General features: G+C 32.8%; 3 protein-coding genes and 1 non-coding gene across 12 annotated transcripts; 3 read left to right on the top strand and 1 right to left on the bottom strand.

The window, feature by feature from the left end:
* The first annotated feature begins 40,557 nt into the window (after positions 1-40,557).
* Positions 40,558-40,666, top strand: LOC128040755 (small nucleolar RNA R71). The gene has a single exon (XR_008195561.1). It is a non-coding gene; the product is annotated as a small nucleolar RNA R71 (small nucleolar RNA).
* A 5,190-nt stretch (positions 40,667-45,856) lies between these two features.
* Positions 45,857-50,127, top strand: LOC105766663 (phosphoinositide phosphatase SAC3). Of its 4 annotated transcripts, none has more exons than XM_052629520.1 (5): positions 45,857-46,202; positions 47,098-47,320; positions 47,435-47,514; positions 48,329-48,395; positions 49,992-50,127. In XM_052629520.1, exons 1-5 carry the CDS (start codon positions 46,141-46,143, stop codon positions 50,001-50,003), a joined length of 444 nt encoding a protein of 147 aa, XP_052485480.1. In that variant the 5' UTR covers positions 45,857-46,140; the 3' UTR covers positions 50,004-50,127. The 4 variants fall into 4 exon arrangements, 1 of the variants encoding a protein (XP_052485480.1); XR_001125341.2 differs by lacking the exon at positions 49,992-50,127 and adding an exon at positions 46,729-46,824 and having other exon boundaries at positions 45,865-46,202; positions 48,329-48,439; XR_008195243.1 differs by lacking the exons at positions 45,857-46,202; positions 49,992-50,127 and adding exons at positions 46,228-46,427; positions 46,729-46,824 and having other exon boundaries at positions 48,329-48,440.
* A 1,617-nt stretch (positions 50,128-51,744) lies between these two features.
* LOC105767234 (uncharacterized) lies at positions 51,745-52,209 on the top strand. Its single transcript, XM_012586741.1, has one exon. The coding sequence runs from the start codon at positions 51,745-51,747 to the stop codon at positions 52,207-52,209; it is 465 nt and encodes a 154-aa protein (XP_012442195.1).
* Positions 52,210-54,755: 2,546 nt separating this feature from the next.
* On the bottom strand, positions 54,756-58,236 carry LOC105766664 (heme-binding-like protein At3g10130, chloroplastic). 6 transcript variants are annotated; one of them, XM_052629453.1, is made up of 9 exons: positions 57,807-58,236; positions 57,638-57,724; positions 56,478-56,548; positions 56,295-56,396; positions 56,100-56,204; positions 55,781-55,916; positions 55,279-55,388; positions 55,079-55,194; positions 54,756-55,004 (listed from the first exon to the last, which is right to left on the bottom strand). In XM_052629453.1, the coding sequence occupies exons 1-8, from the start codon at positions 58,027-58,029 to the stop codon at positions 55,108-55,110; spliced, it is 921 nt and encodes a 306-aa protein (XP_052485413.1). In that variant the 5' UTR covers positions 58,030-58,236; the 3' UTR covers positions 54,756-55,004; positions 55,079-55,107. The 6 variants fall into 6 exon arrangements, with proteins under 6 accessions (XP_052485413.1, XP_052485414.1, XP_052485412.1 ...); XM_052629454.1 differs by having other exon boundaries at positions 55,079-55,182; positions 57,807-58,234; XM_052629452.1 differs by having other exon boundaries at positions 54,756-55,194.
* Positions 58,237-72,089: the final 13,853 nt, after the last annotated feature.

Genomic DNA, 72,089 nt, shown 5'->3' with positions numbered 1-72,089 from the left:
CCCATGTCGTCAGGCCGTGTGTACCCAAAAGTACATTAAAACTCAAGTTAACTTCATATATTTATACTAATTTCACTCTAGACCACATTTAGCTTCCTCTTTTCCAATTCAGCCCTATAATTTTGAATTTTTAACAATTTAGCCCATAATGTTCAAAATCAACAATTAATTCCACAATTTAATCCTTCTCCTTTTCTAACTTAAAAATCTATCTATTTAATCCTAATACTTAAGCAACATCTAAAATCTTGAACCATACTAAAAATTACAATATGGGTCGGGTAGCTCTAAGTACCGGGATTCTAAAAACATAAAAATTACAAGTATAGGGACTAAATTGCACTAACCAATTTAGATTTGAACTTCAAAACCCCTTAGGTCGTGCGCTTCTTCTTCTTTCCTTTCTTTTTTTTTCTTTTCTTTGTTTAATTTGCATGCATCCACTATCATTATTATTTTTTCTTTTATTATTATTATTATAATTATTATTATTAACTTTATATTATAACATATAATATATATATACATGCATGTTACTTAGCCCATGACCAGCAACAAACAATAATTAAGTGGCACAATTGCTACTTTAGTCCCTTTAGTTTATTTCAATTTATAATTCAACTTTTAACCCTTACGCGATTTAGTCTTTCAATCTTAATAATTCCTAATTTCACAAAATTCACTAATCAAAAAAATTAATTTGCTACTAAACTAACCTCGTAAATATTTAATAGAAATATTTACGGGTCTGGTTTACGAAAATAGAATCCCAAAAATACATTTTTCAACACCCCTAAATATCGGGTCGTTACAGAAGATCTCAAATAGTAGCTTGAACTCCATATTCAACCTCCAACAAGTAACTATAGCCATCACTGCTTATAAAACATAGGAACTCTATTAAAACTTATTCAAATCCTATATATCAGTATCTCAAGCACAGATGTCCTCCATACAAAGCCTTATTTATGCATTTTACTATTCAATCACATAAAATAGGCTTACTCTTTTAGAGGTTAACATGGAAGACTATAATACTTACCCAGGATATGAAACAACCTTCTGAATGAACTCGGATCCTTAGTTTCAGCTTAACAATAGATAATTGTACTCATATCTATGGAAATCACAACAATATATTTATTTTCTTAAATGGAAGATAAAGGAGAGAAAACTCTCATTTTCTCAAATACATATCATAATATATATTTATGACCCATGTTTTCATAGTGGAACTTGACATTCGTCACATCCTTACTAAATTGTCTTTTTCAAGGGACTACAACTTTCAAGAAACCTAATTGACTACCTTGATTTCCATACAGTCAGTTACTAATCAGCTTACCTTGTAACTTAACTTACACAATGCTATAGTTAAAAAAGGTGCACTACCCCTCAAGCGTGAACCTATTCCACAATACCTTTCTACTTGTCTAACGTCCTACTCCAACAAACATGAAAATCTAATATCAAACAACCATTTTCTTACACACAAATAATGAAATACACCCATTCTATGCACCAAAATATGTACTTTGACCACCCCGCCAAACAAACTAGTTTAAGACTACACGTCAAACCTTGTACGCATTAGAACTGGGATGTTACAATCTTTTCAAAGTAAAACTTTGATTACTTAAGGGATATTTTAGTATGATTAGACCTTTAATCTTAGCCTATTTAAAAGGGCATTATATCCCTATATTGAGAAGCCAATTAAAAGGGCAATTAGAGATGTAATACTATATGGTTTTTATTTTGGGGTCGACAAGCTATAGCTATAGATGAGTTTTGGTGAGAGTTTCTATAGTAACTATGTAGAGAATTTTGTACCCTTTTTTTGAGAATTCTATGAGAGTTAGGGTTTTATTTTCGGGGTTTTCGGTTTGTACACTTAGTACATTTTGGTTTATTTTCTCCATATTATTTTCTCGATTGTTTACTCATTTAGTAAAAATTCAAAGCCACTTTTGCTTGTGGTTTTTATCCTCTTCAGAGGAGTCTCTACCTTTTCTATTTTGTTGTTTATACGAGTCGATCCCCAACAAATTGATATCAGAGCTTGGCTTGGATTCCATAATCGACAAGTTCAGATATGGAAACAATAAAATTTCAATGTCAAGAAGTTTGATAGAATCACATATTTTAGATTGTAACAGTTTCAGATAAAGTAAAGTATTTAAAGTAAGGTTGGTCGCAAAGTGTGACAGTCAAGTGGAGAGAGTTGATTTCCTCGATGTTTTCTCTCTGTTTGTGAAGCACACGTCCGTTTGTGTATCATTGGCCTTGGTTGCATTATACAACCTTGATTTGAAGACTACGAGTCTTTTGATTTCCAAGTTCGAGAAAGGTTTGAGCTTGGTTGACATTCTGCAAAGATCGAGTTTGGCCCGTGAAGAGGTCTAGAGAAGAAGGTCTGGTAAATACGAGCCAAGGTGGAGAGTTATGGGGTGTGCCTCGTATTTTTGGTCAAACATATGATGATATCACGACGAGAAGCTTCCCGATGTTGCTACGACGGACAACGTCATGCCGATGCGAATGGGGATGTTGCGACATGGCAATATGTTCCCCACATAAACCGAGTTTCTTCTTCTAATTAAACTCTGCTATCTTTTCCCAATTAAAATCAAATTACTCTAAGGATATTTTAGTATTATTAGACCTCTAATCTTAACCTATTTAAAAGGGCCTTGTATCCTTGTGTTGAGAAGCCAATTAAAAGGGCAATTAGAGATGTAATACTACAGGGCTTTTCTTTTGGGAGCGACAAGATGTAGTCGAAGATGAGTTTTGGTGAGAGTTTTCGTAGTAACTATGGAGGGAATTTTGTACCTTTTTTAAAAAAACTCTATGAGAGTTAGGGTTTTATTTTCGGGGTTTTGGGTTTGTATGTTTAGTACATTTAGGTTTATTTTCTCCATATTGTACTCTTATTTGTTTACTCATTTAGTAAAAACATGAAGCCTCCTTTGTTTGTGGTTTTTATCCTCTTCGGAGGAGTTTTCCACGTAAAGTTTATGTATTCAATCCCCGAAAATAATTTATAACTAAAGAAAAATAATTGAATTGACAATGCAACATTCCTTGCACAAGTTTAAATACGAACTCAGATAATTGTTGATACAATAGTCATATAATATTAGGGTGAATCGTATTTTTCTAAAGCAACTTCAATTTTTCTAATTTCATTTTCCAATGCATAATATTTGTTCAAATTTGAATAGATAGATTAATTCATATAAAAGTTAATTAATATTAATTGAAATATAAATTAAAAAATTAATTACGCTCTTGAGCTACTTGAATTAAGAAGTTTGCTTAAATTCTAGTAATGGTTTAAAAGAATAGAGTTTGAGCAAAAGGGCTTATATTTATGTTCATTCATTTAAAATTATTTGTTTTTTATGTTCATTTGTTTAAATTAAACAAACATATCCATGAACATTATATGGACATATTTGTGAACAATTAAAAAAATTGTTAATGAATAATAAACAAACAAATCATAAAAAGAAATATTTTTCATCTTTTAGATATAAAGTAATAAAACATAAATAGTAATAATTATATTATAAATTAAATATGAATAAATTTATTATAAATTATATAATAATGGAAAAATAAATGAATTTTTAAATAAATTTTAATGATTTATTAAATGAGCCTTAAATAAATATAAACAAGTATGTTTATTTATAATATACATAAAAACACGTGTAACATCCCAAATCTTGCGGGTCTAAAGTTTTGGCATATAGCAGTAAATAGTTTGTCTAGTGTAGTGTTATCTGCCCAAATGATTATTTTGGCGTATACGTATGAGTGAATAGTAACCGCCACATGAGTTAGTAAAAAATTGATTTCATGATATCCTGTTATATTAAGGAGAAGCCCGCATTAAGATATAAAGGGTAAGTATGAAATGAGTATGATAAAGAGTACTTATTTATATTTCTCTCAAAACCTGTAGGCCATTAAGAAAACAAGTTCTGAAATGTATGACACTTGTTAAATTCCACTAAGTAAGTTGAGTTATATTTATATGTGAGAAATGAGTTCTAAAAGGGTCTTCTTTCTTCTTCCTCTTCCTTAACTAGTATTTATTGATACCTTCCTTAAGTCTGAATGTATCTTCATCGATGATTTAGAAGCTATGGTTCTTTTATGATCAGTGGTTATTTTGCATTAGGGTAAGTATTTCAACTCTGCAGGTTAAGTTTTGAATGAGTAAATCTGTATGTGGTAATTGAATAGTAAGACTGTAAGTATAAGGTTTCTACATGAGAGTGTCAACGATTGATATGATAAGTCATTTATATGTACAAGAGTAGTAATAATGAAGTTATGTTTCTAAGCAGTGGTTGCTACTGGGTCGAAATGAATATCTAGATATGGATTTTCAAACTGCAGTAAGTAAGAATTAGGTGAGTCTCTACCTTGACTCCCTTATGTAAATCTTTCCAGTAAAGGTAATTATATATAATGGATGATGATAACCATAGAAATCAGTAAATGTATAACCATAGTAAGGATAAAGTATGTAATTCTACGATATGTGTAAAGTTTTAGTTAAGAAGAATACTGATTGATAAGAGTACATGTATAGTTATGGTACGAAAAGAATGTCAGTCAGAAACATGATCATCTGAGTAAGTGAGAAATGAGAAATATCCCATTGTGAAGCCTTTGGTAGGACAGATCTATTGCTAACCAGACTAGAATATCATAGATTAAAAATGGGTGTAAAACCATAAGGTAAAGACCCATGGCAACTTGGTATGAATTGGAACCATTCATGGCATAGCCTCTAGTAAGTTGAGACTGGATAGGTAGATCGCGATATATGAATGTATGTAAGACCATGACCTTAAGATCCATGGAAAGATCGATATAACTGAACGAATGCATGTAAGACCATGAGGTTAAGACCCATCACAAGATCTGATATTATTGAATAAATGTATGTAAGACTATATGGTTAAGACCCATGGCATTATATGAAATGTTTGTATAAATGTTCATTGCGTAGACTTTGATATTGTATAAATCGAAATGGTAGATCGTGACATGAAACTCTGTATCAAACCATGAGGTAGAGACCCATGGCATCTTCTGTGAAGTCCATAGGGATAGTAAACATGAGGCTCTGTATGATTGCCTATATGGCGTGGTCTATTAGGCCTATGTGGCGTGAACTATCAAGAATGTTTAGTAAGAGTTAAATTTGAATGTCTGTCTATACTGTAAGATATGGGTAAATTCTTTTAGTTCTGTAATAAGTAAGGCTAAGATAAGAGTAAATAAGTCTTAAGGGTTTCCATGAAAAAAGATATGGGTATTTATGTGTTAAGAAAAGTATCTATCATAATGATCTGTAAATATGGAAAGTGAGTGGTATTGTATTTTCTTCTAAAATCATTTTGAATCTGATTTAATTTTATATTTAGTTATGGGATTCTGATATAAAATGATATGGTATTCGTCCAAATGGCCTGTATAGTGATTTATCAGTATGGATATGTGTGGTACTGAATCAAGGTATGTCTGAGCATGAATTGATGGTATTAAATTCTACGTTAATATTCACCAAACATATATGTATCCGCCTGTGATAAATGTTAGTGAACAACTGTTTGAAATAAGAGTATAGGTTAAGGCATGGATGTTTGAAAGTGGTTTCTAAATGTATGTTCTGTTAAGAAATTATTATGCGACAAGAGAGTTATCAAACATTCGAAAGGATCCCTCAATTAGTTAGATAATAAAGATTAAGTATGACAAGAGCATGATAGTTGGTGAATAAGAGATTGGTAGACTGTGGTCATATCCGTAGAAGTAAATGATGTAGAATAACGGTTTACTCACAGTAGTTCATACAAGATTGCAAAGTATCCATCAAGGTCTTGTTATAATGATCTCACTAAGTACTCTGGTACTTACAAGAATTGCTATTGCTTTTCAGGTATTTGTTAAGAGACTTCGCCTGGAAGAACAATGCCAATAGTACGACAAGGTGGTGGCAGAGTGAACTATTATGCATACAGTGTATATGTGGTGTAGTCTAGGAATACGCCTTTTGAATTTGTATTAAATAAACTTCCATTTTGTAGATAATTGTACCAACTTGATATAACAACTTATTTTAAGATACTTCATTTGTTTTAAAATAGTAAGATTTTCAATTAAAATGTCAAATAATATAATTAGAGAAATGGGAAAATTGTAAATTGTATTGTTAAAATGTTAAGTATACCTTGTGGTAACACCTAAAATCTAGACTTTATGAATCGGATCAGGTTTAGGGTGTTACAACACGAGTTTGGAAAAATAGTTTGTTGACACATTTAAAGGCAAGGTTGATTCTATTGTTGTTTCTATGGATGAAACAATGGCCACAAATTCAAGCATTGTTTCATTACCCTACTTGCTTATTTTTAGAGTTGGCGAATTTTAGAACAAAAGTATTGTGCTATCCATTGTGGAATTATTTGGATGAATTAGAGCAAAAAACATGAATACCAATTGTGTTGAAATTGAAGACTTTAAGATTAGTTCTTACAATTCAAATTTGGTTACATATGGAAAAAGTAAAATCACTTTCTATAGTTGAAGACTTTAAATTACACTAAGATTCTTATGAAATTATTATCCTACATTACTTTTTAGTTTTACTTTATAGAAAAGTGATTAGATTATAACTCTTATGTAAAAAAATTAAGTAGTATATAAACTTAACCTTCACCTAGGTTAAAGTGAACTGAGAATTCGAGTGTAACCAAAAGACTTAGAGAGAGTACAAATTTGTTCAAGTTAGGTATGTGGATGTGTGCATTATTTTTGTAACAATCAAGAGAGTTTCTTAAGTTGCAAGAGGGGGAAGCTTAGTGGGAGAGTGATCTAGTCTTTGTACAACGATGAGATCGCTAAATTTGTATATGTAATCAATTAGAAGATTGAATACCCTATTAGTTGTTTGGACTGAGTCAAATATAGTTGGCATGTTTTAGGGTCAGATTATTGATTAAAGCCATCGTTTTCTGGCAATTCAGGATGGTAGACATTGTACATTGAGTCGTTGTTCTCGGGCAACCTGGGGTGACAGTTTAATCAAACTGAGAAAAACCATTGTTGCCGGATAATCTAGGATGGTAGTATGTACTTGGATAGCATTATCGTAGCCAGACAACTTGGGGTGACGTATCCATGTATAAGTTTTGAGTCTGTGTCTGGTTAAGAGGGTTATAAAAGCTTGAATTGGTTGAATGATATAAGAAATGGAATGACAGTGGGTTATGACATGTAATAGCATGTGAAAGAATCAAAAACGAGCTATGAAGGCCAAGTAGGTATGAAAGAGTCGATTGGCTCGATAATGATTGAAATACTAAAATGAAACGGAACATATGAGCTTAATTATTGTTGATGATAAATGAATAAGTATAAATACTTATAAATGATAATGATAATGAATTAATTTGCTTAATACATGAATGTTACATGGTAAGTTAGTATATATGCTTAGTGAGTTAAGATGTTAACATGAATATAAGCATGTTATATTATATTAAAAGTTATTTGAATGAGATGTATATGAATTGATTCTAAGTTACGTTGAACTATATGTATGCATTAGTTTATATTGGTTTTAATTTGTGTTGAATCATAAATTTACCATTGAGTGTTTTGCTCAGCGTACGGTTTGTTTTTAGTACGAATGTTAGGTTCATTTCGTGATCCCAAGCATCAACTTCAGCATCCAATCAATGATCTTAGACTCAATAATGTTCATTTTAGATTTTGTTTTTAACTTGGCATATACGTAATAGGTTGAGTCATGTTGAATTTGGTGTTTTAAAGATAATATATATTTGATATGTTTGATATATGTATATATATATGCAACTTAGAATTGTCATTGTTTGATTAAGGTATGAAATATGAGATGATGCCTTGAATGCAATGTATAATTGAACTAATCAAATGGTTTTACATATGCCCAAATGTGGAAATGTAAATGTTAGGGAAGAATATGTATATACATATATGTATAGGAGTTAGATGAAATGTATTAGGCAAAATTTGATGACCTTAGTTGATTATAGGTATGAATGTGTAAGTTTTGAATGAATTGCATTGGTTTTTAGTTTATGAATGATATGGTATTAGCCTAGTGAGGATTAAAGTTTTGGATGTGTTTAAATTGGTGTTGGATTGTTCCTCATAATAGATGACCATTAAGTGTTGGAGTGTATTTGGTAATACTTGCAAGTTTTGTGAACTGAAATTGCAAAAACAGTATGTGACGTCACAATGTCACGACGTCAAACGTACCACGTCACGATGAGAAATGATCTATAATGTCAAGGTGAGACGAGGAATCCCGTCATCTTGATGAGACCAAACAATATGTCATGTCACAGTGATGAACTCCCTCACGTCGCGACGTCTATAATTTCAAACTTTCACAAACCAATCCTGATTCGATCTCTAGATTACTTTAGAGCTTTCGTAAACTTGTATAAAACCCGAAAATGATTACCTAACATATTATTTCCTTATAATGTTCATATTTTTATGTAAAATGGTTTGAATTGTATTTATTTTGGTCATAACTGCTCCGACAATGAATGTGACACACTGCAGCTCGAACTCGATGATCGAGTTGAGTATAGGATGTTATATATGTTATGCGAAGGAAGCAATTTTAAATTTGTTTTTCTACTTATCCATTATTTGTTTGGTGTATATGAAAAATGTTTCATGAATTTATTTTGAAAAGAAATTCAATTTTCAATAATTAACTTTTAATTATTATTATTATTATTATTATTATTATTAAATGTGGCCATTAATTTAATGCAAATATTTTTTTTGTATTTGATTTCTTATATTGTTTCAAATTTGTAAAATATTTTAATAGTTGGCTTAAGGAAGTAAAAAGTCCTCAAACTTAAAAAAAAAAATCAAGCCCATACTGTTTTTTTTTTGCACTTAATTGTCAAAATACATCAAAAAGGCCCTTTGACCGCAAACTTTAATAGTTGACCATTAAAGTTAACTGCCCTTAATTTTTTTCAATTAAAGTCATCCATGTCACAACCATTGCGTCACATGTGACGAAAAAATTATAAAAAATAAAAATCAATAAAATTTATAAAAATCATTAAACTTTAATAAATATTTAAAATAAATATTTAAATTTTACTAAAAAATATAAAAATGTAAAATTTTATAAGTATCATACAAAAATTATAAAATGCATCAAAAAGGCCATTTAACTATTAACTTTAACTGTTGATCGTTAAAGTTAACGATCCCTAGTTTTTTTTCAATTAAAGTCATCACGTGTCACAACACAGTGTGATATGTGGCGAAAAATGATAAAAAAATCAATAAAAGGTATAGAAAAATTATAAAATGCTTCTTTTGGCATGATAATTATAATTTTTATAATTCTTTTATGAATTTTATATTTCTTTACATTTTTTATCATTTTCTTACGACTTTATAAATTTTATATATTTTTTCTATATTTATAATTTTTTAGGATTTTTATAATCTTTTTTCTAATTTTTATAATTTTTATTGATTTTTTTATCATTTTTTGTCACATGTCACGTCGTGGTTGTGACACATGGTGGCTTTAACTAAAAAAAATAAGGGGTGGTTAGCTTTAACGGTTAACCGTTAAAGTTAACGGTCAAAGGGTCTTTTTGATGCATTTTAGCAATTGAGTGCAAAAAGAAAAAACATGGGCTTAATTATTTTTTTGAAAAAAATTTAGGGCATTTTTTATGTTTTTTGGCAGCTCAAATACCCAATTGATTGAAAAAAAAGTAGGGGCTTAATTGTTTTTTGAAAAGGTTTGAGGGCCTTTTTGATGTATTTTGAAAGTTCAAGTATCTAATTAAATGCAAAAAAAAAAAAATTCAGGGGCTTAATTGCTTTTTTTTTTTTAAGTTTGAGGGCTTTTTACACCTTTAAGCCTTAATAGTTTTATATATTAATTCAATTTTTATTTTCATAATTTTAATAAGTTACTTTATTCTTTCAATTTTTTTTCAAAATTAATTGGCCTTTAATATAAATTAAACCAAGCCTCATTTAATTATCACAAACATATATTTTAAAATATAAAACTATATTATTTAATAAATTAAATATGTATAAAATCACATATGTTGAAGCTAGTTAACATACATAAGTGAATTATGTCTAGTTGTATTCAGTTTGTTAAATAAAATAATCTCAAATTTTAATTCATATTTATTTATTTATTCAATAATTATCCTTATAAATTAATAATACATTGTTTAATTTTCGAACTCTGTCTGTAACTCATTATAGGTTCGGGAAGCAAAGGAAAGATGTGTACGAACGAGATATCCAACAAGAAGAAGAAGGAAAAAGATTGAATAGAGGAACTCTTGAACATTTGGCGATCTAAGATGTGCCGATATCAATGGTGACTCATTATTTTGATGAATCATTTATTCAGATAGAAGAAAATTATGTAAACACTTACTCGAAATCTCACTTATCAGATTCTATTGTGGAAGATACAATTTTTTTTGAAGAATTCGCCAGCGTAATAGCATAAGAAAAGTTTATTTAACACACATGTATTAATATAAGAAAAAACTAATGTCCTAACAAAAATAATAAATAACCCAGCATTTGGTAGATAAATTAAAATATTTAATTTATTTGGTTATAGTATTAGACAAGTAAAATATAGGTATTATTATTTAAAGTATAACTTTTACCATTAATGAAAGTACAAAACACAATAAATTTAACATTCAACTTTTTAAGAGTGGATTTGATAAATTAAGTCAATCAAAATTAAATTTAGATCATCAATTCGACCTAGTCGGAATTGAGTTACTATTTATTAAACCAGACTTACTCGTTATAATCCAAAGTACATTAACCACTGTTATCACCTAATCATCATTTGCAAACCGTTTTAAATGTCAAATGAAAATGCAATGCAACGCAACACAACTATTGATATGGATGTGAATAAATAATTTGCAAAATGAATTCCTCCACTTGATGGCATTGTTTGTAATTTGGTTTACAAGGTTGGGAAACAAAGAGTGTAAAGCATCTGTGAAAATTAAACATACATGAACTGACTTGATGTATTCATTAAATAAACGATTAAATGATTTTATTTTATTCTTTATTACATAAAAATAATGATTCATTAATTTGACTTTGGGTAAATTGGTTATTAAGTTTATATTTTGATGCCTTAATTTTAAAAAGTTAAAAAATGGTTACTAAATTATTTGAAAGTTTTCATTTAGGTCACTAAAGTAGTCAAAGTTTTTATTTAATTTATTAGGCTATTATTTTTTTCTTTAAAAGTTTAGCTAGCGAGCTCCAAGCAATTATTCGACGACCAATACGGTGGATCAGTGCTCATCTAAGAGTAAAAAAAATACATTAAATCCAAGTCAACCTGACAGCTAATATTATATATCAAAGAAGAAAGTTATTTAGATTTTGGTCAACAGATTCGTGACATTCAAAGTTATTTCATCAAAAAAAAAATTGAACTATAGAAGAGGAGTGAAGAGTTTTGAATTGATGCAAGTGTTCTGTATAAAGAAGGTCATACAACGACTATTTTAACAACCCAATGACTTAAATGAAAACTTTCAGATAGTTCAATAACCATTTTGTAGCTTTCTGAAATTGAGTGACCAAAATGTAAACTTACTAATAGTTTAATGACATTGGATGTAGTTTACCCTTGACTTAATATCGATAATTATTCTCTAGTTCATGTGGAGTTGAAACTAAAATAGATAAGGTTAAAGTATAAGAATAGTTACTCAACAATTCAGTTCCTTTTATTTTAATCATTCAATTTTATTTTTTAGTCACTCAACTTTTAAAATTAAAAATTTATTTATTCTTCCATTAGTTGCCTAACAAAGTCTATTGTGGGCTTTGATTTATTAGCCTAATAACAAATTTATTTCTCCAATATTTACACATTTAGTTAATTTGATTCTAAATCTAAAAAATCAATAAATTTAACCCTCAATGTTATAAAATTTGTCATTTTAGTTCTAATTCTAAAAGTTATAAAATATAATTTTAAAAATATTTTTATATTTATGTTTTAAATTTTATAATTTATATTTACATTTTCTCATCAACCATTCTCATTTTCTCATCAACCAAACATGTGAAAAATCCAGAAATTAACCTATTTTTATTCAATATATTTTGATTTAGTCTTTTTTTTTCTTTTGCTACATTATTCATCTTAAATGCTAATTAAAACCTAGAAAGAAGCTCAAAAAAAAATTTATAAACCCAAAAAATGGTTGGGTTGACAACACCAACTCTAACAACTTTACTCTTTACTATAAAGATAGTACCAGTTCCAGATTCTAGTATTATCGTGCCTTTATTGTTTATTGCTCAAGTATTGGAGAGAGATTACAGATTAAGGCCGTGACAATTGACATTTCCAACTTTGTCAATTAATGAAAGGAAGAAACAATGTAGATGATACTGTTGAAAGCCATTTTGAGTACAAAAATTAGAAAATTATTTTTACATTTTCTTTTTTTAAAAAGTTTTCTTTTTTAAAAATTTAAATTCACTTTATGATTTTAATATTTTTAAAATATTTTAAAATTTCTATAATTAGGACTTAAATGATAAATCTTGTAAACATTGAGGGCTAAATTTGTTGATTTTTTAGATTTAGTACCAAATTGATAGAATGTATAAACATTGGGGATCTTAATTTGTTATTAGGGCAAAATAAAACAAACTGAATAGTTAAGTGACTATTCTCACATGTTACCCAAAAGATAATAATAATAATAATAATAATAATAATAATAATAATAAAGAAGAAGAAGATGTTGAAAGCAAGATTTGGGAACAACCTTAGAAAGAGACTTGGCGTAATTTTGTGATGGGGCAGGGATAGGGGCATAGAGTAGCCGAGGATTTCCACTCGTGTCAAATTTTAATAGAGATAATGTGTAAATTTATACATTAATTTGGATTTTGTACAATTTTAATAATAAAATTTTGATTTGATTCAATCATGAAAATTTATTAATAAAATTATTGATATAATTTCATTTTATATTTATATATTGCATATACAAATAATTATATGATGTATTTGTTTCTTTAAATGTTTATAATTGAATCAAAATTATTTTTTTTTATATAATTTTGAACCATAATCAAAATTTTATATATATAATTGTATCAAATCAAAATTTATGTATCAAATTACTAATTAAATGAAAATTTATATATAATTTTGAGATTTCTCTTAAATTGTGAAATATACTCGTATACTTGTCATACTTTTTTGAGGTATCTTTTTGTCAAGAGGGGAAATTGTGAGATGAATAATGGCTATTAAGGGCTCCTTGGGATGCCCATTTAGCGTTAGTGCAGTGTGGTTTCTATTCAAACTTGAGCAATTGCGGCACAAAATTGTGTTTGGATGATAAAAGTGCAGCGCTGTGAGTTCTAAACACACCATAACACAAAATTCTCACTCATCTCTTTATAGTCAGTTAAAATTTTAAAGTCTTGAATCTTTTTTGTCCTTTTGTTCATTTGTTAATAAATAAAATAAACCAACTAGATAATGGCTATAAATAAAACTATCGTAATAAATTATAGGGTAAATTACATCAACATTCACTTAACTTTAATGCAGTTGACAAAACAGTCACTCGATTTTAATCCAGTCACTTAACTCCCGAAAAATAACAAATTAGTCACTAACGTTATCAAAAAATGACAAATCAGTCACTCATTAACAGTTTCTGTCACAAGCTTAACGAGACAGCTGACGTGGCTAGTTAACTAGCTAATATGACCAGTTAACTTGCATGTTGGACGAGGCAAAGTTGAGTGACTGTTTTTTTTTCGTCCTTCTTTTTTCGTTTTTTAATAAAGGGCCTAATATTTTTACTTTTTGCGTAAATGACCCAATATGTTTATACTTCTTCTTCTCCATCCCAACAATCTTTGTTTTCAAATATAGTTATCTGCTTCACTTTACCATCAATCTCTTTTATGTCCTCTACCTTCCAATCTCTCACCATCCAGATTCGAAAGGTAGGAAAAGAATTCATAACATGAGACAGATGGGGTAGGACCTGAATGCTTTGGATCAGTTAAAGTTGGGACTAGTGAGGACATTGCTATATGGGGCTATTGTTGGTGCTTGTGTCGAATTTGCTACTTACCCATTTGAGGTTGTGAGAAGACAATTTCAATTGCAAGTCCAGGCAAGCAAAACGGGCCCACTGGCAACTAGCCTGAAGATTGTTGAGCAAGAAGGAATTCTTGCTCTTTATGCTAGGCTAATTCCTAGCTTGCTACAAGTAAGTGAATAAGCTTTTAATAAAATCTCTTGAATTGTTTCTGAAAAGCTTTATGCTAATTTTTGCTCTATAAATGCAAACACGGAGTTAAACATCTTTGGATACTTCCAAATTATTTGAAACTTTTGATAAGAAGAATTCAAATATTTGTCACCATCTTTGGGCAAAAAGACGGAAAAAAAAAAAACTCTCATGTCAATTCAATGAAATGTGCTTGTATTGCATCCAAATGAACATTCTTAGCTTAAAAAGAACTCTCTAGTAGTCAATATTGACATTTGTAATGGGTTCTTTTGGTTAAATGAGGAAACGCTACAAATCAATAAAATAGAGGGTCATAAAGAGGATGACGGAGAAGAAAATTGAAGTAGATTTTGGAAAATAAGATTGAAGCTTGCCCCACCATTATCGCTGTGATCCACAACCTTATGCTGCTGCTGAACCACTCTAGAATTTTTCTCTTTTTCTTCTCCTCCTCCTCTTCTTCTTCTTATTTTTCTTCCTTTTCTCTGCTTCTTCTTTTTCTTTTATTGCCCAACCCAACTAGGGTTTTAAATTGGGATCGTTTACACAGTAGGATGATAAATCATCTTTCCATTACGTCTGTAACGCAAACTGGTTAAAAGGATTGATTTGTTATCTTTTGAAAGTTGAGTGACTAGATTGAAATCAGAGCGTCTGTGAATGCATTAAAGTTGAGTGAATATTGGTGCAATTTACCCTAATTTATAATATAAAAGTAAAAAAAAATTACAAAAAGATACATATAAACATAAGGTACAATATATAACTATAAAAATGAAGTAATAATAAATTGAGTAATTATAATTAAATATATTCTTAATTTTGAAATATTAAATAAAATAATAAATATTTCAGATTTCTTAAAACGAAACATGTTTTCCAATTAAAAAGAAAAAGAAAAAGAAAAAACAAAGCCGAATTTTTGGGCTTCAAATTCATATCTCAATCCTTTGATTTGAGGTCTCTTTCCCCTTAGACTTAAAGAAGCCGTTAAATTTCGGTATCTGAAAATGGGCCTTAGTTGAAAGGCCTCATGCCTTTTGGGTTATATCATTAAGTCTGAATAAAATTACACCTTTTTCCATTTATGTTATTCAAGAAGTGACTATCATGTATGAGCATGCGTCTAACATCATTATAGTTTTTTTCATGTTTTTAAACATTTACTAATTTTTCATATTTATAATAAATGTAAAAATTTTCAAGAAATATATTTTAATTTCCATGAAATATAAAAGTGTCCATGCACCAAGCTAGACCAATGTCATACATAATTACCAAGTCCAGCCCAACCCAAAAATATAGGTGTTAAATTTTGTGAAAGTTTTCTCATATTTGTAAATAGTTAATTCAGGTTCAATTAACTTGATTCATTTTTAAATATATCTTATTCTATTTAATACTTAGTAATTTTATATATATACATTTCTTTACTACCATTAAAGAATTTTTATTAATTTTTAAATATAAACAATCCAACTTATTTTCTAAATATTTATATTATATCACATTATAATTAATTTTTTATGATATAAATTATATAACAAATAAAAGAAAAATATTATAAAATGAAAATGGGTTAGGTGAGTCAAGCTTTAAATAGTGATGCTCAAGTCTAACTCATATTTGAAATAAACTTTTTTTTCTACCTAAACTCATTTTTAAACTTTATATTTTTATTTATATCCTCTCAAGAATATCCAACATATTTTTAATATTGGACAAATAACTTAAGCCTTATGAAAAAAAAAGATAGCATAAGGATTCCATGCAAGTTGTTGTAGATTGTAGTGATGGATGATGAAAAAGCTGTCGGAGAAAGACAATCCTTTTCTCTACTTGTCTATCATTTATGTTTACGACTTTTGAAAAACAAATTTGAGAGAAAAATTGTAAAGTATAATATAAGCTAATTGTTTTTATGAAATGGTGGGGATGTTTCAAAATCAAATCAGAATTTTAGTGCATTTCTCTAAGGTAGTAGAAACTAGAAACAAAAAAAAAAAGATTAAAAAGAAAAATGGAAGATGATCATGAACTCTTGATCAAGAAAACTGAAACTCTAAAGGAGCACCAAGAAGGTCAAGAAACTTGATATCTCCTAGGAAGGAAGCCCAGAGAGCATGCCTCTTACTATCCTTGTAGGCTCTAAGTTTGGGAAGTATGAAAAGTCTTAGAATCTGACTTGGTGGAAATGGAAGAAGTAGATGTAGAAGATAGCCAGGTACAAGCTTAAGAGGCCAATGAGAATGGTAACATTTCCATTTGTTTGTCCAAAGAGGAGAAACTACGCATTCGACAAATGTGGGAGAAAACCTTTAGTGTTAAGGTATTCGGGAAAACATACATGTACCAATATTTGTTGTTCAAGCTAAACTAGTTGGGGAAACCTTCAAGAGTTCTACAACATTTTTATTTAGGATTTGAATATTTCCTTGTGAAATTTCTATATAGAGGACTATAGAACTGTCGCTAAAAAAGGCGTTTGGGTCATCAAGAATTTCAAGGCTTCTGAGGCTTCTTTTAACTTAATTGTTGTATAGGTAAGATTTCTTGAGCTCCCTATTGAATATTATGATATTGAAATCCCATCAAGAATAGGAAAAAAACATGGGCACCTTTTTTCATATTGTGTTAGAGTTTGTTAAAACAATTATGCAGTTATGAATCTGTTAGAAATTTTTAGTAGTCAGTTAGTAGAAGTTATCTACTAAGAGTTGTATGAATACATATATTAAGCTTCTAATGAAAATAAGAATAGATTCACACAAATTCAATATTAAATTTGTTTTCTTTTGATTAGTTCTTTGATAGTATTCTGTCATGGTATCACTCGCTAGGTTCTTGGGGTGATTATCCTTAGTCTCTAATGTCAGCTGCTCTCATTATGTCCACTAATGAAGTCAACTTCGCACCATCTGCCACTAGTCTTCATTCGCAATCACAAGGTGTTGCTGATAGTGTTTTCTGCCATGTGGTCCAATCTTTTCCTCGCCATGACATTGTAAAGATGAAAGAAGAAACGCTTCTTGAATGGCAACATCAAATGAAATTGATTATTGAAGCTAGGGGTGAGCATTCGATCGAATCGAATCGAATCGAATCGAAAATTTTCGAGTTAATCGAGTTTTCGAATCTCATTTTATCATCCTAACTTTATTTGAAGTTTTCTCGAATCGAGTCGAGTGAGATGGAATTCGAATCGAATCGAATCGAATATATTTGTTCGAGTTAAATTTTAAAAAATAATTTTGGGTCCTTGTAACCATTGTCACCCATCGTAATAAAATTTGTCCACCTTAATCAAATTTTTATTAACTTTCATCACCTCATAATTTATTTATTAATTTTTTATATCTTGGTTAGCTTATTTGTTTGCTTAGTTGTTTCAATTATCTTGGATTCTTGTCACTATGTATTTTGGAATTAAAATATATTAAATATAAAAATATGATTTTTAATAAAATTTATTTTAAAAATAAAATTTGAAATTGATACCAATATAAAATTTTAACACGAATATTTTATGGCATAATTAAGAATTCAATTTTAATATAAATATTTAATATGACTAAACAATTCAATAATATAAATAATATAAAATGTGAAATTTAATTTAATAATATAAATAGTATATATAAATAAAATTATTACTATTTATGTTTAGTGATTTTTTGGATAATTTTGATTTTTATTTGAGAGTAAAGGGTAAGAAGTAAAAGTTTAGGGGAAAATAAAAGTTTTGGGGAATAAAAGTTTGAGGGAAAGTAAATAGGGGAGTAAAATTTTGGAGGGAAAATATTAAAAAAAAATTGGAGGGGGAGGGTTTGGGGTAGATGGGAGGTGGGATGGGAAGAGAATAAAAGTTTTAGGGGAAAAGTGGGAGGGAGTAAAAATTTTGGGGGAAAATAAAAAGTTTTGAGGGTTTTTGAGAGTAAAATTTTGAAAAAAAATGAATGGAAGAGTAAAATTTTGGTGGGAAATGGATTTTGGGTAGATTGGGGGGTTGGGAGGGGAGGGGAGGGGAGTAAAAGTTTTGGGGGAAAAGTGGGAAGGAGTAAAAGTTTTGAGGGAAAAGTAAAAAAGTTTGGGAGTTTAGGGTAAAACTGTAAAATATTATAATTTGATATTCGAATTATTCGAATTATTCGAGTTATTCGAATTCGAAAACTCAACTCGATTCGAACTCGAAATTCGAAAAAAAATTCGAGTTGATTCGAATAACTCGATTAACTCGAATAACTCGATTCGTTTAACTCGAAATTCGAATTTTTTTTCGATTTTTTCGAGTCGAATCGAATTTTGCTCACCCCTAATTGAAGCATATGACTTAACTGGTTTCGTTCTTGGTAAAGTCGATGTTCCACTCGATTTGTTCCTGATTCAAAAGGGAAGTCAGTTCCTAATCCTGATTTTACCTACTGTAAATAGTAAGATAAGTTACTTGCTTCTTGGATTTTATCCACAATTAGTAGAGATATGCTCTCGTCCTTTATAGGTACATCGACAACACACGAGGTCTGGAGTAAGGCTTATCAATTGTTTGTTGCTGCCTCTAGTGTTAAAATTTCTAGAATCAAACATGAATTGCATGCTTTAAAAAGGGCAATCTTATTGTCACCGAATATCTGGCTAAGATTAAGCATCCTTGTGATCTCCTTGCTACTTTCGGCCACACACTGACCGATAGTGAGCAGGTTGATGTGGTTCTTATTGGACTGTCTATTGAGTTTGATGCGGTTGTCACAATGGTCGTGTTTGCGCTGGAGTCGATGCACCTTAATCAGTTGATGGAAGTCCTTCTAGATTGTGAACATCGTCAAAAGAAACTTGCTATTGACAACCTGATTCAGTTTCAACATGGTGAGCTCTGCCGATGCGGCTCGTGCTTTTCCAATGGTAATGTCGTCTCTGAGGGGTGGTTGCGCAGTCTATGGTGACCGTGGTCAGAGTCAGAGAGGGCGTGTTCAATGTCAGATTTGTGGTCATCTTGGTCACTTAGCCCAATGGTGTTACTATCATTTTGATCGGCTGTACGATGGTCTTCCAGCCCCGGCGTTGTCAAGGGACTCTCAAGTTCGAGTGGCAGTCTTTGACGCAGCAGCTAGGCAAGAAATGGTTGTTGGCTTTCGACCTAATGTTGCAATGAAAGGGTTTTTTAACCCCAATTCTGGTCCTCTTTTGGGTTATAACACTGGGCCATCAGTCAACCATGTGGCCCTTAATGGGCAGTTTCGTTTTCAGGCTAGGCTTGCATGTGTTTTACAGGCTACACAAGCGGATAGGCCTACTGCTAGAGGATAGGCTTCGTGGATCTTACAACTTGACTTTTGAAGACCAATTGGGCCTGCTCCTGTGGCTGCTGTTACTGCTCTATTTGAGGAGTTCGACCAACGTACTCCTATGGGCCCTCAACCATGTGTTGGGCTTTCTCGGATCCCATTTTTTTAAGGGTTTGAATTTTCTAGTGGAAATACATTGAATGCTACTACATCCGAGTTTGCTTGTGGGTTGAATTTTGAGAATTCAACCATAAATCATGTGGAGCTATATGTCCCTTTGCCCATAGGAAATAATGTTTCAACATTATGGTACCCTGACTCTGGAGCTACCAATCACACCTGTCAAGTGGCTTCAACATTAAAAATATCTACGCAACATTCAGGTAATATTCTAATTTTAGTGGGTGATGGGACGCATGCTACTATTGCAAATGTGGGTAATGCTACATTTCTTACAAAAAATAAGGTGTTGCATTTATCTAATGTTCTACATATGCCAAGTATTCGTAAAAATTTATTGTCTGTTTTACAATTTGCTCGAAAGAAAAATGTATTCTTTAAGTTTCACCCCTTTCACTATGTGGTTAAAGATATTCAAACTCAAGCAATATTGTTACGAGGCCACACTCATGATGGACTTTATCGATTTTCCCCTATTACCGCTGCAACCCGTGGACATGCTGATGTGTTTGCACATAGTACTAAATTGGGATCAAGCCACTCTAATTTTGATATGTTCAAATTGTGGCATCGTCATCTGGTTCATCCTTCGGCATGTGTTGTTCAGTCTGTATTAAAAACTTGTAATATTGTTGCAAATAAGGATAAGCTTGCTTATATCTATCCTGCTTGTCAAAAAGGAAAATATCACAAGTTACCTTTTACGAATTCTACTACTGTATATATATCTCCTTTTGAATTGGTTGTATCGGACTTTTGGGGACCTGCCGCTGTTGCATGTGGTAGTAACTGGTATTATGTCTCTTTTGTTGATGTTTTTAGTCATTTTACGTGTTTGTATCTTATTCCTCGCAAATCTCAAGCTGTTGAGTGTTTCATTCAGTTTCAGAGAATGGTTAAGACTCAATTTGGGAAATACATTAAACAATTTCAAAGCGATTGGGGTGGTGAGTTTCGATCATTCACATCTATGTTAACTCAGCATGGATCATTCATCGGATCACGTGTCGCCATACATGTGAACAAAATGGTGTGGTAAAAAGAAAACATTACCATATTGTTGAGGTAGGACTCACGTTGTTTGCTCAAGCAAACTTATCAATGAAGTTTGGGTTATGTTGTTTCGTGTGCGATTTATTTAATAAATCATTTACCCACTGCAGTCTTATGTGATCAGTCTTCCTACTTGGCTCTTTATGGTAAGTCCCCTACTTATGGTCCTCTTTGAATATTCGGGTGTTGTTGTTTCTTATATCTTCGCCCATTCAATAATCACAACTTGGAATTTCGGTCTCAGCCTTGTTCTTTTTTGGGTTACAGTTCCTAGCATAAGGGATATCAATGCCTTATGTCTGATGGAAAGGTGTTGTATCTCGACATGTTAATTTTTATGAAAATTTATTTTTGTTTGCTGAAAACTCTTCATCTTCTTCCTCAACACCTGACTATGTTCCAATGTTTGCTCCTCTTGTATAGTCTCAGTCAAATCACTCTATCTCTCCTAATAGAGATGTCGACATACGAAGTCCTGCAGTTTAGTCTCATGGTACCTTAGACTTGCCATTTTTGGAAATTGATGTCAGTGCCTTGGGTCCAGTAGCAACACCTCTCCCCCAACACTTGAGTTGTTTGTTTGCTGAGAACTCTTCATCTTCTACCTCAACACCTGACTGTGTTCCAACGTTTGCTCCTCTTGTACAGTCTCAGTCACATCACTCTATCTCTCCTAAAAGAGATGTCGACATACAAAGCTCTACAGTTTAATCTCATGATACCATAGACTCGCCATTTTTGGAAAGTGATACAAGTGCCTTAGATCACAGTAACAAGACTTCTTCTCACATACCGGTGTTGTCTATCACAATGGTAGCTTCTCCACTGCCACTAGGCAATACACATTATATAATCACCCGGTCCAAAGTAGGTATCTTCAAACCTAAAGCTCTAGCGAATGAGTTACTTCATTGTGAGCCACATATGATTGATGAAGCGTTTGTACATAAAGGGTGGCGAGTGACGACTCAAGATGAGTATGATGCTCTTATTTGAAATCGTACTTGGGAGTTAGTTCCTTTGTCGCTAGGACGGAAGGCTATTGGTTGCAAATGGTTGTTTAAAAAAAAAGAAATCCCGATGGTATTGTGGCTCGCTGAAAAGGTCAATTAGTGGCTAAAAGGTGTTCTCAGGTGTCAGGGTGTGATTTTTGGGAAACATTTAGTCCAGTTGTGAAACCCGCTACCATTCGAACCATTCTGTCTATTTTCGTATCCAAACAGTGGACAATCTGCCAAGTTGATGTGAATAATGGAATTCTCAATGGTGAGCCCACTAAAGAAGTTTACATGCACCAACCCTCTGGGTATGTTCAACTTGATGTGAATGGGCAACCTCTTGTTTGTCAATTGACAAAAGCATTGTATGGATTGTGGCAAGCTCCGAGCACGTGGTTTGATAAGTTGAATTTTTTTTTGCGATCGTTGGTTTTTTTTTCAAAATCCGGTGCATCTTTATTCATTCGTGTTAATAATGATTTTTGTATGCATTTGTTAGTTTATATGGATGATATCATAATTACAGGAGATTCGTCTAGCGGAATTGATACGTTTGTGCAACAACTGCACATCGAGTTTTCGCTAAAAGGCATAGGATCTTTTCATTATTTCTTGGGGGTTAAAGTCACTCGTTCGACCACTGGAAGTCTTCATTTATGTCAACGTAAGTATATTCTGGGCTTACTTGATCGGTGTCACATGACTTGTGCTAAAGGTGCTCATACACCCATGGTTAGCTCTTCTTTGTTATCTAAGAATGAGGGCATTGTAGTTGAAGATCCTAGTGAGTATAGAAGTACTGCTGGAGCATTGTAATATGTTGTTCTCACTCGACCTGATATTGCGTATGCGGTCAATCGTATATGTCAGTTTATGCATGCTCCAACGAATGTTCATTTTGTGGCACTTAAACGTATTTTGCCATACTTGTATGGTACTATCGACTATGGTTTGCTCATTCAACCCTCTGAGAGTCTCTCCTTGTTTGGTTACGCTGATGTTAACTGGAGATTGGATTTTGATGATCGACGATCCACCACAGGATATTGTGTTCACTTTGAGGGAAATCCTGTCGCCTGGTGCTCAAAAGCAGCAGGTTTTGTCTCACTCCACAGCCAAGGCTGAATATCGAGGATTGGCTGCTACGACTGCTGGTATTACTTGGTTGGTTTCGTTGTTGCGAGAGTTAAAGTTTGAGTTTGTTGACATCCCTACCATATGGTGTGACAACTCAAGTGCCTTAGCGGTAGCGGCTAATCTGGTTCTACATTCGAAGTTCAAACAATTTTTTTTTGTTCATAAAAAAGTCGTTGATGGTTCTCTTATTGTAGGAGAGGTTCCTACCTGTGATCAAGTTGCAGATACTCTTACGAAACCTTTGTCGGCATCACAATTTTGTCGTCTTCGACATCTTCTTCAGGTTTCAAAAGTTGCGAAGTTAGGTGAATGTTAGAGTTTGTTAAAACAATAAGCATTTATGAATCTGTTAGACATTGTTAATAGTCAGTTACTAGAAGTTATCTACTGAGAGTTCTATAAATACATATATTGAGCTTCTAATGAAAATAAGAATAGATTCACACAAATTCAGTATTAAGTTTGTTTTCTTTTGATTAGTTCTTTGATAGTATTCTGTCATGTTGACAACACTACCAAGTCAAGGGGTAAATACACCAGATTCTGTATCTAGGTGAATATGGAAGAGCCTCTTAAACACTTCTTGATAATTAAGGGCCGGAAGAAAACCATACAGTATAAGGGCTTCGAAAGCTTTTGTTTTGTGTGTGGGAAGATAGAGCACCACATGTATTCATTCCCAAGGACTTGTTCAATCCCTTCACTAATAACTAGGTCTCCCTCAAGTCCAAAAGTGACTACCCCAAGCGAAGGTCATGGTTTAGTGTTCAAAGGAAAATAGAGTGAGATTATAGAAGATACCCATGCATGTGCCATGCAAAGTTTGATATGTCCCATTAATGGAAATCATGAGGAAGCAAAAACCATTAATGGAATCGTTAATAACACCAGTCAAACCAAAAGTCACAGGGTGTCAACGTCATTAGATGAAGATAATGGTTTTGGTCTATGGTTGTTGGTCCCTAGAAAAGAGGTGGCCAAATGGGAAAAGGTTCAAAATACTTGCTAAATTGGTGGAGCAGGGAACTCAAAACATACAAAGAAAGTCATTGACATTTCCTTACACAATGTAAACCCTAAGCCATCTATCAATTACCAAGTCAATCTCGATAGGTCTATTAGAGAATAAATGAATGCATCTTAAGCACAATGGATCACTCGTACAAATTATATGAATGAAACAAACTCAAGAATCTACAAAATTTAAACAAAGAAAAGAAACGAGGAAGAAACTGAGAAAATATTGAATAAAAGTTCTCTGAGAGATCATACTTTGATTAGATCATAGCATTGTATTTATACACAAAAGTCACTAGACACTTGTATCTATCTTTAACTAATAAATTGTACTTATGCAACAATTTTAATAACTGTTAACCTTTTACAACCATATTTGTCTAGAGTTAGACTTATTATAACACTCCAATATTCCTTATTAACTAAAATCATTTTGATAGTCCAACATTCCCCGCTGTCCTTTAGACTATAAATTAAGTGCATAAATGGAAATGACACTCAGCTAATCTCTAAAAGAAATATAGGATACTTCAACCTTTAGTTTAGTAAATATAACAACAAATTGGTTTTTCCCTGGTACATAGCTAACTTCTAGTTGACTTTTCATCACCTTCTCCTGGACAAAATGAACATCCAACTCAATATGCTCCACCGAGCATGCATGACTGGGTTCCTAGCTATGGAAACAACACTTGACTTATCGCACTAAATGACCGATCTAGTACTGAGTGATACTTCAACTTTATTTAACAAGGCTTGAAACCAAACTACCTCAGCTGTAGCATTGACAAGACTACAATACTCTGCTTCAGACCTGGATCTCGACACTACTCATTGATTGTATAAAGACCATTCGACCAAATTAGGGCCAAGAAAAAAAATATCCAGATTTTGAATCCTCAAGAGAACTAGCTCAATTAGCATCAGAAAAGCTGACAATAGACAATGTGGATGTTGGAGAAAACTTTAGCCTATAAGAGAGAGAACCCTTATGATATCAAAGAATACACTTCATAACTAACCAATGTGTTTGTTGTGGCTGCTACAGGTATTGGCTCACCTTATGCCCATTATATGCTACATCCGGTCACGTCAAACAAATGTACTATAATGTTCCAACAGTACTACGATAAGTAGCTATATCCACAATCAGTTCTCCGGCCAATGATGATAGCTTGGGATAGATCACCATAAGCGTAGAGTGGGTTTTGAAATAGCCAACCCAATCTTCTTCAAGAGATTGATAACATACTTCTTTTCTGAATGAGATGAATACATGATCCAACATGAGCAACCTCTAAATCCAAGAAATAATTCAAATCCCCCAAGTCTTTCAGGGAAAACTCATTTAGTTGTTGAACCAGAAAATCAATAGCTTTCTTAAATGACCTAGTAAAAATGATGTCAGGCACATACACTAAAAGAAACATAACAGAATGATCAACCTTCTTATAGAACAAAGAAGGATCAGCAATAGAAAGCTATCAAACAATTCCTAAAATTTTCAAACTATGCCCCAAAAGCTTGATGCAATCCATATATTGCTTTCTTCAATTTGCACACAAGTAGAGAACCATGCTCATCAAGTTGTTGGAAATAAAGAGGTCGCCCTATAAAAATATTTTTAGTGAGGTGTGATCTACCGTAATTCGATGTAAAAGATTACACTAGTTTTTGTACTTGAGGAGCTTGAATACAAGCAATTTAAGCATGTTCTATTTATGTTTCCTTAATTTAGTTTAAATTCAATAAAAAATGTATTTTGAGTCTTTTATTGACCTTAAAGACCGAATGAGGCCTAAAAGTGAGCTAATGTATTTAGTGAGTGTATAGGAGACCATTCAAAGGCATAGGAACTCAAAGTTGGTCACTAGGTTGCATCATAGGGAGATTGAGGTCGCAACATAGAGAGCAAAATGCCAGAACCATTATACTTCCTTGGATGTCGCGACAAAGCCTTGAAGCTACTCCTGAACCATGCATATTGCCTTCGATGTTGCGACACAGGGATTAAGGTGTCTTGACATCATTCCTATACAAAAAGCACTTACAAGTCAAGGGAATTTTGGTCCATACAATGGAAATTAAAACACGAGAATGTTAGCTGACCTAGGGTTGAGGACGACGACAACCCTAACTCTATAAATAGGCTCTTAAAACACTTATTGAGGGACAACTTTTTCAGGCTTTAAGTTTTTCTCTATAATTTCAGTTTGTAGTTTGTAGTTTTTAGGCTTAGGTTTACTTTTAGTTCTTTTCTTTTTGTTCTTTGGAGAACGTGGTTTGTAAACGCGATCAAACTCTAGTGGATTTTCTGCTCTTCATCTTGCAAATACAAAACATGATTATCTAAACTCTACTCTTTATTTGTTATTTATGTGCATATTTATATTCAAATTTATTATGTTCATTAGATCCATGAGGAACTGATCCTCTTATGGGGGATTAACGAGTGGAGGTGTGATTAATTAATTCTTATGTAGGGTTTTCTTAGCGGATCAACTGTTTGGAAGAGGAAGAAATTAAATCTTAGGCTTACCGACCTTAGGAAGTCATTTAGGTGTGACTTAACCCAAAATTAGTATGACCTACCCATGAACACCTTAGCCCCAAACCGATCTGGATTGTGAGGTTGAGAGATAAATATTTCTTGCCAACTCATTAGTTTAGTGGAAGATCGAGAGATCCTACTAGAGTAATGAGTAGTTGATTGAGTAGAAACCCGAAATAGGAATTAGTTATGACCACCAAAGCAAGCTAATTACCCATGCCTAGAATTGATTAAAGTCTATAAACTAAGTTTTCAGAAGTACTTTACACTTAAGTTTTTGTTATTTCTATTTCATTATTTATAAAAACCCCAAAATTACTTGCGTTTATGTTTTATCGTACTATAACTTATTTAAATTACCAATGAGATCTATTTGTGTTTCGGTTAGAATTAATTTAGTACTAGCCTCCCTTGGATACGATCTTCGGAGTCCTCACCTACTTTGTTGTAACTACATTATGACTTAATCCGTATACTTACTGACACCACTTATTTTATATATTTTGTGTAGGATTCACAATCTAAACGTTGGTATGCTTGGAAGCAATGTCCATTCAAAAATGCATTTTTCACATCCACTTGTCTCAATTCTCAGTAGTTTGTGACGGCTAATGTGAATATAGTATGAACCGTATTCGCTTTTACCACAGGACTAAGCAACTTCTAAAGATCATATCTTGTTGCGTGATAATATCTTTGAGTCACCAACCGCACTTTGTACTAGAAACAGTTGCATCTGGATTGTGCTTTGTCTTGAAAAGCCATATGCAACCTATAATTTTCCTATGGTGGCTTAGAAACAAGTGTCCATGTGTTATTATGCCCAAGAGCTCCCAACTCAGCTTTAGCAGCCTCAGCCCAATGACAACTACACAGAGCATCTTAGATATTTAAAGGCCCATTAGACTCACCTTCTGCAACATAACTCTTGGGTTTAAAAACCTCAGCCTTGCTCTTTGTAACCAGAGAATGACCATTGCCTTCGCCATGTCATGTGAAGACACTGTTTCAGCTACTTCGGTCTCTCAACTGGTATAGCAGTTGGAATATTGATGATAAGACACCTGAAGAAGCAATTTCAGCTAGAGAAACTGAAGTAGTTGGTATTGCAACCAACGACGCATCAATAGCTAGTAACTCAATTGGTATAGTAATTTTATAGAATTATTGTACTCATAAATAAAAAATAAAATATATTTTTATAAAATTAATATTAATGGATATATTCTAATAAATTATTTATTAAAAGGTAATAAAATTAGCATATGAATTATTATATGTTTCCTATATTTATTTATATAAAGGAAAATAGGAAATTAAAATATGTTTATAAAATTAATACAAATAAATAATTTTTAATTGATTATTAATTCTAAAAGAAAATTAATTATAATATAAATATTATTTATTTTTACTTGCGTTATTTATATAAAAAGAAAAGAATAAAAATGTAATGAACAAAAAGGAAAATCATAAAGTATAAAAAAATGTCGCAAATTGATGGTGACACATGTCACAACATAGCTAACGAAGGACTTGATGGGAATACGTATAATATTTTAGAGATTTAATTAGAACATCAATTTAAGTTCTAACCCTTAGTTTGGGGATGTTTTGAGCAATTAACTCTTTTATATGACATGAAGGTTATGTGTCAGTTATCTGTATTGTAGACATGGCAATAAACCTAATTTATAGTATTCTCGGTAGGGTTAAGAAAAAAGATCAATTGTTCATGTTGTCAAAATAAACTCTGAAAACTCAAGAATACAAAAGGGTAAATTATTTCTAAGGTCACTAAACTATTAGTAGTTTATGTTTTAGTCACTTAACTTCAAAAAGTTACAAAATGGTCATTAAACTATTCAAAACTTTTCATTTAAGTCACTAAACTAGTTGAAAGTTTTTATCCAAGTCATTGAGTTGTTAAGTTTTATTTAAAGTCTGGCTAGTGTACTCCAAATGATGATTTGATGGTTGATACGACGGATCAATACCCATCGATGAGTAGAAGAATATACTTTAAATCCAAGTCAATCTAGCGGTCAGTGTCGGATATTAGAGAAGAAAGCTGTTTGGTTTTTGATCCTCAAATTTGTAACGTTCAAAGATATTTCATGAAAAAAATTGACCTGTAGAAGGGAAGGGAAGTGAGAGCTTTTGATTGGTGTAGGTAGTGTGAACAGAGAAGGTTATATAGCAACAATTTTTATAACCCAATGATTTAAATGAAAACTTTGGAATAGTTCAATGATCATATTGTAACTTTTTGATGTTGAGTAAGCAAAACATAAAGTTGCTAATAGTTTAGTGACCTTAGGTGTAGTTTACCCAACACAAAACTAGTATAAAATATTGCTAAATGAACCGAACTGAACGAAATTATCATAGACTATTCAAAAAAAAAATCCAAACCCCCCAATCGAACTGAACTAAGCTCAATCCTAAGCCTAGTTAATTAAGCTTAAAAAGCTCTAAGAGTATTACCTTAGTAGATGCCATTACTATTACAACAATTTGGAACTCCTAGATTCAAGTGTGTTTAAGCAAGTAAATATCCTTATATTTAAGGGTACAAAAGTTTATGGATAATGAACCCTAGCATTAGGCCCATTGGGCAAGGGTGCTCACCTTATTCCCAAGACTTTGGATCGATCCGCAAGTTTAACAAGTGTGATAATGTAGTAATGTACATGTGTGGGTGTGTAAGTTGTACTTAAATTATAATAAAAAGGGTTGTAAAATGACCTCTTCAGTCCTTTTTAATTTTAATATTGAGTAATTTTGTCTCTTTCAAAAAAAATCAAAGCAATTTAATCCCTATGAATTTCAAAAATAAGCATCTATGGGACAATTAATCACAACATCAATGTTGTTAGTCAATTTTAAACAATTTTGATTGGTAAAATAATAAATTTAGCCCTCAAAATTTACACATTCTATTTATTTATATATATAATTTGAAGCTAAAGTTGTTATATTTTATATATATTTTTAGATTTTAAAAATTGTATACATTTCTTAGACAATTGTTTTTTTAGAATAAGAACCAAATTGATAGAGATAATTTTTTATACCTAATTTGTTATTATGTCAATCTATATTATGTACAATTAACGAAAATCATTACTTTTCGTGATCAATTATCCTTTGGTTGCTTATTTTCGAAATTGACAGAGATTAAATTGTTCTGGTTTTTTTAGAGAGACCAAATTGCTTAATATCAAAATTGAGAGAGACCGGAAAAGTGTTTTACCAAAAAAAAGTTTATGAATAATTCTAGAATTGAGTTAATAGCATCAAACACCCATAAACTATGAGCCATATTCTAAATTTATCTCACCAATATATAATTTGGTGAAGAAAGAGAATTCCACATATGGCTATGCGGGTGAACCATTGAGAGCAAAAAGTGTCATAAATTGGTGCGCCGCCATGTCAACCGATGACCTTGGTGGCGTATTTGGACTATGTCTCGGAACCACATAATAAAAGCATATTTCAGGTAAAACTCAAATCTTTGAGTTAAGGTTTATTTGTGTGGTAATAATTAAATGAAGAATAAGAAAGGAATCTCTTCTTTCTTTCTTTTTTTTTCTATGTTTGAACAATTGAAAAACTATAATTTCATGCGTTAATAGTTGAATTCCTTAATATCCAAAAGGGAATCCTCTTTCTTTCAATAAGGAGATATATAATTAAAAAAAAATAAGCCAAAGTTTTTTTCTTTAATAAAGTTCTTAGTTCATCTTTAATAAAATAACAATGTTGTTGAGAAACCATTATAAATTAATTTCATGAACCTAAAATAAAATTTGATATGGGTTTTACTTGTTTTTGAGATATTTTGTTGGGTTATTATCTACTTTAGAGTATTTCACCCTTTCAATAGTAGAGGTTTCATCTCTCTATTTCAATGATAGTCTAAAGAGATTCACGGAGCTTCAATGGGAGCGCTTAGATCCGTCAATGACAATGTTTTATCCACTAAGATTCGAACCCCTCAAAACTAAAATGGTAAAAAAATATACTTTAAGGGCATGAGTTTAAACCCCACCAAGGTCAAAATAGTAAAACATTTCTTTGGTGGACATAGGTACTCTTGTTGAAACTCAGTGAACTTCTTTGGGTTCTTTTCGAAATAGGGAGACAAAACCTCCATCGTTAAGAGAGTGAACCACTCTAAAGCACATACTCGCCCTTAATGTAATCCAAAAAAGTTTTGGACTTAATTGGTACTAAATTTGGAAACCATAAGTCAACTTGATACTTTTATTAGGTACCTGACTAACACCATAATAAAAAGAAGAAGCTAACATGACACTGATATGGCATTGATGGCCAATAGTATGGTGACAGGTGGTGACCTCATATTTTGACACATGTCAAAATAAAGAATTGTCCTCAATGTCATGTCAACGTATTTTAACAGTGTTAGTCAGGTACCTAAAAACTAAGTACCAAGTTGACTTACCATTTCCAAGTTTAAACACCAATTAAATCTAAAAGAATAGGTACAAGTTATCAAATTCAAATACCTCATTATATATTAATCATTTTCTTTGTTTACTTGTGTTTTTTTATCTTTTAGTATTAGGGATGACCATATTCATCATCATGCTGACATAATTTCATCTTCAATGTCTCATGAAAAGCATTAGACAACCTAAAATTCTAAGCCATTATATGCATGCATTTTAAAATGGGATATTATTGTTACCATCACCTTAAAAATACAATAGACACTCTTGAAACAGAAACACATGGGTTCTTTCTTTGTTGTATAATATAGATCAGCTTAAGAATTCATCAAGCTGACATAATTAATAACACCATTAAAAAAATAAAAAAAAATCTTGAGGCATGCGTAGCACCTTGGCTCTAAATGATCTTACATATCCTTAAAGCAACAGGCAAAAGAATAATATATTTAGCATATATTATTATGGCTCTCGATCTTTAGCTTTGAAATATCTTTGCTAAACTGTTTTGCAACCAATTTGTAAAGAGAAAAGATAAATTATCCATATAACATATATAGATATAGTTTTGTAGCATGGAATTTGTAAAAAGAGTTATCATTTTCTACTCTCCCACTAGTTAAGGAATTACTCCATAATCCATTGTTAAAGCATGTGTGTTGACAACATCACTCACCACTAAGCAACCTTTGTTTTTTTTCCCTCCAAATTCCTTTCATTCTCCATTAAGTCGTTAACTTTTTCCCAAGTGGGTCTCAATCATTTTCATTCATTCTCTCTAACAAAAGGGTACCATCTTTTTCCCTAAGATTTAAATTTATGTCATTAAGCTCCTATCCATTGGGCTCTTACTAACAATTATAGCCTTTTGGAACTAGCGTGTGTGCCATTAGACAACACTTGCATTAGGCCGCCAACTTGGGACTCTCCTTAACTTTATTTAATCAATTAGTTGGAAGAATTCAGTCGAAAAATTATTTGTATTGTGTAAGTTTTTATTAACAATAAATTTGGACCTGTTTCTATTTTTCAATAAAAATGGTTACAATTTAAATAGAGATCACAACATAATCTAATCTAACAGTTGCTATAGTATGATTTATATTTTATCCATCATTGATATTCACTATAATTATAAATATATGTGAATAGATACTTACCTATAAGCTTGAAGAAGCGCTAATAACCCAGTAGTAGCTTGCAATATGCTTGTCCAATCTTATTCTGAAAGTCTTTAAAGTTTTAAATCTTTCTTGCAAACTAAGCTAAGTTTAAGTTATGGGATTAGAATTTTGGTCTGGCAAACCATGCGACCTTAGGTAATTTTTTTGCTTCAAATTCGCCTAAGTCAACTTAACTTTCAAAAGGCAAGATCTCAAAGAAATTCTCTAAGACACTAAAAATAAAAGCACACAAGATGTTTGAGTAAATGCTCTCAAAAGTATTCAATTACCCTGAATGGAAAAAAACTGAGCAATTACAAATTAGTGGAGTCCTCTATTTATAGTTAAGTTTCCCCAAAATCTTACGATACAGTTTAAATTACATCAACGATTAAAATTGATGCCTATCTACAAGATGAGAGTCTTAAGGGATTTAAACACTAAACAATCTTATCCTTTAGGATTTACCATATTCACCATGGTAACTCTAGTATTACAGAAGTGTTTCACTAAGCCACTAAGGCTTCACGTAGATGGGCTTGTGTTCCGCGAATCAAGCCAATTCATGTGGGGTTAAATGAGCCTCATTTTATCAATTGATCTCTATGAGCGATTCTGTGTGCAATGGTTACATGATTTAATCCACTGCCCGTGACTTCTCCCCCACCCATTCTCATGACGCCCTTGTCACATCCTCGAAATGAAACTGGTCTAACTCATCTCGAAAATACCTCAATGCCTCATTCGATTCCCAATTAGTCTCTTTATCGGTAGTTCCCTCCCTCAGAACACTTGCATGGTCTTATGTCTTTGTTTCCATCTCGCTCAAAATGTTTCTCTATTTTGTACATCTCATTCATAAGAGCCTACTGCTCTTACTTCCCCGCATTTTGACTTGCATTGATTAGGATCCTCTTGATCCTCATGAAAAGACTTTGGCACACTTACATTAAACACTAGGTGAACCTTGAATATTTTCGCTAACTCTGGTTTATAAGCCTCTCGACTTACCTACTTCAAATATCTAAAAAGGCCCCTGTGTCCTTACCAAGCCAACAGCAAGTCATAATGTAACACACTCGAAAAGTGTTTGAGATGTACCTCGCTCATAGCATTTACTCATTTTGACTGCCTCATTTGCATCACCACTTGTCCCACAAAGTTAGATGCACAACTCACTTCTCTCACAGGTGGTAGCCCTACTAATAACTTAAAACGCTTGATATCAGACTGTTGTACCTCTAGCATTTCCATGGGGGTCTCATTAGCACTTCGATTTACTGAGTTAATATTCTCACCACAGTGAATACCTCGACTAGCTAGATTGCGGAAAATATCTTGGTTCCACCCTTCATGACTCATGTAATAGCCTGTTTTCAGTAAAATCAGAACAATACTTTTGGGACAACAAATTTGACGTTAAAATATTTTATTATTATTATTTTATTTCTTATAGCATGATAGTAGTATCGTATAAAAATTTTGTTAAGAAATTTTATCGTTTACATGCTTAATTTGATAAAAAAGGACTAAATCACATAAAGTGCAAAAGTTGAGTTCTAGTAGCTAAAGGTATTAAATAGCTATAGAACCTTAAAATTTGAGTCCTTATGTGGTAATTAGACCATAAATTTTGATAGTGGAATATGATGGCTTGATATAAGTGAAATTATAAATGTTTTTAAAGGTTATATATGTAATATGGTAAATAAATGACAAATTAAATAATAAAAAATCAAGCTATCATCTTTTACCTCTCTTCAATCGAAATTTCAAAGAAAAAGAAACCATGCAAGCTTTCTAGGTTCAGCCATGGTGTCTTTGGGTGCATGGTATGTATTTTAGTTCCGTTTTTAATAATTTCTATGTTTTCGGGTTCGTTGTAGCTTAATGTAGCTAGCCGAGGGACTAACTTGTGAAATTGTTAAACTATTAGGGTTTTTCCATTTATGAATATGTATAAGTTTTGATTATTTATGAAAGAAAATGATTAGTTGTTGTTAGATAAACAACTTTCGTTAAAGTGATTTTTGGTGAAATTGTCAAATAGGGATTAAATTGAAAAATAGAAAATTTTAAATGGTGAAATTTTGAAATAATGAAATATAGGACTTTATAAGGACCTATTTGATATTCAGATATGATGGGTTGTGGTTAAATTGCATGAATTTTCATTTTATGAGCTAGAGACTAAATTGAAAAGAAATCAAAAGTATAAGGGTAAAATTGTAATTTTTCTAAAATGTAAATTTGAGTTAAATTGAATAAAATACATATTTTATGAGCTAAATTTATCCATTTAGATCGAATACAAACCTCGTACGACTTTAGATCGAGGCAAAGATAAAGTTTCAAATTAATCGCCTCCGTATCTACATTTAATCGTCGAGGTAAGTTCGTGTAATTATATTGTACTTATATGCTTTCAGTTGAAATATATATATGTGTTGTGAATTTCCATATATATATCGATCACATATCCAACGACGTATGATGATTACCGAGCCCCATTTGAACCTTAGGAATTCATAGGATACAAATGACATGTCATTAGGGTTTACATGATTCGGGTGCTAGTCTTGAACGTCCTACAGTTGACTGAGGTCCGACATGTGTTCTGAATACTCCACAGCTCGTGTGATCAGCATCGTGTAGCTACGTTTCAACCTACAACTCGTGTGAACGTTTTGATTCACAACTCGTGTAAGCATACATGTACAGGATTTGACGGATTACAGTTATATGAGTTAGCACACTATGTGTGAGCTATCTTGGGTATCCAACTGTATTCTAAATGGTTCAAAGGGCATGATTTGGAAAGAGGACGGTATGAGTTCGATATGCACTAAGACATAGACACATGTGAATTTCATTGAAATGGTAATACTTGGTATATTGTGAGTTGAAATGGATGATATATGCATATGATATATGATTAAATGTTGTGCTCATCCATGATTATGATGCCTTTCTTATATGTGTAAGTGGCTAACACATTTGTTGTACATGCTTAGGCTTTTGCCAAGTTGTGGTTGATTATGCCATGTTAACTTACCTACTATGTGATTAAATGGTAAGTTGTGTTTTATATTATACAAACTTGCTAATCAATTATGCTTACTTTGTATTATTTTTCGTGTTTTATAGTGAATTTAAAGCTTGTTCGGGTTGGAAGCTTGTCGGAGTTATATCACACTATCCATCGACTATATCAGTACTTTTGGATGTTTCTAAATTTTGTTATAATGGCATGTATAGGTATTTTGGTTGATAAAGTAGCCATTGGTCTTGACTTGTGTTTATGGCATTTTGAGTGATGATATGGATTTAGTTTTGGCATGTATATATTTGGCCTTTAAGTGGTTGATGTTTTGGCTTATTATGGTTGAATGATTGAAGATGAAATGGTAACTTAAAATTCATGTATAAATGGTCTTGTGAAATGTTTAAATATGGTGTTTTGCTACTTTTGTTATAAATGTCATGAATGGCTATAAGTGCTAGTTGTTGAATGGTACATTTGGTACCTTTTGGTATGGAATTGGTAGGTAAATCAAATGGTACGTTTTGGTATAAACTTAGTTAAAGGTTAGTTGGACATTTGGCCAAATTGTGTTTATAAGTGTATATGTTTGATTGTTGAGATTGAGGTAGCTTTTGGGCATATTGGTTGTATGCAAATGTATCATATTTGATTAGCTTGCTTATTTATGGTTTTGATGCATTTTGATGGCTTGTTGAATCATGCAAAAGTGATTGTAGGTACAGGCATGAATGGGTGAGAAAAATGGCTTGGAAATTGCCTATTTTTCATCCACACGGGTAGAGACACGGGCGTGTGTCTCAGCCATGTGTGACACACGGCCTGGTGACACGACCGTGTGTCCCCTGTAGCTTTCAAAGGGTTGCAAGTCAGGTTGTTACACGGCCTAACACACTAAGGTTACTTCCAAAGGTACACGACCTGGCACACATGCATTTGGCTTGGTCGTGTGACCCAAGTCAGTGAGTTACACGGCACGGACACGGGCTAGGACATGGCCATGTATCCCTACTTCGAATACCCACACGGCCTAGCCACATGGCCGTGTGACCCCTGTAGTTTTGAAAATTTTCATTGTTTTCTGAAAGATTCTAAAAGTTTTTGATTTATTCCTGACTTGTTTCTAAAGTGTTTTTAGGGCCTCGAGGGCTCATATAATGAAGTATATGTATGTTATTGATTGCTTTTGTTATGATTAAAGATATGAATTAAAAATTTTAAAGTTTTTGTTAGTTTGTATTATAAACTCTGGTAATGCTCCATAACCCTATTTCGACGATGGATACGGGTTAGGGGTGTTACATCTCAACTCACCAGAACAACACATTGTTGTTGTTGAGTATCCAAGAGACATATAAAATCAGCAAAAGCAACCAAAAGAGAATTAATCTTGTCAAGGAAATTCAATCCAAGAAGAAAGTGTTAAAGTATGCCCAAAGACCAATCATGAGATAATTTTAATCACTTACTCATTTTACCTTGTTTGTTAATATAAGACATTGTCATTTTTATTTTAGTTTCTTTTTCTGTGTGTACAAATAAAATGATTAATAATAAAGTCCTGAGAATAATATGATTATTCTTAAAAGGTCCTTAGTCAAGTATTATTGTGGGCTTGGACAATAATAATGCATTAAGACTAATGTGTAGTTGATTGATGACAAAGTGTTGTCATTGAAATAGGGTTGTCAAAATCAATACATGAGTATGTGTTAGAGAACAACATACTGGACTGACCGCTATGAGTATATTCTTGGATTATAATGTAATAGTCACAACATTAATCATAGTGATAACTATGCATACGATCCCCAGACTTAAGATCATCATTGTCCCAACATCATGAGTCATATTTTGATACGGTCAAATGTCTACCGTGATAGGTTGTACTATAAAGACTATTGTTGGGTATGCCACAATCTATGTAATGGGATATGATTGATCAAGACAGGGTTTGTCCTTCCTACATAATGGGAGCAGTATATTAGGCCACTTGATGGAGCGAGACTAGAATTGCATGACCATGCTCAAATAAGTTGATATGAGATATCACACTTATTTGTTTATTATAGTCTACTCAGAATATCAAGAAATATGATATTGGACTATACAAGTGTGACTATTTCATGACTTGTGCCCAATCTAGATATAAAGGATAAAAGGATATAATACATGAAAAATTTATCACAGAAAGTTTATTTCGAATTACAAATTCTTGTAACTTGGGTAACAATGATGCATTGTTAGATGCCACTCATTGCTTGTAACATTAGAAATGTTCTTGTATTACTACTAACGTAACAAGAGCTTATAGGGTCACACCCTATGGTTGAAGTGAACAGAATCCAAACACAGTTTGTATTGTGTTTAGTTGTCAAGTGAATTAAATTATTTATTGAATTAATTTAATTTGATAGTTAAATATTGAACGCATTATATGTACAAGCTTTTTGCACACAAATAGAGAACATAGTTAAAATTAATATATGAATTTGAGTCATATAAAATATTAATTGAATATATTTTACCAAAATTATTAAAATAAATAGTTGTAATAATAATTTCGATTAAAAAATGGAAGTTAATATTCTTTTGGAAAGAATATAATGTTTTAATACTTTCCATATGTTTCTCTAAAAGAAAAATAAATAATTATGTTTTTTATTATGTGATATTAAAGAAAAAGGAATAGAATCCTTGATAATATGTATGTTACCAAGTAAAAGAAAAAGAGGTTCTAGCAGCCAATTTTAATGATTCTCTTTGAAAAGTTCAAAGAGAGTTTTTTTATGTTCGTTATCTGACTGGGAGGACTACGTAGAGGTCGAGACAATTTTTTGGTGGCTTGGGATCGACATTACGCAAGGGAATCAGATTGAAAAGGTAGGGAATGCGAAAACTCGAAGGTAGATCTTAAGGGAGAGGTGTGGTGGCTAGAGGAGAGTTTTTGCTCTTATTTGGGTGTTTGAAAGGTGTGTTTTCATGCTTATAACCAATGGGTATAAATAGACTTCTGATGAGTTTTAAGCCTGAAGTGGCCCAATTTTAGCTGAAAAACACAAGCATGTCGCGCCATAGCTTGTGCATGGTGTGGCACAGCATCTTAAAATCACCCTCTTTGGCTTTGAAGTGCTCGTGTCGTGCCATAGCCTATGCATGGCATGACACGACATGGCAGTTTAATGTCCAATTTGCATGAGGGTCGTGTCGTTCCATGGCCTCGCCATGTTGCAACACGACCTTGCTTCTAGCCCTTCGAGATGTGTCGAAGTCCTCTAGTTATTCATTTTTGTCCCCGATTAGCTTCTTATTATCCTATTTTGTCCGAAAACCTATTTTCTCCTAATTCTAACATGCAATTACACAATACTTATCCTAAAATCTAACTACAAATGAAAAATTGAAACTAATTTACAAAATTTAAAAATTTATTAAAGTTCAACGGTTTAACAAATATGTCGTGCAACCAGACTTGTCCGGTAGTTCCTTGAATTTCACCATTGACTTCAATTGTCATTCACGACCACCTTAGGGCTTCGAATCAATTCCATTAGTATCGAGATCTCTCCATTTATCCCTTCCTCTCGCATTTTGAACACCTATACTCACACAACTTGGAAAATACCTTTGATCAAAGTTGTTAGTGGTTAAATTGAATAAAACATAACACTCCTTCGTAACTAGCCCCTCACTTTGGGAATCATGGTCGTACTTGAACACTTCTATTTTGCTATTGATATTTATTATTAGCTTGTTTCGTTCGAGATCAATGGTCAACTTAGATATGGCCAGGAACAACTAACCCAACAAAATAGAGATTTCCCAATCTTCCTCAAAGTCGAGGGCTACAAAGTCGACAAGGATTATGAATCCCCGTACCTTAACTAATACATACCCGAGTACACCTTTTGAATGTACCAAAGATCTATTGACTAATTGTAGTGTTATAAAGGTATTCTTTAGTTCCCTGAGTCTGAGTTTCCTATTGATCGATATGGGCATTAAATTTATGTTGGCTCCTAAATCGCAAAGGGCCTTGCCGAAATGTCGATCCCCTATCTATATTGGAATCATGAAGCTACTTGGATTTTTCAATTTTTGAGGTATCCTTTTTGCAATCAAAGCGTTGCAAAGGCATCAATGTTAATTTTGCTCACCCTTTTACATCTTTTTATGTCGTGTCATGATTTATTTTAGGTACTTGGCATATTTTGGTATTTTATCAATTAGTTCTAAGAGCGATAAATTGAAATTAAGATATTTAAATAAATTAAGAAAATTTATGAAATCTACCCCGTCCCTCTTTTTCTTGTCCTCTAATCTTGTCAAGAATGGTACCTTCATTGTGCTCGGCTTTGAGATCACTGGATTAGACATTCTTTTGGTTATCTCAATTGGCTCATTTTGCTCACCTTCCTCCTCTATGGGTTCGTCGACCTCTTCAAGAAAATTCTCCTCTTCATGGATGGACTCCTTTGGCTTTTCAAGTGCCTTCCCCGATTGTAAGGCGATCACCTTTACATGCTCCTTCTTATCTCTCCAAGGATTGTTTTCCGTGTTATTAGGGTGACTTTGACCGCTCTACTTTTGAAACATTGTCATTAGTTGACTCATTTGATCGCAGAGGCTATCCATTCAAGATTCGAGTCGTCCACATGTAGCTTGGACTTTTCGAATGTTTGTATTCATCGTTTGCATCTCCCCTTCTAATCGATCGAATTGCTGACCACATGCAGCATGGTCATTACCCACGGATCTTTGTTACAATGGTGAAGGTTGGTAAAGAGAGTTTTCTTGGGTTTGTTCTTGATTTACACCTCCTTGGTTGCCTCTCCACTTGAGGTTCGGATGATCCTTCCAATCGATTTTATAGGTATTTGAATAAGGATCTAGACCTCTATTATCGATGTAATTTTCTTCTTTTGGTTGGATTTCAGAATATTGCTCCGCTCTCATTGGCTTAACGATCTTTTCCAAACAATTAAGCTTATTTAGGATTTTCTGATATCGGTCATCTTATTATCTTCGTTTATAGATTTTACTATTGGAAGATTTGATTTATATTTGAATATTTCATTGGCACACATGTACGAATTCATAGCCATGTCATATATGATTCTGTAGTCTCATTTGTACGTATGTAACACAATAGATCCTCCAGTCACTTCATTTAAGTTGGATCTGATATTACCAAAAACACTGTTGTAAAATATCTAAATTTGGAGCCACGCTTGCAATCCGTGGTGTGGGCACTTCATTAGTATTGACTTGAAATGTTCCCATGCTTCGTATAGGGATTCACCTTCGTATTATTTAAAATTGGCGATTTCTCGCTATAGAAAATTTATAGAGGAATTTTTTTGCTAAATCATCCCATGTGGTGATGGAACCTGGTTATAATGAGTTTAGCCAATTATTCATGTTATTTCATAAAGAGAACGAAAATAATCAAAGATGCACAACATCATCATATACCTTGTTATAATTGAAGCTATTGCAGAGTTGTAAAAATCATTTCAAGTGCTGGTTCAGGTCTTCCACCATGTTCCTCTTGAATTGCATGGTATTCTGGATTATTTGGATCGTAGTCATCTTTATCTTAAAATTATTAGCGTTGATCATCAACCTTTCGATACTACCTCGCACCACATCTAGTGTTGGTAAAGCATATTTGCGCAACGTCCTTTTCTCTATTAAGACTTCTTCCTGGATATTTTCTTGTCGCTTCTATGGATCTTCAAACAATGGATTCTCCTGCGGTAACTTAATTGCCATAGGTGCATTGGTATTCATCACTTGACGATTGTGCCTGAGTAATTGCTCTGAATATGGCTTGATTGGGGTACTAGAGCTTCGGATCATAAACAACCTAGAAATTAAAAAGAAAAGAAATAAAAAATTGTACCTATAGTGTTTAACTTTCCTATTTATCTTATTAATTGTAAAGCTATTTTCTAAATTTAATGTCAAAACCTCCCTAGAAACGACGCCAACAACTTGACCGCCATCAAACGTGTGAATGTTTGACTACAAAATACTACACCAAAAATATATAAAATTAAAGCAATGGTGTCCGCAAGTATACGGGTCAAAATTTAATAATGTGTTACAACAGAATACATGGAAGTGTTCCTAGGATCGTACCCAAGGGAGGATGGATTAATTCTATTGAAAACCTCTTTACAATAATAAGTCTAAATAGTAGTGGTTAAATTCTATATTACAATGGATCATAAAAGAGATGAATATTAGAAATTAAATAGCCAAAATAAATTATCAATAAAATAAACACAAATGAATAAGTCAATTAAACCAATCAGGAAGATTAACTCAATTCAAGGGTTATAATTAACTTTGGGTTAGGTTTATAGGGTGGATTAGCTATTAACTATTCAATTATTACCTCCCAACCTCTAACTGATTAACAAATTGGTTGGTACTCTCTTATTTCTTGGCCTTAGTTTCTGAATCGGTATGAATTACAATTTACTTGAAAAAACTTATCTCTAGACCTTGTTTAACCTATGATTACTAATTAGGGTTGTCAAGTTTAGGGTTTAGGAACTCATAATTTAAACAAACTAATCCTATAAAAAAACCCTAAATCCTTCGTTAATCACGTCCCCATACACTCTTTAATCACCCCTAATGGATTTAACCACTCATGATATTCATAATCTCAAACTCAATAGAATTAAACATGTAAACAAACACTATTAAATTGGAAGAGAGAAGAGATTTAGAATAATCTTGATTCAATGTCGATTGAAGCACGAAGTAGAAAATCCCTCGATTGGAATAACACGAATCATCACTTGTGAAGGAGAAATAATTGACTACTTCAATTAAAAAATAACTTTTGGATCGGAGTTGCTTTCAAGAGGAAAGAACAAAGTGTTTAAGAAAAGAAACGAAAACTTAATCTAAATTCTTCTCCAAAACTACTAGGGTTTTTGGATGCGCCTAAGAAGACTTAGTTACATCAAACCCCTAAGGTTTTATTTATAGGAGTGTTGTCAGCTCAAATTAGGTTTCTGACATGTCCAAAGTCTTCGTATAAAGTTGACAGTGTAACGACCCGATAGTTAGGGGAGTTGGATAGTGCATTCTCGGGACTCCATTCCCATAAATCAGACTCGTATTATTAGAAATATTTACAAATTTAGATGTGTAGTTAATTAGATTTTGGTTAAGTGAATTTGTATGAATTAATAGTATTTACAGTATAAGGATTAAATCGCATATAGAATGAAAGTTGAATTATAGATTAAAAATTAATAAAGGGACTGAAATAGTAATTATCCAAATGCTTAATGTGGTAGACGACATTAATGGGGTATTATACATATTAGTTTAATATATATAAGTTATATTATAATTAATAAACTAAATTTAAAAGTATGTATATGTATTATATAATATATATTATAAAATAAAAGAAAGAAAAAGAAAGAAAGGGAGAAAGGAAGAACCACACTCGGCCATAAGGGTTTTTAGGTTTCAAACTTCAATTGGTTAGTCAATTTAGTCTATTTTTTCTTGTAATTTTTATATTTTTGGAATCCCAGTGTTAAGTACTACCCGACCCATGTCGAAATTTTAGCAATTATTAAGATTTTAAATGTTGTTAATGTTGAATAGTTTTAGTATTAGGGATTAAATTGATAAATTTTAATCTAGAAATGGAAAAGGATTAAATTATAGAACAAATTGTAAATTTTGTGTATTGGGGACTAAATTGTGAAAATTTTGAAATTTAGTGGTTTAATTGAAAATAGGGAACTAAATTTAGCTTAAAATGAATTAGTGTAAAAATATAGGATTAAATGTGATGAATAAAGATTAGTCTTGGTTTAAGGACTAAATTAGAATTTAAGCAAATATTGAGTAAAAATTTCAAATATTCAATGTGAAATTAAATTATGTTGTATTGATGTATTTTAATTGTTTTAATTCGTAGCTAACGTCGCACTCGTAATCCTCAATTAAAATTGAATATGTTATGAAATGATATGGTGATATGCATGAAATTGAAATAATGATATATGGCAAATATAAGCTTAGACAATAGTATGTTCATATAATTCAAATTATGAATTTTTGTATCATTATATCTTTAATTGTTCGGATTATAGAAATATCTCTAGGTTTTCCTCAGCGTACGGTTTTGGTTTTTCCTGTGCATAAGTTAGGTACTTCTCTTTTGATCGCTGATTCAGCATCTAGCAATGATCCCGATTTCAAATGTAGTGATGTTCATCTTTTTGTGTTGGAATGTACCTAGGATGTCTAGTTGATAGTTATTTTGTGGATGAATTGTAAATGAAGTTATAAGTGTAATGTTGGTTTAAGTATATAAATGTATGTTTGTGTTTGAAGCCATAATTTGGCATGTTGGTTTGAACCAATCACTACACCAAAACAGGCTTTTAGCGGCGTTTTTAGTGGCGTTTGGACAAAAAACGTCGCTAAAAATCAAGTATTAGCGGTGCTTTACATAAAACGCCGTTAAAGACCGAGCACAGGAAAGCGCCGCCAAAGATGGGCATTAGCGGCGTTTTCTCGAAAAACGCCGCTAAAAAACTAAGCCCAACGGCATCGTTTTCGACCTTTCGGGGCTTTTAGCGGCGTTTTTGAGAAAGCGCCGCTAATGCTCGAAGCTTTAGCGGCGTTTTGAAAAGCGCCGCTAATGCTCGAGCTTTAGCGCGTTTTGAAAAGCGCGCTAATGTTAAAACTTTAGCGGCGTTTTTGGAAAGCGCCGCAAAAACATTTTATCTGTCTATTTACTATTTAATTTGTTTATTTATATTAATCATTTTATTTTAATTGAATATTTTTAAAATGGTTAAATTTGAAATAATGACACGTAGAAATAATTTCAAATAAAAACGAGAAAAATATTTGTTAAAAATGGAAAAATTAAAATACTATTATTTAAAATAATTTAAAATTTTTAGGTACATGACTGATTAATTTATATATTAAATAATTTCATAATTTCATACATGACTGTAAAAGATACGATAGTATTAATTTTAAAATATTTAATTAATTATCATTATAGTTTAGGGTTTAATATATATGGTTTAGGGTATATGGTTAATTTAAGATTTAAGGCCGGTTTAGGAGTTACAATTTTAAGGTTTATATATTATGGAATTAGGGATTCTGGTTTAAGGGTTGTGATTTAGGGGCTAAGGGTTAGGGTTAGGGTTAGGGATTTGAGTTAGACTTTAGGGTTTAGATTAATTAGTATTTTTAAATTTACATATTAAATAAGGTTTAGGGTTAGTAGTTAAGGGTTTGGGGTTTGGGGTTTGGGGTTAGGGGTTAAGAGTTAGTGATTTAAGGTTTAGAGATTTGAGGTCGGGTTAGGGTTTAAGGTTTAGATTAATTAGTATTTTTTAATTTATATATTAATTAAGTTCTTATATAATTGTAAAAGAGGGGTTAGGGTTTAGGGGTTTAGGGTTTAGGGTTTATGTTTTATGATTTAGGGTTTAGGATATAGGGTTTAGGAGATAGTTTAAATTATTTAAGAGATAATAGATCAATTTTATATATATTAAATGGTTTAGGATTTAATGTTTACTTTATATTTATTAAATGATGAAAATTATACAATTAATTAATGTTTTATATTTAAAAATATTTAATCTAAATTTAGATTAAATGGTTTAAACCATTTGATATATTTAAATATTGGATTTAAATAAATATATTGAGTTTTAAATTTGAACTATGAAATTATAATTATCTTTTATTTAATAACAATTTTCCATTTAAATTCAAATATGAAAATTTTAGTAATCCTTTTAAGAGTCGAGTTTAGACATAAAATTGATCTCGACTCAATTTGGGTCAATCCAAAGTATTAATTAAGATTTAAGATGCTTTTAAGTCAACAAATTAAAGCTTCCATGTTGAAATTAATTAAGGAATGTAAACAAGAAAAAGAATGCTTCATGTGCATATTTGATAATTTAATTATCTAAGCTTTAGCTTATACTATAAAAAGAAAGTTTGATGGGTGTCTTTGTTTAACAACAGACAATATTATTGGTCTACTTGATTTTGTTTTTTCTTTTATTATTATTATTATTATTTTGTTTTTAAATGTAAATTTAAATTTAAATTTTTATCCAAATATTTACATATTTATATTTCAATTTATCTCATGTTTTATATAATTTATAAAAAAAGTAGTTTAATTTGAATTTTACTTTCCCTCAAAAAAATTTCAAATTTGCTTACTTAAAATATTAAAATATTAAAATAGTTATTATTTAATATACAAAATAAAAAAATTTTAACAGAGCAAAATTGTTCAAAATAACATAGCAATACCGGCGTTTATAAAAACGCTGCAAAAATTATTTTAAAAAAAAGGCGCGTTTTATTCCCAAATTTCTCCGCCTAAAATCTCCAAATTAAAGGAGCTCCGCTACTAAAGCAGATAAGGTTTTTGAAATTCCTTTTGTGCTTTCTCTTTGTCAAAAAAGACTTTTATTTTGTTCAGTATTTGTAGGAAAAAAAAAAAGATAATGTTTTTGGTATTTTTGTTTTCGTTTTAAATTTTTTAAGGAAAGGGAGATTAAGAAAAAGAAGAAAAAGGGGGAAGAAAAATGCTGCAACTATGGGTAATTTATCCCGACTTTACCCTACTTTTTAAACCTTGGCATGAGATAGGCTGGTCTCCCAATATTTCCTTAACCGAAGAGAGGAAAACCCTAATTTTGTCTCTCCCAAGAGACGAAAGGAAGGGAAAAATGGTGTTTTACTTCAAAGCGGGCAGAAGCTGGCAATTACATCATTTTTATGGGTCTTGACAAGTACGAGAACGCGGAGCTCATCAAATATGGCTTCATCGAAGATATCTGGTAATTTCTTATTTGAATTATTTTTCCAGATACATTGAAAAATTTTGAAATTTCGCCATTGTTGCTGTAGAGGAAATTGAATTAGGGCTTTTTTTTTTCTCCTTCGCCCTAATAACAAAATAGAAATAGAGCGTGCTCGTAAATGGTTGGATGGAACTAATAAAGGATAAGAAAGTAATTCTGGCTTCTGCTGGTAAATGGTAATTTTAGCAGTACTCTTAACAAGTAAGTTATGGGTCAAGAATTTAATTTCATGATGAATTTGTGTGAGTGGGATCGGGATTTACTGGAAGTATTCCTGGGGAATTTTGCGCTGCTCATTTAGTTGTTAATTGGTTCTGTTTCATTTGTTCTTTGCTCACTCAATCCCAAGGAGAAAAGAACAAATATTAGAATATGTTTTTATTACTCATGATGTGATTTGTTATGGATAACTCTTTGAGGTTTGACTGTATCTGGAATTTGTTTTAGCATCTTCTTCCATCACTTGCCCTTCATTAATGTGCTTACATTGTCGGTTATTCAGGCTGCTGTTCATAAAGAACCAATCTTTTCCATTCCTGGAACTGCAGCAATAGTTCAGCATGAAATTTTAAATAACAGAAGGCATGTATTAACTAAGGTAAATGTGGTATTTTAACTAAGATTTTGTTTTTGGGATTTGCAGAACTTCGTCTACTACTAGAGTCATTATTTTGCAGAAAGATGTTCTATTCTATTATGTTCTGTTGTGTGAAAAGTAGAAAATTGTCTGTATGTGATAGAGTCTCGTTTGTGTTTGTTTTTAACCCAGGTAGTCTCGTCTGTGTTTGTTTTTAACCCAGGTGCTTTTATTCTGCTATGCATTTACACATATGGTTTGTAATTTGATATTTGTTGTTTCATTTTTGTTTAGGTACAAGAAGCTCCTAAGCTCAGTGGATCTTACAAAGGACTTCTTCTTCAGCTATTCATACAATGTTATGTGTAGTCTTCAAAAGAACTTGTATAATAATGAACCAGGTGAGGTTCTTTATGAGACCATGTTTGTTTGCAATGAGTTCCTGACCCGAGGAATCAGCAATCACCTCAAGAATACTCTATGGACAGTTACCTTGGTGTATGGCTTCTTTAAGCAGGTTAAGGATGGATACTTGGCTAATTTTTTTATTCATTTTTGCTGTGCTTAATGGATGGATGGTTATAATTTCTTTCTAGGCTTCATAGTTTGACATTAGGGTCTGTGAATGTAGGCATCCTTTTCTGTATCTGGAAGGAGATTCAAACTTTTTCTCATTTCAAGACGATCCCGTCACTATGAACCTGCGAAGAGGTAATCACTTAGGAATAGTTAAAAAAGACGCAAGTATTGAACTAGTGACTGGAACACATAGCTATATACGAATGAATAAGATTTGGAAAAAGAAAGGTGGTTTGCACGGCAACTGCCTTGCATATATTGGAGCTTATGCATTGATCTATTCACCTGTTTAATGTCATACATATATTGTTCGCTGAACTTTCACAAGTAAAGCACGTAGCACATCATACTGCACTTCATTTTTCATTAACATAATGCATAAAATTTTAGGGAGTTCAGATGTCCATCCTATAGTCACTATTGTGTATTAAAGTTTATTGTTTCAGTGTACTAATGTTAGAGCCAGAAATTTGCCCGCCTGCTTCATTTTTCCACAATAAGGTAATAATTCAAACTGTTTCCTTGTTGTGGGAAACTGAAATTGCTTGATACTGGCATCATTTAGTATATACGTCTCCTTCTCGGCACAGAAGGTCTCGCAGGGATCATTCTTTGGAAAGAGAGAATCGTTCTAGGCATACGAAGTCTCCAAAACATGCTAGTTCACGTTCTCCTTCCCCCAGGACAAAAAGGTTGAGGAGACCACAGGCTGAAAAGAAAGTTGAAAAAGTGGAGAGGGAGTATGAGAGAAATCATAGCAGGGGTAGTGAGAAGAGTACACATAAGGAAAAAATTGAACATACTCATGTCAGACATGCCTTCATACCCATATCTGACATGTCTTTATATTGACACCTAACACTCATACCTAAGTCCGAGTAACATGGTTCTTTTCTTTTTCAAGTTATAAATTGTTTAATAATAGGTTCTTTGTTTTCTTAAGTAGGGATGATGAAGATGATTCTGTTGCCAAGATGAAGGCAGCTGAGGAAGCCTTGGAAGCAAAACAAAAAGTAACAAATAGCTTGTCTGCTACACTGTTCTTTTTTTTTATCATGTTTTATAATTTTGACAAATTGTTCTTGGTACTCAAGATATTTATGCAAAATTACCCTATGATTCTATTGTATTTATATTGCATGGTGCACCATGTATTTCTTAACTAGTTTGATAAATTTTATGTGTGGTGTTTAATTTTTCGTTATTGTCATGTAACTTGTAGCAAAACCTACATTTGAGCTATCTTTCCATTGCTTATTTTAGTTTTGATTCTAAATTTTTATTTTTACTTTAATATTTACGACAATTTGAGTTCTAACTTTTGGATTTTAATTGTGTTATTAATTTATTATTTTAAATTCTAAAACTAAATTCATTAATTTTTATATTTAGTTTTAAAGTTAAAATTTTCATACAAAATTTAATTTAAATAATATTTTTTATTTATCCTTAAAAAGTATATTTAAAGTTCAAATTTAAAAAATAAAACATAATATAATATTTATCATAAAAATAAATATTATTTGATTAAAATAATTTTTTTAAAGGTTATGTTTTTAGCGGCGTTTTTGCTAGAAGCGCCGCTAAAGGTTTGTTCTTTAGCGGCGTTTGTGATAAAAGCGCCGCTAAAGGTAGTGGTCTTTAGCGGCGTTTGTGGGAGAAGCGCCGCTAAAGGTCGTGGTCTTTAGCGGTGTTTGTGAGAAAAGCGCCGCTAAAGGTCAGGGTCTATCGCGATGTTTATGGGAGAAGCGCCGCTAAAGGTCAGCGTCTTTTGCGGCGTTTGTAGGAGAAGCGTCGCTAAATGTCATGGTCTTTAGCGGCGCTTTTCCAAAAACGCCGCTAAAGACCTTGACCTTTAGCGGCGTTTTTTGCTTAGCGGGGCTAAAAAACGTGAGAATGCTACCCCATGACACATTGCATGGGACTTGGGTTGAAGTAGAAGGAGGAAGTTTCTGGCAGTTTAATGTTCTACATTATCTGGTGGTTTATCCACACTTCTGTTCCGGCGGTTTGAATGCACTATAGTGGCTTGACCACATATATTTGATTAGCATTTTAACTGTATATTAATAAGCCATTGTTGCCGGGCAACTCGAGGTGGCGGGTCATCATTGTTAGGAAACCCGAGATAACTTTATTGGTGTGTTTTGGATGAATGAGTTTGGGGGAGAACTCTATTCTGGTGTGTAGCGGAGTTTGGGAAGACTGTTTCTGATAAATATGCATTATGGTCTGTTGAAAAATACTGCATTTACATTAACATACATACTTCGCTCTGCTCTATTCTGTTCTGTTTGGTCTGCTCCGTTCCGTTCTATTCTGTTCCCTCTTGTTTTGTTCTGCTCTGTTCCATCCTGTTCTGTTCTACTCTATTCGGTTCTGTTCTGTTTGAATTGCGTTGTTCTGCTCTGTTCTATTTTGCCTTGTTCTATTGTACTACCTCTGTTGGAACCTTTGTGATACTCTAGATCTGTTTCGTACTGGTTATACAACTATTATCAAATGCTTGTGTTACTATGAATTATATATCACATTCTGTTTATTTGTATTTGAGTTTGGTTACACGCGGTGCTTGGTGACTCACCCTTTGTCTTACTTTTATTTGTCAGGAATGCATCTGATTTAGGATCGGACGGCGTGCGGGAGCTCGTACTGTTTTGCACTGAGATAACTACAATTTAATCCTTTGGATTTGTAATCTGTTTTGAACTTGTCTTATTTTTCTTTTTATAATCTCGTCAGTATCTGCCAAGTCTAAAACAAAACTACAAAATCGTCTAAATAAACTAAAATGAATTTCTGGTTTTCAAAGTTAAAACTCTGAAAAGAAGTGCATTTTTACTACGTTGGTGTAACTCGTCCAAGTTCAACTTAAACTTTTAGGCCAAGTTTAGAGTGTTGAAAATTTTCTAAAAATAAATTATTATTTTTCTGATTTTATTTTTAATATGCATATTTAATCATATATATATATATATATATATATATATAGAATATCGTTTTCCTCTTTTGTCAAAAGAAATTTTCAATATAATTGTAGCTAAAACCTACAAAAACATCCCACGAAAGTTACATATGCCAATGTTGTTGGCTCAGCTCTCAGTTTGCTCCCTCAGCCTCCGTCACAGCATTAGCAATGTCCAAAGTATAAGCAAAACAACTGATAAAAAATAAGTTTTGTATATGGATGCTCATATTTAGAAAATACATGTAACTTAATTTGAAACAAAAATTTTCAATTAAAATGATAATTTTAAAAAGTATAAATTAAAATATTAGTTTATTAATAATAAAATTTATTGTAAATATTAAATACATGAAATTATTTTTATTTAACAAGGACAATTATGTAAAGTATCGTTACATTCACTTAAAAATATTTAAGGAATCAAATGTGATAATGTAACTTTTTAGAATTTTAATCAATACTTTTCGTAATATCTGTAACTTTCGCTTTAGACCAAAAATAAATAAATAACTTTCCCAAAATTTTAATCAATACGTTTCAATATATACTAAATTTTTACAGTCAGACAATTACATTTTAAAAATTGCATTTCATTAGAATTATAATAGAAAAACACGAAATACTATCTTATATTCATCTTAAAATTATTAGAATTTGTAAATAAGAAGTATTTTTAATAAAATATTTTAATAGTGTTATGCTACATGAAATAAAATATTTTTTTAATAAATATTTTTTCCAAACATGAAGAGCCAAATTGCAACTTGTTTACCTATCTCTACATATATATATATATATATATTGCTTTGTTTTCTCCTACCTCACCTAGTAGTTGTTAAAAAATAAGACCCAATCCATAACCACATTTCAAACACTTCCAACCCACTCAAATTTGATTTTGCAAAGAACAAAAACCGAAATAAACTACTTCAATTCATTCAAATCCAGCCTATAACTCTGAGTCTGCTCCATTAACTCAAAATAATTTTTTAGTCAACTCTCTTAAATTATAGAAATGAAATGATTTACCAATATAAAATGATTTAATAATATTTTTGTATGGTTTTAAGTTCGAAAGAAACAAATAATGTTAAAAGAATTTACCCCTCTTTAAAAGAGTTCAACCTAGTTCAACGTTCAACTTTATATTTAATCGAGATTCAATATAATTTGAATACCAAAAGTCAAGCCCCCAGTCGTCTTCTTAATCCATCAATGGGGTCCAAAGAAAGGGCAGGCATTGATGTAATATTTGAATGTTATAAGGGCATTGCCAAAATCACTTTGTTTAAATACCAACAAATTAACACTTCAAACATCCTCGATTCAGTAACTCAACCTTTCATGATAAAAGTTTGTTTCTATTGCAAGCAACTGCAAAACAAAACAAAGCCATGGGGAATTGCTTAGCTCAACAACAGAAGCTAATCAGAGTTATGAAAATTGATGGAAAAATCCTTGAATATCAACCACCCATCAAAGTTGAACAAGTTTTATCAGACTTCCCTGCTCATGCTATCTCTGATACATTCTCTGGCTTCCACCATTTTCAGTCTGATGCTAAGCTGCTCCCCGGCCACCTATATTACCTTGTACCTCTTCCATCAACAGCAATCAATAAGAGCAAGGAAAAGAAGGTACGGTTTTTGAATCCAGAAGTGAATGATGATGGTAAAGGAAGCCATGGTGTCGTAAGAATTAAGTTGATAATCACTAAGCAAGAATTGCAGGAGCTGATTCAAAAACAAGGAGTTACAGTTCAGGATATGGTGTCTCAGATACACAAATCAGATGCTATTCGTAACAGCGGAGGGTGGAAGTGGAAGCCTGTTTTGGAAAGTATAGATGAAGTAAACTAGTAAAGCATATCACTCTTTTTAGCTAGAATTATCTTAAATACAAAGTATATACATATACACACATATATGAAATATACTGCAACAATGTCACTACACAATATATGATGTCTCCTGTATGAGAATCAGCACACAGAAAGATGAGTACTCTTGAATCGAATCCATGCCCTTTGTGAACATCCATGACTTTGTCGTGTTTGACATCACTTAAATGGCTTCTACCACTCAGTTAAACGAAGCAACAAAGAATATCGATCACTTCTGCTTAAACTAAAACAAAATGCACAGGTCTTTATTACCAGGTCTCAGACACAAAGAGCTAATTACTAGTCGGTAAAAACCCCGATCAAACAGAAAATATTCAAAATCTCAGCACCCTTTTATGTCAAAATAAGAATCAAGTTTCATCAATGGAGTTCATATTTCACCACATTGTAGGTAACTTAAATTAATATGTTCCACAAAAAGAAGTGATTACTAGATCAAGTCTCACCTGCCAAGTCATTAAAAGAACATTTCTAATAGCCATCTCACCATAAAAGCAAGTTTGAAAAGGAAAAAAGGAATGCTGGCAACTAAGGTATCCTTTAGAGCCTAACCTACGCTAAAACAAGTCTAGTTATCTTTTCTGTAGTGGTAATTATTAGGGTTATGGTAGTGCGTCTACTGCTCCACGCATGATAGCATTTGTGCTTATTGCTCATAATTAGTAGGCAATGCTTTCATAAACTGATAGGGCAAGTCAACTTGACCCAGTAAAAGAATTCATTATCTGGTGCAGGAAAAGCTTAGGGGAGTTTTGCTTATGTGGCATTGGCCACATTTCCAACACTAATCAAGCTCTCAGTTTGCTTCTTCTAAGAGCACTGGTTTCTGAAAATAAACCTAAACTATATCATGAAAACATCAATAGCTAATAAATCATAATAAAATTTAAAATTTAAAAGCAGAAAGGTTCCAAAAATGAAGGTAAAATAGAATTTGATAAGATGTGTTCCATGTCATTGCCACACTCTGGAAGTTGAATATATTCACAAAATCATTTCAAATCATCATAAATTTTGGCAACAAAAAATAAAACGTTCTATGAATGAAAGACTAAATGCTTCTAAACATGGTCAAACGGATGTACAGAGACATCATCACAGATAAATTAATAAATACACACCCTTGTGATAATAAATAAACACAACCCTATTTTTCATTTAAACATCCAGAGCATGTCAAGCAAAGAGAAAAAAAGAGCCCCAAAACAAGCTAGGAATAACAGATGCGGTACTCCATGAACAACATGCTTGATGATCAGCCGTCTTAACTGGCTCATTCATTGGGCCAGGCATGGCACTAAGTTTGCTGTACATGGCACGTTTTAACTTGCTGAGCCACAACTATTTGCATAGCGTCACCTTAGACTTAGTTGATAGATCTTTCCTCATTCAGGGTATATTCAGAATTTTTGTAGGATTCAAAGTATTGATTATAGACACTTCTGTTTCACTTTATCATGTAGGTGCAGTCTATGTTATTTAGATTCTTCATTTTCCCTAAATTATCCGTGTTTGACATCTATATCAGAAATATATTTGAACACAACATTGGAGAATAATCCTCCAAATATGTGGAAAAAGTTTGGAAAAGAATTGAGCATATTAATGTCAAATACAGACCTATATCTTACCCATCAAAAAGTTCAATATTAAAAACCCAAAGATAGTCTTCTTCCACCAAAGAGGGTGTTCAGATTTTGAAACATCCCCACTACTAGGCCTGCAGGGAATGGTACAGTTAGGATACAGACTTGGTCTCCAGCCTAAAATGATTTTTATATGAATAAAATATATCTTTACACTACCACGTTTGATTTTCATAGGTTTGGTTTATAAAGCGTAAACAGTCCTACCATGGGAAGAAAATGATGTTCTCACCCAGAACTCTTTTAACAAGATTTAAAAGAAAAGCAGTGGGAGAACTGTTTGCAAGCATGATGACTTCATTGTAAGCTTTAAATGTAGTGGTCATTGGCCAACAATGCATGTAATAAGGACCTCCATTTTGGGTAAACAGAATAGAAAAAAGAAATGAGTAGTGAAAAAAACAAAAGGAAGGTGAAGATAGCAGCCATATCGAAATTGTCTATTATTTATTCTTCTGCTAATTTTCTGGGAATTTGGAATTTGGAACACTTAAACATAAGTAAATGCTCCTTCTAAAGTGAACTAAAGCATATTACTATCGTACCACGATTTAGGTACATAGCGGATTACTTTGTGGTTTGCATTCCACAAATCTTTTTATTCTGCAGTCTAAGTAACCCTGAGGGTGCATATGGATCCTTAAGAGGCACACCGAGTATGGTAGGGGTGCCTCTAATCAAGGATTCTAATGCACCACGAATTGGACTTCAGCTTTATCACTTTCTCATGTCCAAAAGTAGTTCGAGTCCCAAACCAAAAGAGGAGGAAGCTAATTTCTAGTCAAAGTGCATCTCTGAATGTTGTGGAACTTGCACTGTAAACAGTCAGTATAGAACAGTTCAGCCACACCGAGTGTTCTTCATTTAAAGACATTCCGATCCATTGTTTTTAGAAAAGAAATTGCAATGTACTGTGACATATATGAATCAACAGTTCGAGATGACCAAAATCCAAACAAAATCTGCATTGTAAAACCACTAACCATCAACTTAGTTTGCTAGTCTTCCACTACTATATACATCAGTAGTTATGTCTAATTGAGTTCCAGAAGGATAACTGAACAAATGTGTACAATCATATAGATGGATTGGTCACGTATACCACCTGGCCAGGCAAATATTAAACAAGTGTGTTACTGAGTTTACAGGGAAAACATTGCATATTCAGTAAGCAGATACCTGAGGGTTCTAGAATTCATTATCCAGAGCTATTCTTCCTTCTTTTCTAGTTCCAGTGCTATCTCATTACGGCGGGTAAATGGAAGCATAAATGGTGGATTGTACTGCAACCAAAACTATGGAGCTATTTAGAAAGGTATTCCCAGAAACAACTTAGTTAGGGGCTGACTTCATTAAAGATAATTAACTACAGATCTGACCTGTGAAACTTCCACTGAAGCAACATCTTTAACTCGAAACTCCCTGTCATTTTTCAGAGCATCTCTTAATCTCAATTCCCTTCGTTTAACTTCTTCATCAGTGACAAAACCTGGTGCAAGAACATGATCATAATTCATTAACAATTTTAGTTCGGGGAGCTTCACAGTTGAAGCACATAATTTACCAATGTCATGCTTTCTTTTTTCCTTAAATTGAAATAAACCGTAGTTTTCTGCTCTAAAGAAAAAGATTTTACACAAGGTTAAAACGATATTTTAAAATTCGAGGGTCACTCCAATAAACAGTTACCTGCAACTATCTGAATCAAAATAAAAAACTGTGTGACAAAATGCTTAGAACTTACAGATGACAACTCATAATTGTATTATCCATTAAAGTTTGCAAATTACTTGGGAAATCTTAACCTGATTCATTTTTGTTTTCTGGTGACTGGATAACAACAATTTGATGCCTTCGACTACACAGAGGCTAAGAACAAACCTGAGAAAGCAACAACTGCAACTACTTTCCTTGGCACCTCCTTGATCCTCACAGAAGGATCTTTAGGTAATGGCAGAGTGGAGCCATACTTGGATGGCATGACAAAAGACATCTGCCACTTATCTTGATTTTCCACCTAGGTCATAAGTTGTCAAACAGATAAGAACCAATTTAATGAACAATTAATTATATAGGTCATGAAATAGTTGTAATGCATTGCAAGCCAATACAAAAGTAACTATGGACCAAATTTATAAACAACTAGAGTTTCAGAAACCCTTAAAAAGTTGGAGCATGCAATCCTAACACAAAAACTTACCTTCTTCGTTATCACAGGTGTTGTCATTTCCATCCTCTCCCCATCAGATCTAGTCCTACTTGTAATAACAGGGGTAGTCATCTCCATTTTCTCCTTACTAGTATTCTATAAGCATCAAACATCTAGAATAAGCAAATTAAAAGAGATGATTATAGAAAGAAAATTTTCCAATTTAAAGCAGAAAATCGTAACTACCTTACCAAACAGGTACTCAGCTAACACATTGAAAGACTCGGATGAACCATTAAAATCAAATCCAGTCTTCCCTGGCATTGTTGTCTCAGCTATAAAATAAGGCTGTAATAACAATCCTAATTCTCTTTAGATTGCACATAGTAAATATTAAACAAAAAACAAACCCAAAAGTTAAATGCGTACCTCTACTTCCCTTATCTCATACTTGTCTGTCCTATTCAAAACCTTAAACCTCACCGTCTCAAGATCAGGGACTGCACCAATAAGTCCATGCAAAAGGAGAAAATGTCAATAAAACAAACTAAAAGGTAAAAACTTAGAGGTGTACAAGAGGTGTCCCAGTCACAAAGCAATTTATTTTTGCTTGCCCAAGTCTAGCCTAAGTTGAAGTCGGCCTCAAGTCCGGTTAGTATTTAAAAATAGGGTAAAACTACCTTATTACTAACCTAACTATTAATATTTTTCTTTTTTGTCATCCAACTATGAAAAGTTATAAAATTGTCACCTAACTATTCAATTTTTTTTTTCAATAGCTAGCTAACGGTGGCAGCTTTTAAAATTGGCATAATAGCAACTTTAACCCTCAACTTTTACACATTATGTAATTTAATCTTTTGGCAGTTTTTTTATGAACCTTCTACCTGAAAAGCTAAAAAACAAATTTATCAACTAAATTTGATTGAAAATATAAAATAAAATAAAAGCAATTAAAATTCTAAGAATAATTTTCATCTTTTATCAGTTTTTAAAATTATCTCTCAATGTCAAAATAAAATCAAAACTAAAAAAAACAAAGTACACCTGTAAATGTTGAGGGCTAAACTTTTTTAATAATTAAAGACTAAATTGACATAATTTATAAATTTTAAATATTAAAATTATTATTATGTCAATTTTAAAAGTTATCGTTAGTTAACCGGTGACCAAAAATGATGAAATTGAATAATACGGTAACCATTTTTAACTTTTTCATAATTGAATGACCCAAAAGAAATTTACTAACAATTGAGAAACCATTTTATAATTTTTCATAGTTGAACCATCAAACAAATTTTATTAATAGTTGGATAACTATTAGTCAAGTTTACCCTTAAAAATATTGAAAATACATTTTATATTATTATTTACCTATTGAGCTGGATTACAGAATCTCTGCCCGGCCCTTGGAACCATAAAGGGTTTAATATTTTCGTACAATTTTTTTTTTGCCGAGTACAGTTCTACTATTTGTCCATGAAAAAATCGCTACATCTTCACAAATTGCAAGGCGTTCATTAAACAGTACTAATCTTGATGCTATAATTGGCTAACATTAATGATTTAAATCCAATACAAAAAGTAACCTGCCATTAGCGCTTCCTCCAAGTTCTGGCTCTCAAACCTCTTCGGAAACACGTATTTTGCAGTCTCTGAGGCCAAGTCCATCAAAACTACAAGGAAATTATTTTGAAATTCAAAATTAAAAAATCAAAAGAAATAAAATTTTGGAATATTTGGAATTCGAAACTGAACATTTACGTCGTTGAGAGACAGAGGAAGCTTGAGAAGCGAGAGCGAATACAAGGGAGATTCGAGCTTCGAACGCAGACATGGTTCGTCTCTGTGGCGGAGCTAAGGTGGTTGTTGTGCTCACCGTCGGGGCCATAGACTTGAGGCAGTTGAAGGATGGTGGGTTGATATTAGGGGTTAGGGTTGAAGAAAGAATTAGGGTTCTGGCAAGAGATTGAGCTGCCATCGATGGCTTTGAAAGGAAGCAAATGCTTTCTTGGAGGTCGAAATTATCTGTTACAGATTGTTGTATTTAAATTTCAGCCGGAAAGAATAAATATATAAATTATATAAATAATACAATTTGACAATGCGACGGTTGGAGTTTTCCCGGGAAGGATTAGACCCATGAAAACAAGATACTAGATTTTTCTCTTTTAACTTTTCTATTCGGATTATCGTTTTTAGAGTACGCATTAGTATAAGAGAAGGATAAAATACCAATAAATATCGATTTTTTAAATTACGAAAATAAGTTAAATTTTTAAATATTTACGGAAATAGATCCATTTTGATAAAGCATTTTTAGAAGAAATCTAAAAGAACACATTTAACTAGACGCAATGTCACCTATTAATGTGAAAATAAAATTTACAAAACAAATCTTTATATAGACCTAAAGTCTCATTTATCTTGTTTTTAAAATAATATGGGATATGAGATATATGTATATATAGACTCATAAATAGGTTTCATACTTATTCCTAGACAATGTAGGATTGCTTTCTTTTAAATTAACAATATAATATTAAATGCTACACTATATTTTATAATTTTTCTACTTATAGAGTTTAAAAATTTTATTGATAATGTAACAAATGCTTTCCTTTTATATTTTAGTTTTTTTAGAAAATTTTTACATGTCGATAATTGTATTTATATTTTGCATAATTTGTTATTATAGTTTTTGAATAAAATTTTGTTTAAAGTGATGTGTTGAAATTCATCACAATTTTATTCATGATGTCAATTCATAATATTATTTTTATTTGTTCATAGTATTATAAATTTTTATATATTCTACACATTAATAATTCATTTATATAGATATTAACACATGTATTAATATTGTATTCACTTCATTTTATTGTTTAGTAATTTGATTTAGAGATTTAGGATTAAATTTAAATTCATTTTCTTAAAACTAATACACATGGCTTATACGTTATATAAACATAACTAATACAGTATTATATACAAAACTTTAATCTAATTTTTGGGATCGTAGAGTCATATTTTAGTATTAAACAAAGCTTAAATGATTTGCTTGCTATTGTTAATTTCTTTGGCTCATAATTTCGGTTACTAGTATTTGGAATTGCAAGAAAATAAAAAATTACAAAATATAGTGTAGCATTTAATCTTATGTTGTTAGTTAAAAGAGGAAGAAATCTCACATTGTCTAGGAATAAACTGCAAATCTATTCATTAGTTTATATATACACATATCTCATATTGCTTAAGAAAACAAGGGAAATGAGACTTTAGGTCTATATAAAGTCTTGTTTTATAAGTTTCATTTCCACATTAATAAGTGACACCAAAAATTTAAAAAAACATTAATGCTGCCACTTTTTAGTGCTGATGAGGACCGTTTTTTTGTCAATATGCTAAAAACATGTCCAGCTGGAAGCATCTAAAAACGCTTCTAGCTGCGTTTTACCAAAATGCCCATTCCCATAAATATTAAAAATTTGGCCTATTTTCCTAATTTTAAAAAAATGACATTTATTATTATTTTAGCCATAGTAGAAGGTTTGGTTGGGTTGATTAATTATTTATCTTAAATTTGAAATTTAAGGTTTTTAAAATTGAATAACTCTTGGTCAAATTATTGGTTAATTCAATCGATTTTTTAGTTTGATTCAATCAATCCATAGCCATATTCAGGTCAATAAATCTAGTGTCTCTCTCTAGACTAGTACTTCAGTCACTTCTTGATCATATTGGCCAATCTGGTTTGGTTCAAACAATTATAATTCTAAATCTCTACACTTCGTACTTTTGAAATTTACTCTAACTTTTTTATTTTCAATAATTTAATCTCTTAACCTTATAGTTTTAAAATCTACTTTCAAATTATAAATAATCACGGAATATTTTAATAAAAAAGTTAATGATACTAACTATTTGAAGTAATTAATAACATTATAAAAATATAGGGACCAATTTATGTTAAAATTAATGTATAAAATTAAAATTAAAATTTAGACATTTTAGACTGACCAATATTAAAATTTAATAGAAACCAATTTATGTTAAAATTAAAGTATAAAATTAAATTTAAATTATAGAAATTTTAGATAGACCAAAACTGAAATTTAACCAAAATGCAAAAAGAAAAAGAGCATGGTTTGAGTGTACCACATGTAAGTAGAAGGAAGGTCTTTTGAATCTTAAGGTCTTTTGAATCTTACACATATTAGAGGGATTAAAATTAAATTTTAACTATTTTGATAAAATGCAACAAAAGAGAGAGAGAGAGAGAGAGAGCATGATTTAGCTACTCACGTGTAACTTGTAAGTAGAAGGAAGGTCCAAAGGAAGGCTTTCATATGTAGTTATATAGATTTCAAAAAATGCAAATAATATGTATTTTAAATTTTTTATATATAATAATTTAATGCCCTCATATTCGTGCAGTTAACTGATGAGATTAAGGAGCTGAGGAGCCGAACAAGAGAGTTTCAAGAGATTAAACCTCGGTAGAGATTTAGTTGCATGTTTTAGTGATGTTAATCGGGCATTGTGGAACTTCCGGGACTTAGTTTAATTTTGGTTGTAATTGGACTTGGACATTGGACATTTTTAATTTTGGATGGTTTTATAATATCATATATGCATGTTTGAGTTTGATTATTGAATAATTTACGGTGTATTGTTGCTTGATAACATGGTGATTGATAACATAGTGTGTGAGTCATGATGTTTACACTAACCATTGTTTAAATGAAGCTTCCATGGAATGGCTTACTAGCGACTAAGGTACGCCACTTGTTTAAATTAATCGATGGGTGATATGCATAAAATTGAATGTTTAATTCTATTTAATTTTGACTTAATTGGTGTAAATAAATTCAATTGAAAGTATATGAATATGTATGATATTTAATTGTAGCTAAATCGGGTTTAATTGGCCATTAAAATACTCAAAATCAGGTTTAAAATTGAATTTTTTGCACAAAAAAATTGCAGTGGACTGTTGGGGGTTTGAATTTTGGTATTTTAAAATAGGTTCTCTAGCCTATTTAAATTACAAATTAGTCTTGTAACTTGATAAGTCTAATTAAAGCCTTAAATGATAAGGAAACTTGATACAATTTTAGGATTAGACTTGTAATTAATATAATTTCTTAGAAACGAACTCAATTTAATATTCAAGTATAGTACTGATAGTTTGAAATTGTTACGATTTAGTCCTTAATGATAAAACTTGAATTAGACATAGAAAATAAACTCGGATGAAGTTGAAATTTTTAGGGCTTACATAAATTGACTAAAAGAGGGTTGGTAAATGTATGGATCTAAATTTGGGTTAGTTTAACTATAGGTGGTAAAATGATAAAAATGTCCTTAGGTTAAATTACTTATAAAAAGCTTAAAATTGGTTCACAAATTGTTTCTGCATTAATAAATAACTAATAAATAGATAAGATTGAAGTGTTATAAGGTCGGAGTGTGTCTTGGGAGGTCGTTAGCTGAAGAGTCACTTAGGTGGCTAATGTAGCTCTTCGAATTCGGGTTGGTCCGTCCCGGTTGAGTTTGGGGTGTTACACATACATAATCCGCCATCCACTCAATATTTAGGTATGCCACACTATGAATGTCACAAGTGAATAAATCTATAAACGAATTCAGGATCTATTCTACTTGGGTCTTGTCCAATGTACTGTTAGTCCAGTCAATCACATCTATATATTTATCTTATGTGAGCCATTTGCTTCGATGCCCAAGACAAAGCATCTCCCAAATTGGACTTGATAGACGACATATTAATCTTTCAATTGGTTTTCTCATTTTTTATTAGACTAAGGAAATTTTTAGGTTCATCTATTAATACAAGCCGTCTTTTTGTATTATGATCCGACCACGTAATACCGCTTAGTATTAGTTAAACATTAGACAACTAGTAAGCAACATTTGCTTCCATTTTTCTTTGCACGAAAAAATCATGTAAGGAAAATATAAAAAATATTAATGTAATTCATGAAGAGTTTTATTAACCAATCGGTTCGAAAAGATTGCAAGTGTACTTAAATAAAAATACTACAATTAGGGTACTAGATCCAAAAGTAGCACGAAGTGATATTGCGATATGGAGATCCGACGTCGCGACACCCCTGATAGTGTAGGAATGAAAAAAATAAAGACCATCAACAGTGGTATCATGATACTCATGCTCCTAAAGAACCCCCATTCTAAGACTGACGAGGATATCGCAATACTGGACCATGGGTATTGCGATATCACTGTTGAGAGAAACAAAAAAATGACCGCAGGGGTAGTCCTTGTCCAACATGTCCCCTAACCAAAATTAGATGTCTAAGGGAAATCTGGTCCAAAATTTTGGGTTGTAATAAGATATTAAAAGTCACTTTTGGTTGAGAACAAGTATGTAGTGTAAAGAGAGATTTTTAGTTCAAGGTTTGTTCTATCTTTTAGTTTAAGTTTAGGATAGTTTTCTTCTCCATAGCTGTAGGATTTAACTTTTCTACAACTTATTTATTTTCCTTGCATATTCTTAAATAGTTAAGTTAGTTTTTATTGTAGCTTAGGTTATGTTTAGCACCTTAAACTTTTTTGTAATCACATTTTAATCCTCGTTTAATATTAGTCAACTTTTTTTTTTCTTTTCACTTGTTAAAAATCATAACTTTAGTATTTTTATTCATCTATATTGCTTCCATTGTTGTGCTTTCCAAGCTTTTGTAAGAGAGCTTGGGTTTTTATTCACCTCTCTTTAATTTTAAGTTAATATTTTCATTACTTGAATTTTTGCTTGTTGTTGGTTAAGAAATGAGTAGGAGTAGCTAAACATTAGGTGGTTGGTTGATGGAAGTGTTGTTTGGTTAGTTTTTGGTATAAGGATTAAATCGTAAAAACTAGAATAAACTAAATAGACTTAAAAACTTAGGATTGACACCCCTAAGGAAAAATTTAGGTAAGTGAGATTGAGTGGAGATCTTATCAGGCACTAATTTGTTAGTCCCGAATTAGTTGGTGAGGTCGAAAGATAAACCGGACTAATTTGTCTAAGTTGGTAAGGTTGAGGCTGAGAGGTAAAATGGAACTAATTTAGGGGTTTAAGTGGTTTAAATCCTTAATCTAAAACTTAATTAGCAACAGGGAAGTCAATCAACTGTTGTTTGTTATTAATTTTCTGAATTTCATAATTCTGCTTGTTTTGCAATTTAGTCCTTTTCAACATTAGATAACTAATTAGCTTAATTAACTTCAAATTATGCATTTTCATAATATAGAAACTTAGTGAGTAGCTAGCTAGACTCCTTTATTACATGCTTGTTAAATAGAAATCACTAAATTATTGACTCCTTTAGGTTTGACCCCTTGAAATACTTTGATTTTCCATCAAACACTATAAATATTAACACTGACACTGTATGCTTTCAATTAAAATCGCACCTTTAAAATTGCTTTGTAAAATTGTTTGTTTTTACGCACATACACAATAGCGGTCAGGTATGTCCACAGAGATTTGGATATATTTTTGTTAAATATAGTTTGATTTATATTTCGAACTCATTTTTATGCTATCAATCAAACTTTGATTCGCTATTTAGTTTAAATATGTTTGTGATATGTGTTATAAGCTTGAAGGGAGATTTAAATTTGTTTGATAATGTCTTGGAACTTATGGAAATGATATGGATTTATTAGGACATGTTTGTAAGTGTTTTTGGACTAAATTTCAACTTTAAGGGCCTAGTGTCACGGGGCTAGACCTTTCGTCTCGCAAACCATGCGGCCTTAGGCGATCCGTTTGCTCCAAACTCGCCTAAGTCAGCCTTTACGCCCAAAAGTGAGGATTCCTTAGAACTCCTCCAAGGCACCAATTTGTATAACGGAAGCGATTGTGCCAAAAGAAGCTACAAAAGAACAATAGAAAGCCAAAGAAAGAATGCACACAAAATGTTTGAGTAAATGCTCAAGAATTCTGTTACTCTTAAGAATTCAAGTTACAATGGATGAGTACAAATGAGAGGGAGGCTCTTTATTTATAGTTGAGCTCCCCCAAAACCGACGGTCAAGATACATTTACATCGACGGACGAGATTCACTATATCCCTTGATTTTAGGGATTTACAAGATTTGCCATATCAAATCTAATCTAATCTTTACAAGATATGATTCTCTCTATCTTCTAAGATTAGTTACCAAAATTAGCCTAAGTTGCCATGTCTTTATCATCGGGCCAACTAGGCTTCAATCTAACAGGCTTCTTCAATAGCTCTCTGAATCGGGCCAGTTCTTGTGGGCTAAATGTTCCCCATCTAATCAATAGACCTCTATGGGGCGCTTCTTGTGCCATGGTCACGGGCTTTGCACTTTGGCCCGTGACATTCTCCCCCACCCATTCTCGCAACGCCCTCGTTGCGACTTCTGGATGACACTGACTTGATTCACCTTGGAACTTTCTCGTTGCCTCGGCTTTTTCCCGACTGATCTTGCAAACGGGTTGTCCCTTCCTTCGAAACCTATGCCTCAGCTTCCGTCGCCTCTTATCTTGAACCGTTGCTCTCGTTGGTACATTCTGTTGGCAAGAAGTCTCCGTTTTAACTTGCCCCAATTTTGACTTGTTTCCACTGGAATCCCCTGGATTCTCACATCTCGGCTTCATCTCGCCCACAGTTCCTTGGCCTCCTTGCTTATGAACTTTGAAAGGGCCCCTACGACTTTGCCAAGCCAACAAGTCAGAATTCAAAACACTATCAGAGTGTTTGCAATGTACCTTACTCGTAGCATTTACTCGTCTCGACTGTCTTTGCATCGCTCCTTTCCCCTTGAAGCTCGATGCACAACCCACATTTCCCAAAGGTGTCGGCTCTACAGTCGATCCCGTAGGCTTCATATCGATCTCTTGCGCCACTAACACTTCTGAAGGGGCTTTCGTAGCATTCTGTTTTGATGATTTAATGTTTCTCCCATACAAAACATCTTCGACTAGTTGGATTGACGATAACACCTTAGTCCCAACCTTCACATCCCGCTGTACTGGCGCAACACTTTTTGTTGACGAACCGGTGACAATATGGATTTGATCGGCCCATGGTTGCAGGGTTGCCTAAATCCTGACAAGGAAGTTTAAGCCAAGCACAAAATCATAATCATCTAATCGGATTACCTCAGATTCTTCCTTGCTCTTCCATTCATCGATTTGTAGTTCCACATCACGAACTACTCCCACAGTTGGGGCTTTCTCAGAAGTTGCTACCTTGATCTTCTTATTCGATTTTCTAATCGTCAGACCAAGCTTCTTTGCAGCCTTTTCCGACATGAACAAGTCCGATGCTCCTGTATCAATAAGAGCACTTCGCTTCTGACCCGCAATGTTGATGTCCACAAACATCAACCTATTTTCACCATTCCTCTTCCCAGGAATGAGCACCATCGAATTGACTTTCGATGTCTTTCTCTCGGTAGACTTCGCCTCATCTTTCTTTTTGATTGCCGAAACCATCACTTTATTCGGACATTTTCGCGCCATGTGTGATCCTTGACAAAGGAAGCATTTTATCTTCTTCCTCTTGTCCCTTGGGTTGTCGAATCCCCGATTCGTATTTCGTGGTTTCCCATTGCCACTTGTGCTATCGGTACTGTTGCCATTATCGCTATGTCCCTCTTCATTTTCTTCATGGTTTCTCTCACCATTGCCCTTTCCATTGGGCTTAGATGCCTCAAGCTCGTCTCTCGCCGGACCAAGCTCAACAAATGACTCTACTTCTGCTATGGCTACAGTAAGTTTAGTGATTCCTTACCTTCGCAACTCATGCTTTGCCCACGGCTTTAACCCATCCTCGAACCAATAGAACGCTTCTTTCTCGCTCAAGTTAGAGATTTGAAGCATCAACTCGTTAAATGCCCGAACATACTTCCGAACAGTGCCTTGTTGCGTGAGACGATGCAACTTAGCCCGAGCCTCCTTCTCGGCATACTGTGGGTAAAACTGCTTCTTCAACTTTCTTTGGAACTCCTCCCAAGTCCCAATTGTATTCCCACCACGTTTCTCATCCATGGACCTACGACGCCACCACAAGAGAGCTACATCAGTAAAATAGATTGAAGCAGTGCTTACCTTAATGGCATCATCCTCGATGCCCATCGCTCGAAAGTATTGCTCCATTTCCCACAAGAAGTTGTCCACATCCCTTGCGGATCGTGCACCCTTGAACTTCTCTGGTTTGGGAACATCCATTACCTGTTGCTTCGGCCCTGAAGACAACATCCCATTACTCAAAGCGGCTTTGTAGATCGCGAGCTCCCCTTTGAGCTCCTCTATTTCTTTCTTCATGGCTAATGCCATATCCTCGAGAGCTTCATCCCTCTCTGCCAGCTTTTCCGCAGTAGATTCTACTAATTCATTCATCTTTTCCCTATTGACATCGAGAGAATCCAACACAAAATCTTTGAGTTGCTCCTCCATTGAGTCAAACCCATCTGTGCGTCCCTCGACCAATTCTAGCGTCTCTTTCACGTACCCTACGGATTCCTCGAGATTGACCACTCGATTTTCTAAAGCTGTCAGCATTTCTCCCTCAAGTGACTAGCTTTTCTGGCCCTCACACGGGTTTCCATTGGCTCACTCTGACTAACGACTTCTTTTGACATCCCAACGGTGCCTTCGAACTAACTCGAATATCACTTGGTTCAAAACTTGGCTGGGATACCACTTGTCACAGGGCTAGACCTTTCGTCTCACAAACCGTGCGGCCTTAGGTGATCCGTTTGCTCCAAACTCGCATAAGTCAGCCTTTACGCCAAAAAGTGAGGATTCCTTAGAACTCCTCCAAGGCACCAATTTGTATAGCGGAAGCGATTGTGCCAAAAGAAGCTACAAAAGAACAACAGAAAGCCAAAGAAAGAATGCACACAAAGTGTTTGAGTAAATGCTCAAGAATTCTATTACTCTTAAGAATTCAAGTTACAATGGATGAGTACAAATGAGGGGGAGACTCTTTATTTATGGTTGAGCTCCCCCAAAACCGACAGTCAAGATACATTTACATCAACGGACGAGATTCACTATATCTCTTGATTTTAGGGATTTAGAAGATTTGCCATATCAAATCTAATCTAATCTTTACAAGATATGATTCTCTTTATCTTCTAATATTAGTTACCAAAATTAGCCTAAGTTGCCATGTTTTTATCATCGGGCCAACCAGGCTTCAATCTGACAGGCTTCTTCAATAGTTCTCTGAATCGGGCCAGTTCTTGTGGGCTAAATGTTCCTCATCTAATCGATAGACCTCTATGGGGCACTTCTTGTGCCATGGTCACGGGCTTTGTACTTTGGCCCATGACACTAGGTTCTTGTACCCTTACTATGGGTATCAAAACAAAGCAAGTCAATAACTAAAAGGCTATCGTCATTGGGCCAAGTATCAATATATAACCCTAGGTATTAGAACCTAACGGTTATGTACAGATACCTTGGTCCCTGAGTATCACTTTTGCCCTGTTTGTGAGTTTTGAGCAAGCTGAAGCTCATTTTTGTTTACCTTGGATACTTCCAATCTCCTACAAAATTATCCTAAATGGTTTAAGATAGTTTTTAAACCCCTCAAATGGTTTCAAACTAAATTTTATGATTTTATAAAAATGGTTTAAGGTTCAAAATTTTAAATAACTCTAATATTTTTTATTTTGTACATATTTCGGAGCATCTCTCATTCGTACCGTATGTCAAGGTGGCTAAAGGGTGTTTGATCTGTCGTAATTTGAGACGACAAATTAGGCGTTCCCGGTACACTTGAGGATCTTGTTTTCAAGAATATTAGCATATTTTTCATAGTTTTAGGTTTTATATTTAATAAGTGTTAATTCCTCATTTTTACTTATTTTGAGACTCAAATTGGCCAATAGTGTCATTAGAGGCCCTAAAATGTGATTGAGTGTTGTAGGGACGCATTGGAGGCTAGAATCGAGCAAGAACCTCACCAAATGAGAGGGTGTTGTGAAAGCCTACCCTTGAAATCGTGATACCTCTAACAAAGCCCAAAGATGAAGACCACCTACAATGGTATCACGATACCCACTTGCCAAGAGCACCCCCATTTCAAAACTGCCAATGACATCGCGATATCCACTTCATAAGGGGACAAAAAATGACACAAAGGGTAGTCTTTGTTCAAATAAAGCACCAATCATTGAAAGCCTATTCAAGGGTATTTTGGGCAACAAGATAGGGTCAGAATAGCTACTTAAATCAGCCAAAATTTGGCTGAGAGAAAAGCTACATTAGCTTAGTTTAGCCTTATTTTTCTCTAGGTTTTCTCTTCAGTTTTTTGCATTTTTTCTAGGGTTTATATTTTTTCTTCTTCTTTCTTAGTTTTAGAGTTTATTTTACCGCACTTTCTTCTTGTTCTTAGTATTCTTGTAGTTATTAAGTTAGTTATCACTCTAGCTTAGGTGTATTTGCACTTTCAATCCCTACACCTTGGTTGTAATGACATTTCCAGCTTTAGTTTAATGCATTTCAGTTTCCTTTACTTTAAATCTATTAAAGGTTGTTCCTTTTATATTTGTTGTTTTAGATTTTCTTGTTGAATGTTTCTATTTACATGTCCTTTAATTTTTCTTGCATAAAAATCCCAACTTATACTTTTTTTCTTAAGTTTTTCTTTACTGGCTTCCATGCTTTTCATTTTCATGTTCATAACCTTTCTTTTTAGCATGAGTAACTAAACTTTTAAGTGGGTTAATTGATGGAGATATGGTGAGTTAATTTTTGGATGAGGGATCAAATTGTAATAAAATTGGCTAACAATTTGAATGAACTTAAAAACTTAGGATTGACGACCCTAAGGGAATATCCAGGCGAGTGAGATTGAGAGGAGATCTTGTTGGACACCAATTCATTAGTCTCAGATTAACCAGTGAGATCGAGAGATAATTCAGATTAATTTGTCTAACTTGGTAAAATTAAGACCGAGAGGTAAAATGGAGCCATTTTGGGAGTTCAAATAATTTGGATCCCTGATTCGAATATTAGAGAACCATATCAAGATCAACCAATCATCGTTTGTTATTAATTGTTAATTTTGTAATTTTATATATTTTACAATTTAGTCCTTATAGCTAGGTCATAGATTAGTTTAATTTCTCTAGACTTTATGATTTCCTGTAATATAAATTTTTTTTGCGATTAGTTGGTTAGACTTTTTATTTCACACGCTCTTTAGAAATTATTCAATTGCCAACTCATTTGGGTTTGATTTTTAGAACACTCTAGTGTTCCACTATAACACTACAAATATTACAATTGACCTGTCACACTTGTAATAAGCCACGATATTTATATTCGTTTTAGTCCCAGTGTTGATTTATCTCTCTCATCGCTCAAGAGGGAGGCAGTCAAGTTGTTTGCACCGTTGCCGGAGAGTCATTGCTAGATTGAACTATTTTTAGTTTCGTTGAGTGTACTTAAAGAGATAATTGAAGAAATTTAAAGTTATAGATACGACTTTAATATTAATTATTTTGGTTGAATGGACAATGCACTATGTTTATTTGATTTATTCTTTCACTGGTTATAGGAATTTGAGCTTTTGTGCGAAGTAAGTCACCTACTGTTCATTAATCATGTCCTCCTTACTTGGCATCATGTTGTATGACCGTAATTGGCTAAGACTTAGTATTAGGACTCCCGATATAAATGTGCCACACTTTGAGATTAATCCATCCTTGATAACGTAGATTATGATGAATATTCAATTTTGTAAAAATGAGGGGGGAAGCCCAATGGTTTTTCTTTGAAGGTTCGAATATGTTTGTGGCACTGTCAACTATGCAGAGGTTCTGAAGGATACAATTCATCTATTGTTGATACCATTTTCCTTAGAAGGAAAAGCTAGGGAGTGGTTAGATATGTTGCCCCCAAATAAGATTACTTCATGGGAAGAATTTCTCTAATTGCTCTTTAAGTGAAATACTCTTATGACTGAGTTGTTAGTCGCTTATGAGGAGCTATTTGAATTCAAACAAGGGAGTATAGAGACTCTAAGGAAAACTTGTGAGAGATTTAAGAGAATACTATGGAAACTAATCAGAAACAGGGTTGAGAGTACATTACAAGTTCAATATTTCTATATCAGTCTAGACAAGAATAGTCAGGTACAATTTGATGTCATACCTAGTTGAAGTTTTTGGACTAAAACAACATGAGAAACCATTGTTTCATTTGAGAACGTTAGTAGCAATGACTTTGCTTGGAGGTATGAGTGCACCATCGATTACAAGACCCCTAAGAGTGGGGTAGGGGATATAGAGATGTAAGACGCGGGAAATGAAAAGGGATTTTTTGTAGCTATAACAATTACTTCTAAGGGAGAAAGGAGATCTAAAGAACCTGAATAGTATGAGGTGGAATAGTTTTCTGATGTCGATAGCTTGGATTCTTCGGATTTTGAACAGCAAGGTTCACCTATAGGTTCTGCATCTTAAAAAGAGGGTGAATGCCAATCTGATGATGATGACATTTTAGACACTCACGATGATATTGAGGTTTAATTTGAGTAGGAACGGGTTAACCAACTATATTGGTGGAGGCATTACAAAGAACCATTGGGACCCTTGGAAGACACCTTCAAGAAAATGATACCCTTCATTGTTAAACCATCAAAATTAGAATTGAAACCTCTTCCCAAAAATTTGAAGTAAGGGTATTTGGGGGGAAAGCAACACGTTACTTGTGATTATCTCTGCTCAGTTGATCCTATAACATGAAAAAACTCTACTTCAAGTGTTAAAGTCACATAAGAGAGCCATTGGATGGACTATCGTGGATATTAAGGGTATAAGCTCATTTTTATGTCAACATAAAATTTGATTAGAGGACGCTAAAAAGCCAATGATGGATGCCTAAATGTAGGTATTAACTAAATGGCTAAATGTAGGTATCGTGTAGGTGACCTTTGATAGCGAGTGGGTTAGTCTGGCTGAGTGTGTTCCAAAGAAGGGCAACTTAACTGTGGCCCCTAATGAAAGCAATGAATTAGTCCTGACCTGCGCCGTAACTAGATGGCATGTTTGCATCGACTATAGAAAGCTCAATGATGCCACCTGGAAGGACCACTTTCATTTACCATTCATTGACCAAATACTAGATAGGCTAGCGGGGAAAGAGTACTATTGTTTTCTTGATGGCTACTTTACATACCATCAAATCCGGATTCATCTAGATGATTAGGAGAAAACTACATTCATATGTCCCTTTAGGAACTATTATTTTCAAAAGATGTCTTTCGACTTATGTAACGCCTCGACTATATTCATGCGTTGCATGACAACAATTTTTGCCGAGATGATAAAAGAAGGATTGAATGTATTCATGGATGACTTCTCTGTGTATAAGGATTCTTTCATCGACTATTTAACTAATTTAGAACGAGTTCTTGAAAGATGTGAAGACACAAACCTAGTTTTGAATTGGGAAAAATGTCATTTTATGGTCAATAAGGGGATTATTTTGGGGCATTGAATTTCTAGGAATTGGTTGAAAGTAAACCAGGCTAAGATTAAGGTCATTGAGAAACTTCCCCTCCAAAGATAGTCCATAGAATTTAAAATTTTCTTGGGCATTTGAGATTTGACCAGTCCTTCATTAAGGATTTCTCTCAAATAGCTAAACCATTGACTCATCTCCTTTAAAAAGATGTCCCTTTTGTCTTTGACAAAGCATGACATAAGGCCTTTGAGGTGCTGAAATATAAGTTAGTTACGATTCCGATCATAACAAGCCCAAATTAGAATGAGCCTTTTGTGATCATGTGCAATGCTAGTGATTATGTGGTTGCAGTAGTGTTAGGGAAAAAAAGGGACAAGAACTGAATTTGATGGCAATGTTAGCAATTGTGTTTACGTGTGAAAAGTTCTGACCGTATTTTATGGCAAATCGGGTTTATGTATATACAAATTATTTGGTATTAAAATACGTAATGAAAAAGAACAATATCAAATATCAACTGATGAGGTGGGTTTTACTTTTACAGGAATTTGATCTATAGG

The sequence above is a fragment of the Gossypium raimondii genome, chromosome 4, assembly GCF_025698545.1.
Source record: "Gossypium raimondii isolate GPD5lz chromosome 4, ASM2569854v1, whole genome shotgun sequence".
NCBI lineage: Eukaryota > Viridiplantae > Streptophyta > Magnoliopsida > Malvales > Malvaceae > Gossypium > Gossypium raimondii.
Note: the sequence above shows the minus strand (reverse complement) of the source record. Positions and strands in the feature narration are given on the sequence as shown.

Excerpts from the sequence above, each read along its gene's own strand:
- LOC105766663 (XM_052629520.1), top strand. The coding sequence starts at position 46,141 with ATGGGTCTTGACAAGTACGAGAACGCGGAGCTCATCAAATATGGCTTC. Across the intron at positions 46,203-47,097 it reads GGCTTCATCGAAGATATCTG|GTACAAGAAGCTCCTAAGCT; the intron begins GTAATTTCTTAT and ends ATTTTTGTTTAG. Across the intron at positions 47,515-48,328 it reads CACTATGAACCTGCGAAGAG|GGATGATGAAGATGATTCTG; the intron begins GTAATCACTTAG and ends TTTCTTAAGTAG.
- LOC105767234 (XM_012586741.1), top strand. The coding sequence starts at position 51,745 with ATGGGGAATTGCTTAGCTCAACAACAGAAGCTAATCAGAGTTATGAAA.
- LOC105766664 (XM_052629452.1), bottom strand. The coding sequence starts at position 58,029 with ATGGCAGCTCAATCTCTTGCCAGAACCCTAATTCTTTCTTCAACCCTA. Across the intron at positions 56,397-56,477 it reads ATGAGATAAGGGAAGTAGAG|CCTTATTTTATAGCTGAGAC; the intron begins GTACGCATTTAA and ends TTGTTATTACAG. Across the intron at positions 55,195-55,278 it reads CTTCAGTGGAAGTTTCACAG|TTTTGGTTGCAGTACAATCC; the intron begins GTCAGATCTGTA and ends ATAGCTCCATAG.